The sequence below is a fragment of the Pongo pygmaeus genome, chromosome 13, assembly GCF_028885625.2.
Source record: "Pongo pygmaeus isolate AG05252 chromosome 13, NHGRI_mPonPyg2-v2.0_pri, whole genome shotgun sequence".
Classification (NCBI taxonomy): Eukaryota; Metazoa; Chordata; class Mammalia; order Primates; family Hominidae; genus Pongo; species Pongo pygmaeus.
In genome coordinates this window covers 81,969,366-82,041,454 of record NC_072386.2, presented here as the reverse complement: position 1 = coordinate 82,041,454, position 72,089 = coordinate 81,969,366, and the positions used below count along the sequence as shown (strand labels likewise).

Sequence of the window (72,089 nt, the reverse complement as noted above, 5' to 3'; positions counted from 1 at the left end):
TGTGGGTTGGATGCGAACGTATTGGTGTGGGTTTCTCAATTAGAGGAGTTGTGCAGTGTTTATGTAGGAAAGTGTCTTTGGGGAAAACACACTGCAGTATCTAGGGGTGTCTGCAGCATGCTCACAAATGGTTCCAAAAGAGATGAGTGATTTATGATTATAGATGGATACGAGAAAGTGTGATGGTGAAAATGATGGTAAAATTTAAGCCATCATAGGAGAAATGGGATTTTTAAAAAATATTATTCTGTTAACTTTTTTGTAAGTTTGATCTATTCCAAAATAGGTCATTAAAAGTACAGAAATGCTGGGATAAATAGTATCCTGATAGAATGAGATAATGAGCTTTCTATCATTATCAGGCAAAAATTTAATTAGCCACTAGCAGAATCTACTCTCTCAGGTTAATTTAGTGGAAATATCCCATCAATGGAAATGAGAGTTACTCAGTTTTCAATCAGGGTCACAGAGACACAAAACTCTGCGACCCAAAGCAGTGTTCATTCACCAGGAATTTCCCAGAGAGACCTGAACATCTCTTTATTTCAGTTTAAATTTTAAAATAAATGTCTTTTCACCTTGAAAGTCCTTAAAGAAAACTTAAAAAATACCGAAAAGTAGGGAAAAAGCACAGAGAAAACCTAAATACAGCTCTTGTTAATATTTTGGTCCATTTTCTTCCAATTTTTTGAAGCGGAATTTTGCTTTTTTCTCTTTAAGGACAGGTCTAATTGTATTTATGTACATTTTTATCCTCTGTGTCTTTCCCTTAGCATCTCAAGCATTTTCCCATGTTGTTATGTAGTCTTTTTCCACAACTTTATTGGCCAATAATACTCCATCATGTACAGGTGCCTGCTGGGAGTCTCTTAGCCCTGCCCTGTGGATGGCAGAGGAGGAAGTGGTCAGGCCTTTGTCAAGCTTTTGAGTCAGCCCACCTGGGCCTTCTGGGTCCAAGACAATCCGTTTTGCAACTAAGTCAACTTTTCTAGAATTTCCCTGTTACTTACAACCCAAAGCATTCTATCTGCTTCAGTGGGCTCCTGAATTTTTGAATTTTGTGTGGAGTGATAAAAGAGCTCACAGTTCAGAAGCTGTAAGTAATTTGTCAGTGACAGAAGAACTCATGGCTTGGAGAAGACAGGAAAGCATTACCCTGCCAGGAAACGTTCTTATTCATACCACAGTGTGAGGCAATGGAAGCAAATATTCTCATTTGACTTGGGAAAGCTTTCAACTTTCATCCACCCACACCCAGGACCTTTCACTTATGAATAACAAGTGCCTTTGGGGTTGGTTTTGGTGTGTGGATTTTGAGGATGCTCTGTGCTCCTTTAGGCAGCAGGGAGTTTTTCCAGATGAGGAAGCCTGCAGACTTTCCCTCCTGAATGTTCTCCCTTCAAGATGCAGACAACTAATGACGCCTTCCTCATGCCTGTTGCTCATATGGCTTCCACAGTGCCTTGACTTATCTTATCTCATGGGGTTCTGGCAACCACTCTTGGAAGTAGATAACTCTCATTATTAACTTCACTTTGCAGATTTAGAAATTAGGGCCTAAAAAGGTTAAATGACCTGCCTGATGTTACACATGCAGAAAGTGTGGGGTTATTTGTACATCTGATTTTCTAAGAATGAAAACATTCATGTTTGATGATCAGTAGTGGTTAAGAATACAACACTGGGCTTTGTTGTCAATAGACAACAGAGTCAAGTAAAATAAAAAAACAAAGTAAGCTAAAGTACTGTCAGTAATTTACTTTAAAAATTCTTAAGTTTTTAGAATGGTGTGTGTGTGTGTGTGTGATGTGTGTGTGTGTGTGATGTGTGTGTGTATGTGATGTGTGTGTGATGTGTGTGTGTGATGTGTGTGTGTGTGTTAATGTGAACATTGATCTAAACTCCCAAGGCTTTTAGTTACCATGTGGAGGACACTAATGAGGAATCCTAACTACCTTAATTTAGACCTTAGTTTGGAATCAGTTTTCCAGAAACAACTAAGGCAAGCCTTTAAATATTACCTTCAGAATCAGCAGCAAGAGGTCCATTGATCAGTGTAAGGACTGTTGGATAATTTATTTTGATGAAATAAGTGGCATAATTATATGTGATTGGTTGGAAGACTGGCAAATGTGCCTCCACCCGTGTATGAATGGAGTAAAAGCATCCAGCAAACCCAGTAGTCTCCCCACTTTGGAGTGGTGCTCAGGATGTGGAAATCTGTTTCATCCTTTACTTGACTGGACTGACAGACCAGCTGTTCCCGCCTTCCTATAATGGTTGCAATTGCCAGGGGTGAATTCTTCTATACTCAATGTGCTTCCCAGGAGGCCTAAAAGGATGCAGCAGCATAGAAGCTTAAGAGATCACGTTGTATGAAGGCTTCTGCATCAGCTGGTTCATACATAGAGCTAATAAATGTCTGCATGAGTTCAGTCTGAGACCTGCTTTCCACACAACCCCTGGTAAGGAGGATTGGGAGAAGAGACATGGTTTCTGACCGCCTCTAATGTTCAGAGGCTGTCAGTATGTCAGTATTTCCCCCAAATTATTTGGTATTTGGGAACAACCAAATGGTCTTAGGTTGGAACACAACAATCAGGGTTCTCAGATTTCACTTGGATTTTTGTAGTTAAGGCCCTAATATCAGCCCTAAACCCTGTCTTCTCATATTTAAACTACATGCGCATCTCTGTCACACAGTCTCTGGCTCCAGCATGGCCTCAGGCAGGGAATGGTCTAATCATGCCCAGTATGTCTGGGTCTCCATAACCAGGAATCATTGTGGGATTCCAAGGAGCTCCCCATGTGTTGAGGAATAGAGAAGGGATTGGGATCTAAAGACATTGAATTATGTAGGGGCATTCCAATATATAGATCCAAATCACAGGCCCACAGGGAGCATGCAAAGTGTTCATGCTGGATAGAGGATGAATGATTTAATCAGTGCAATCAGCCCACAGCAGTTCCTCCAAACTCAATCGGAGGTCCATTATGGTTTACTTTTTCATGGATCTAGACTTCCTTTAGCATGGGAAATGTCCCTAAAAAATAAAAAGAAAATTAATCAGACTTCTGGGTTCAGCTTTGACATGTGAAGAGATCAGAAGTCATCAATAAGAAAAAGCTTCCCAACACTTTGGGAGGCAGAGACAGGCAGATCATCTGAGGTCAAGAGTTTGAGACCAGCCTGGCCAACATGGTGAAACCCCGTCTCTATTAAAAATACAAAAGAATTAGCTGGGTGTGGTGGTGCACGCCTGTAATTCCAGCTACTCGGGGGACTGAGGCAGGAGAATCACTTGAACCTGGTAGACGGAGGTTGTAGTGAGCCGAGATTGTGCCATTGCATGCCAGCCAGGGCGACAAGAGCGAAACTCCATCTCAAAAAAAAAAAAAAAAAAAAAAAAGGAAAAAGAAAAAGCTGAAAAAAACTGAAAATCAATGACTTTTTCTAGACCCAGCGGAGAACTGAGATTACAAGCCACACCCTGAAGTCTGTTGAGACAGGTGAATCCAGAGACACAGCCAAGATCTACTGGCCTGGGGAAGAAGCTGCTGGAGCCATAACTGGCAGGAAGACTTCAACGTGAATTTTGATGACTTGCTGGAGGCTGAGTATAGACTAGTGTGAAAGTGGGTATCTCCTATGGGCTGCAGTCCTAGAGGGATCCACTGTTACGGTTTTTACCTTCAGAAATCCCAACAGCTTCTCACAATGAAGAGAAAAGCAAGATCTCCTCCTGTTTCTGGTGAGGGGTGGGGAAGAATAATTCTCATGAAGCTCCCCTCGAGCCTTCTCTGTAACAGAGACCTGCTCGTCAGGGAAAAACACTTCATTACAGTCTTCCCCCAGCTGGAGAAAAGGCATTGCTCCCACTCCACCTCACTCTAGACTTCCTGTCTCACCAAAAAGGGAGGAAGCTATATGACTAGAGAAACACTTGTGAGGGTCACAGCCTTGAGACAGAGGCCCATGAAAAAAACTACAATTTAATCATAAGATTATAGAATAATGCCCGCCCCCACCACCCCCAACACTAAACACACTCCTCTTAGCACCACACCAACAGAGCTGTGGTAGAATAAGAGTGAATTACAGCTGGAAGAGCTGCAAGTCACAGACCCTCTCTGAGGAAGAGTACTTAGGGAAGTCCAAAGTTAAAAATAGAGCAAAAGCCAGGAGAAATTTGGGGCCTGTGGCATATACGGCTACAGCAAATACTAATCAAAGTTCAACTCCTAGCCAAATTAATGTAAAATTTCAAACTAAAGACTAATTTGCCTTAGACCCTATATTCAATAAAACATGTCCACCTTTCTTTCTTTTTTTTTTTTTTTTTTTTTTTCTGAGATAGGGTCTTGCTATGTTGCTGAGGCTGGTCTCAAACACCTGGCCTCAAGCGATCCTCCTGCCTTGGCCTCCCAAAGTTCTGAGATTACAGTCATGAGCCACTATGTCCAGACAACATATTAACCTTTCAACAAGGCAATGCTAAAAGACAAACAAGCAAACCAACCAACCCCCCCCACCAAAAACCCCACCAAACTTGAAACCCAAAGTCTGAAAACACAGAGCAAGCATTAGAAGCAGACTCTCCTATGATACACATGTTGGAATTATCACACAGGGAATTTAAAATAGCTATTATTAATATGTTGAGAGCTCTAATGCAAAAAGTAGATAACCTGCTACTTTTTGCATTAGATATGGATAATAAAAGCAGAGTGATGGAAACTCTAAAAAAGAATCAACAGAAAAAGCTAGAAAGTCAAAAGCACTGTGACAGAAATAAAGAATGCTTTTTATGGGCTCATGAGTAGACTGAATATGGTCATGGCCAAGAAAAGGATAGTGAGCATTTTTTATTTTTTATTTTTTATTTTTGGAAACAAAGGTTGGAGTGCAGTGCTATGATCATGGCTCATTGCAGCCTTGACCTCCTAGGCTCCAGTGATCCTCCCATCTTAGCCTTCCAAGTAGCTGGTACTACAGGTGTGCACTAACTAGCATGCCTAGCTAATTTTGTTTACTCTTTGTAGAGATGAGGTCTCACTGTGTGGCCCAGGCTGTCAGTGAGCTTTAAGGTAGGTCAATAGACACTTGCAATACAAAAACACACACACATGCACACACACACAATTCAAGAAAGTACTGTGGGGCAATTACAAGAGATATAACTAAGTGCAGTTGCAATAACAGGAGAAGAGGGAATGAAGCAAAATAAATATTTGAAGTAATAATGAGCAAAAACTTTCCCAAATTGATAGAATACAAATCACAGATCCATGAAGTTGAAAGAACATAAAAAATCTAGGCTTGTAGGAAAAACATTTATATCATATCATGTTCAAACCGCAGAAAACTAAAGACAAAAATCAAATTTTGAAAGTTGCCAGAGAGGAAGAAAAAACTTTACTTATTAAAAAAATAAGGATAAGGACTACAGCAGAGTTCTCATAAGAAACCACGTCAGCAAGAAAAGAATGGAGTGAAATATTTAAAGTGTGAAAGAAAAAACCCCCACCAAACTAGAATTCTATATTTAGCCAAATTTGTTATTCAAAAGGGAGGAGAAACAAAGATTTTTAACAAAAACTGCACATCATCCTCAGCACATCTTCCCTGTAAGAAAAGTTAAAGAAGCTTTTCAGGGGGAAGAAATGTTACATAGTTCAAAAACCCAGATCCATGTAAAGAAAGGAAGAGCACCAGAGAAGAAGGAAGTGAAGGTAAAATAAAATATTGTATTTTCCTTAATCATATTTGTATTCATCTGTTCTCACACTGCTAATAAAGACATACCCAAGACTGGGTAATTTATAAAGAGAAGAGGTTTAATGGACTCACAGTTCCACATGGCTAGGGAGGCCTCACAATCATGGCAGAAGGCAAATGAGGAGCAAAGTCACATCTTACATGGTGGCAGGCAAGAGCACATGTGTAGAGGAACTCCTCTTTATAAAACCATCAGATCTTGTGAGACTTATTCACTATCAGGAGAACAGCACAAGAAAAACCCACCCCCGTGATTCAGTTACCTCCAACCGGTTTCTGCCACAACACTTGGGAATTATGGGAGCTATAATTCAAGATGAGATTTAGGTGGGGACACTGCCAAACCATATCAGTATTAATGTAAAGTGTAACAATTTTCTGTTCATTTCTTGTTTTTAGTTCTTTTTTTGTTTCTGTGGTAAAAAAGAAACAATTGAATTTTTTTAGGTTTTCATTTTGTGTTTCTGAGAATATCTTGTGTTTTTTGAGTATATCATGTTGTGTTACTGTCTTGGTGGCTGGTCTAAATATTAAAATATACATGTGACATCATAGTCTACTGATGTCAGCATTTCATCACTTTCAGCAAAGTGTGGAAGCCTTAATTTTATTTAGGTCCTTTTATCTCCTTATTTTTAAATATTGTCTTGTGTATCAGATGGTGTGATGATATTTTTCAGCCATCATATATGATTTAGAGAGTTCATGACAAGAAGGATAACCTATTGCATTTACTCACCTTATTCCCTTTACACTGGTCTTTCTTCCTTCTTGATGGTCCAAGATTCCTTCCTTTACTTTGTCTTTGTGTTTAAAGAGTTACTTTTAATGACTCTTTAAGGGTAGGCCTGCTAACAACACGATATTTTGGTTTTCCTTCTTCTGGGAGTGTCTTTATTTCTCTCATCATTTCTGGGGAATATTTTCATACAGAATTCATGATTGACAGTTCTTTTTCTTTTCAGTGCTTGAAAAATGCAGTGCCGTTTCCTTCCGGCCTCTGTGGTTTCAGATGAAGAATCCTGTGTCCTTTGAATTGGTGTTCGTTCCTTTATATATGATGCGCCATTTCTCTCTGGCTGTTTTCTGTTATTATCTATTTCTAATTGGTAAAAACTAATTGTGTGTTTTTGTGAGGTTCAATGTGATGTTTTGATTTATGTATACATTATAGAAAGATTCAATCAAGCTAATTAACATCCATCTCCTCACCAACTTAGTATTTTTTATGGTGAGAATATTAAAAATGTATTATTTTAGCAATTTTGAAACAGTGATTTTTTTCTTTGTCTTCTGTTTTCAGAAGTTTAATGAATGATATATTTTGGTATGAGTTTCTTTGGGTTTTTGCTATCTGTGGGTTGCCCAGCTTCTTAAGCCTGTATTTCACCAAGTCTGGATATTTACAGCCACTATTGCTTCAGCTACTCTTTTATGTCCACTCTCCTTTTCATCTCCTTCTGGGATTCCAATGATACAAATATTGTCTCATTTGTTACAGTCACACAGGTTGCAAGGTCTCTGTTCATTTTTTAGGTCCATATTCTCTCTGTTAAGATTGGGTAAATTCTGTCGATCTGTCGTCAAGTTCACCGATTCTGTCCTTTGTCATCTCCACTCTACTGTTGAGCCTACTCAGAGTGTTTAATTTCTGCTATTGTATTTTTCAGTTCTACAGTTTCCATTTGTTTTTTGATTCATATTTTTTATGAGATTTTCTATCTTTTAAGTTTTTCAAGAGAATTTGTAATTGCTTGTAAAGTCACTATTAAGATCGTTGCTTTAAACTTTTAGTCTGATAATTCTAACACCTGATTTGTCTCAGTGCTGGCATCAGTGGATTATCTTTTCTCATTAAAGTTTGTTGTGCTCTTGGTTCTTGGTATGATGGATGACTTTTTAATTGTAAGCTGGACATTTTACCTATTATTTAGGAGACTATGGATTCTGTTAAATTATTTTATTTTATTTATCACTAAAGTATATATATATATTTGAGACAGAGTTTCACTCTTGTTGCCCAGGCTGGAGTGCAATGGCACAATCTCGGCTTATTACAACCTCCACCTCCCAGGTTCAAGCGATTCTCATGCCTCAGCTTCCCAAGTAGCTGGGACTACAGGTTTGTGCCACCACATCCGACTAATTTTTGTATTTTTAGTAGAGATGAGGTTTCATCATGTTGGCCAGGCTGGTCTCAAACTCCTGACCTCAGGTTATCCACCGCCTTGGCCTCCCAAAGTGCTGGGATTACAGGTGTGAGCCACCATGCCCAGTCACTGAAGTCAATATTTTAAGTATTTTATTTATTTTCACTTTTAACTTGTTAAGGCGTAGCACACAGGTCCTGGCCTACTTTTGTGGCACTCTAATTTGCAGAGCCCTAGTGGTGCTAATGTGAACTGGGGGGTATATCTCATGCTGCTGGGCTCCCATCAGGCACCTCAGGTGTTGTCTGAGAAGGCAGATGAAGCTTCCCCTGGCTGGGTCTCTATGGAAGAGGGGCATCGGCAGCCTGTGGGGACAATGGGGCCTCCCATTCAAGGCCCTTGCTGTGGCAGGATGGCTCCTGCTTGTGGGGGCCAGGCACATGTAGGGGCAGGATCCCCATTAGTGGTGCCCCAAGGTGGGTGGTGAGAAGGGGGGTCTCTGCCCCTGTATTAAAGGAAAAGAGCACCTCCCCTGGTGGCCTGTTGTCAGCAGGGCTCCAACTACACTTGGATGGTTGCTTGGCCTGCCTGGTGTTGATGCAGGACTCTGTTTGATTAGAGCGACAAATGAGCCTACCTGGGTTACCTTCTATAGCTAGGTTGGGTATTGGAAACACTGGGTCTGGTGGCCTGCTTCCGTCGAGTGAGGGCTGTAAAACACTCTGCCACTGCGTTGTCCAGTCCCAGGCTCACAAACCAGTTCACCTTTCTCTTTTCATCTTTTGTTGTTTCTTATGTTATTTACAGGGTTTATGGTTGTGCTTTCCAGTGGGGAGGTGAGATAAGTCCAGACTAGATATTTGCTGGCTTTATTTTAAATAGCAAATTCTGTAAACTTTTCTTTTCTTTTCTTTTTTTGGAGACAGTCTTTCTCTGTTGCCCAGGCTGGAGTGTGGTGACACAATCAGCTCACTGCAGCCTCCGCCTCCCGGGTTCAAGCGATTCCTCTGCCTCAGCCTCCTGAGTAGCTGGGATTACAGGTATATGCCACCATGCCCCGCTAATTTTTTGTATTTTTAGTAGAGACAGGGTTTCACCATGTTGCCCAGGTTGTTCTCGAACTCCTGAGCTCAGGCAATCTACCCGCCTCAGCCTCTCAATGTAATAATTCTTTTCATTGTAAAATTATTCAAATAAATGTCCTTTTAGCACTTTGTGCTGTGAATAAACAGCTTCATTTGCCAACTTTGTAAAGTTTCTTCTCAAACGTTTAACAGTCCCAGAAATTTAAGAGAATTCCACCAGCCATGGTTTAAATTTGTAACCTTCAAAGTAACAAAAAAGTAAACTAAGATCTGTTTGCCATCTGTGGTTTGTTTCCATCTGATGAAGTAAAATTAGGTGAGAAGACATTCTCTTCCAAAATAGATAATATTCAGCAATGCTGGAATCTTTTAATGAATATTTCTGAAGTTTCCAAGGCAAAAAAATCATTGGCAGCCTCAAAAGACTTAGTTTGAGACTAAAAACGAGGGGCGCTCTTCTTGAATTTCCAAAAGGTCCACAACTACCCTGGCATTCCAACACCTCCTTACTTGCATTCCATTCTTCCCTTGATTCCTTCTAAGATCATGTGGCTCTGGGCGATGAGAGGACCTGGCTTCTTCTCCCTTCCATGTAGCTCTGCATCCAGGGTGACTTGAGCATCCCCAGCTTCCAGACAGGAGCTCCCCCAGCCTCAGAAACAGTGCATTAATTCAAAGTGCTAACAGCACCAGTCTCTTAGCCCTTTTTATACTGGTTTCTGGGAACATAATGCTGCAAGTGACAGGGCAAAACAGAATCCAAATCAGGTCCCGTGCCTGTCGGGAGTGCTCTTCAATGTGCATGGCACCTCCTGCCTCTCACACCCATCATAGCTCTCAATATCCTCGCAACTGGCTACTTCAACAGGAGCAGCGGCCAGCCCAGGGATTTGTCTGTCAGAGGGACAAAACATTCAGACAGAACATACCATTGTCTCATAAAGACTGCTTTTAGTAAAAACGTGAAAAAGGAACTTACATAGACAAATAGGCATAAATATAGACTCCTTGTAAAGTTGAAATTTTATAAATCAAGGAGTGAGTAAGGGATAAGTGTGCATGGATCAGAGGAAAAGACAGAGAAATGAGTGGCGGGAGCCTTAAGGAAGGCAACTGAATGAGTCAGGGGCTCTGAGGGGCAGGGGAGCACTCCATACACTAACTGCTTTCTGAGTGGAAAGATAAGAGCAGCAGGAATTTTGTCACCTGATAAAGCTCTTGAATCCTTGAGATGGGGGAGGCCAGAGGAAATTAGACCAAGATTAAATAGTAACATAAAAAAGGGCAAGATAAACTTCCACCAAGGCTAGTGTTTAACCAAATTATGTTGCTTCCCCGAGTTATATGTAGTTATTAAAAGTCATTTTTGAAGAATATTTAATGATAAGAGGAAATAGCATATATCAATAATAATTATAATATTCTTTCAAAAAAGTATATGAACTTCAGTTTGGACAATAAGGTAAACTAAATAACTTAAAAACTATTACCTAGAAATATAAAATAACAGATATTGTTTTCAATGCATAAGTGAGCAGAAAAAATGGCACAAAGTGAGAGTTCAGAAAGAGGGCTAGTACGTTTGGAAATATGTGACCCATGTGAGGTTCTCGTGCTAGGAAATACAGATTATTAATTAAACGGACTGGTCCCTTTGCTATTCATGGGCTGAAAATATAAAACCCAATCCCAGATCTCCACACAGAGAAATTTGATGATGTAAAGACCTACAAGAAAACAAGGAAGATCTTATGCCCTCAGGGTGGAAAAGCATTTCTAAGACAAGTGACAAAAGCATAAACCAAGAAAGGAAAAAAACAAAAACAAAAACCATACCTTCTTTTAAGTGAAAGCTTCTGAATGACAAAGCATATTTTAAGAGTTCCAAGAAATAGCCCTCAGTTTAGGAAGAATGTTGGCAATGCTATAACTGAAGTTGGATTAGTGAAAAAATATGAGTGTTTCCTACATATCAGTGAGAAGGAGATAAAGAAACCATATTGGAACAAAGAGCACCTGTGCATATCCAACTCTTCCTCTATTCACAGCCTCCCTTCCTAGACTGGCCATGTGCCAAAATTTGGCCAATGACATTTGAACAAAGAGCTGTCCTTCATTTATAGGTCTGGTCTCTAAGATGTCCCTCCCATGTAATCTTCCATGGGCTCTGTCTTCCCCATCTTCATGGCTGGAAGTCAAGGCTTCAGAGAGTCCCCCAGTGGAATATTCCTGGGTCCCTGGGTCCCCTTGGAGAGGAGCCATGGTCTGGGCTAGATCCACATCAGGCTAGCGTGTGAAGAGGAGATAAATATTTACTGTGTTACATCACCAAGATGAGTTGTTTGTTGGAGCAGCCAGTCTTAATTACCTTTATCTATTCAAAAACTAGTGCCAGGGGTGGAGTGCTTACACATAAAAAACCTGAGCTATATGGCATTTTCTTAGTTTTGGTGGTAGGCGGCAAGGAAACAAAAACCTAAGCCTGGAAACACGGAAATCCATGTTATGAACTGATACATATTTGGTAAAACATATTAGGAGGCATGTCATATGCCTAATTAAGCTGGCAGCTTGAGGAGAAGTGAATCAGAAAGATTCAAGGTGTGTCATCTGGGCTCCTTTTGGAAATGTGTTCCAACAATGAGGTGAGCCCAAGAAAAAATTGGGCTGTTTATAGGGAGAAATATAACGGGACTGGGAAAGTCCAAACATTCTAGTCACTGCAGGGTTGGAAGAGCCAACTGCTCTCAGATCACAAACAATATGATGAGACTTGAAAAGAATTTGTTCAACAACAGCTATAAGTCTTCTTCAGTGATTAAAGAGAAAGATCATAGTGAAGGTATGCCATTCCCACACAAGCCTGAGGGCCTCCAGAAAGTTGAGAAGAAGAGGAATAAGGGGGAGTAAACATTATAATACAGAAAGGTTTGAGTCTATATTCAGGAAAACACACACACACACACACACACACACACATGCTATGGGCATAGTGACTGAGGTTTGAACCTGAATGGAAGCTAATGGACCAGAAATCAATTAGGTTTTTGGGGAAATCATGTTCCAGAGACACCATTAACAGGAGCAACAGCAACAAAAATGTTGACTATTTGAGATCCAAAGACTTCTGTGGAAGATTACATTTTCCAAAATGATCACACTACTACCTCTCACGCCATCTGCTCTTTTGAGAAGTGACCAATACACCTCTCATTGAGGCGTGAGGTGGAGTTTGTCTATGTTCTCTCCCCTTAACTATGGGTATGCTTGTGACTGTGGTGGAACTGGCACTACGTGATTTCCATGGTAACTCACAAAGGACGATGAATCGTCTATCTGGTTCTCATGGGACATGTGCTCTTAGGACCCAGTCACCATGCTGTGTGGAAGCCCAACAGCCCTGGGGGGAGCCCCACATGGAAAGAACCAAGTCTTCTGGTCCTTAGCTCCAAATGAATTCCCAGCCATGGCCAGCACCAACTTGTCTGCCTTGTGAGTGAGCTGTTTTGGAAGCGGATTCTCCAGCTCCCATTGACACCACTGAGCCCTGCCCTATTGCAGATTTGTGAACTAAATAATTTTTGCTTTTTAAGCCACTAACTTTTGGAAGTGTTTATTATACAAAAATAGATGACCAGAACAGCCTCAAGAGGAAGACTCAGGCTTCAAAGCCTGTACATTCTCAAGGAGGAATGTGCATGTTCCTGCCCTACCCATGTTTCCCATATGACCAATAAAATATACAGGGAAAGGCACCTAGATATTGAATCCATGGGTCCTGAAAACCAGTGGAGCCCACTGTATGCAGTGGAAACCCATTAAAACTTTGAACTAATCATTGCAATGTGTCTTCTGTTCTTCCCTTTCTTGAACAAGGATTTTACTGCAGGCATACAGCTCTGCTCTGCTGTTGTCTGTAGGATCTATGGGAAAGAGAGGTGGATGGCTTTCTTTTTAGCCCACAGAGAGATTTTCCATCTGGTCCTGGTGGAGAGAAACATGCATCACCTGGACCTTCCAGACTTTGAGCTGAGCTGAGTGCAGACACTCAAGGGCATTTTGTAAGGTTTCCTTGGGAGAACATGAGTATGCTGTTTGGATGGGCAGAGGGGAGTAACCTGATATTTCTTGAGCAGCAGGGCAGAATTCACAGAGGTCATTAGTGCTCACCTGGTTCCATATGCACCTTTACCTTCCCAGACTCCTGCAGTTAGGGTGATCGAGCGACTGACTTCTGGCCAGTGAAATGTAGGCAGCCCTTTCCCCATCCAGGCTTGGCTCCTAAAATGTCCCACATCATCTTCCATGTTTTTTCTCACTCCTCTATCTTCACGACTAAAGGCAAAACTCCTAAGATGGTTGAGTCACTTGATCCCAGTCTAATCCCAGATTAGAGAGAGAGAGTTCCAAAAAGAACTGATTCACATCACACATGTGTTGAGCAAAATTAACCTTTTTTGATGTTAAGCCGCTAGGATTTGTGGTTACGCATTACACTATGTAGGGTTAATTAGCCTGTTGATTAAAACAAGCAAAGAATATGAATAGATATATAAAAGAGGAAATGAAAAGGCGCTCAGCATGATGCAAATCAAAACAGCATTTAAATACCATTTCCCCACCATCAGATTGGCAAAAACCAGTCTGCTAATACCAAGGAAAATAGAAAGTCTTCAATACTGCTGGTGGGAGTGTGTGGAGGTTGGAGTTCAGGGTTGGAAACAGAAATCAATCTATTTTAAGCAGGAAGAGATTTCCTGCAGATAGTGGTGTGCTGGCTGGATCAGGGGAGGGGTGTGTTTCCAGGAATGTCCCAAGAATATGCAGAACTCCACTTGGGCAGCTGCCAACCCGGCCATATGTGGGCAGTGGGAAGTTGGGAGGCTCTGTTAAAATCATTAGGTTTGAGAGCAAACTCCTTTACCTGTGTGTCAGAGATAAGTGAGCTGGAATGGAGTGGCCATGGCTGCCACATGGTGGGGTAGGCAGCTGAAGGCAGCAAGTGACATCTTCCTCTGGTTCTACAATCACTTATACAAGCACTCTGCCAGTATGATCATAGGTGAAATGACACACAGCTTACGACTAGAAATCCTACTTCCTGGTGAGCACAGGATGATGTGGGTAAGAGGATTTCTCAGTATTGTTTGTAACAGTGAAAATGTTGGAAACAACAAACTATCTCTCAGCATAGGAATGGATAAATCAATGGTTTCTTGACTGGATGGAATATTACAGAGCAGTTAAAATAAATGAACTATATCTACATACATCAACAAAGGTCAATAGCAAAAACACAGTAATTCAAGGAAAAGACATGACAAAAAGATGCATGAATATGTCAGTGAGGCATATTCTAAAAAGCATCAAGCAACTGCCTATCTTATTTTTAAGTACACACGTTGTAGTGATTGTTCATGACATATATAAACCTAATTCAACTGAGGGGTCACCTCTACAGAAAGAGGGATCGCTGGCAGATGATGAAGGGATTTTAACTGAAATATTTTATCTTAAATAGTTATTTTATTTATAAGAATTTATTAAATTCTTACTTATTTATCTCAAATATTTTATTTATTTATTTTTTGGGGGGCCTGGAGCAATGATGACACAACACGCACAGGTATCAATTCTTGGTGGTAGATGTGCAAGTAGCCAGTATATAATTCCGTGGATTGGTTGGCTTTGAACTATTTCTTAATGAAAAAGAAAATTAGAAAGTGTATTCAGTAGAATTATATAAATATAAAGAAAACTGAAAGTAACTGAGATTGCTCATACCTGGGAAAATGATAAACTATGATTATAATCTTAATTTCATGCAATTTTGTATTTTTCATATATGCATATATAACATTTATAACCCATGTTGGTATCTATCAGCTAAGGACCAGTAAGGACACATCTGTGGCTGACAAAGTTAGATTTCTTAATTGCTATAACAAGAGGGCTCACACACCATGGGGAACCACGTGTGACCTGGGGTGAAGAGTGGACCTTATTAGTGGTTTAGTGAGTATGAGGGCTGGAGTCAGCTGCAGGATGGTCTTGCAGGCATTGGTCAGACTCTGTAAATGAGGAGACGCTGGAAGAGTCAGTGGCCTTATTTTTGGAGTATTTGTTTCCAAATAAAGTTTTATCTTGGAACACAGTCAGAGAACATTTAAGAGAAAGGCCACTGGTTACCAATCAGTTAATGACAATGAATTCAGCTCCAGTTTCTCGAGGAAGACCTTTGAGAACATGAACACCTTAAATTTCTCTGGCTTTCCCAGTGTAAAATATGGAGTCATACTGGAAGTTCTTTATAAAACAGAACCATATTTAACATTTCTCCTTATACCTTGATGACTGTACTTCTTTACAACTTGCCTACTTGGGTATTTTTAAAACAGTGATTAGATGTACTAGCCTTTGCTTCGAGTTCTATTTCTGGTTTTTCTTTTTAAAGAAAAGAATAGTAGAGTGCGAAAGGATGACTGCTTTCGTCTCACTTCATTTTGCTTTGGAAAGACATGGCTGACCGTGTGGTGGTCACTTGTTTTCATGATAAAGAATGTATTCAGGACAAAATAAATAGCTTTGACATATCTGGCCTGAAAAACTTATAAAGTGATAGCAGTGGACACAAGCAAAGGTCTCATGTAGTACAGGAGCCAGATAATTTCTAGAGCCAACCAGCGGCCCCAAAAAATGTGTAATTATGGCCACAAACTTATGGCCCTTTCTCCTTTCAGCTTTTGGCTTTGTCACTCTCAAAAATTATCCACTGGGAATACCAACCTCTGAATTTGTTTTTTAAAAATATTATTTATTTCATTTTTTTTTTTTAACTTTTTGATTTTTTGTAGAGATGGGGTCTCACAATGCTGCCCAGGCTGATCTGGGACTCCTGGCCTCAAGTGGTCCTCCTGCCTCAGCCTCCCAAAGTGTTGGGATTACCCATGGGAGCTGCCATGCCTGGCCTTATTTCCTTATTTTATGCTGAGAATATAGCCTTGAAAAACTTGCCTCTCATCAGATCTTTGGAGAGATCTTTTCCAGCAAGTTCACCTCTTCCCCTTGTTGTCTGTCTTACAGAATAATCATCCCAACACACTGCAAGGATTTGTATGCTCAGAGATGCACTGTCTTCAACAAGGGACATGGAAAAGTTTCAGTTTATGTTTGAAGGGAACATGGATTCATTTGAAGAGGGATCTTGGAGGAGGAGGGGGCTGATGCGGGGAAACACCGCCTCTGTGGTCCGCGTTCGAGAGGTTACAGGGCCATCTGCTCAGCCTCCACCCAGTGCCGCTGGGTTCTCCTGGATGGGGGCCTTCAGTGTCACAGATCTTTGGGGATTACCTCCTGACTCAGTGAAGAGTAAGGCAAGATTAGAGCATCCCAAGTTTGAGAGTAAGAAGCACTACGGTGGTGGGTTCCTGCTTTCTCCCTGTCAGTGCCTCCTCTTTCCTGGACATGCAGTTTGGGAGCAGTTGGCTCCACCTCCCAAACCAATTTCTAAAAGCCTGTTGGGATCGCCTTAAACCAATCAAGACATGAACCCCACCATGATTGGTTAAGTCCAATCAGGTTCAGTAGCACTCAAGTGCAAGACATTTGGGTCCCAGAGAAGCAAAACACTTCCCTCCTGATTGGAAGCTGGCAGCGAGAGAGGAAGCTGCTGAGCACCATTTTGAGATGGTGGAGGAAAAGCCAGTGCTGAAGAAACACTTTTGAAAAACTGAGGGAAGAAATCAGTGCACAACATTTGAACACCTGGGTCAGCTGTTGCCTGAAGCCAGCCTTGCCTTTAGACCTTTGAGCCCAATAAGCCAACACATGTTCTTTCTTTTTTTAAATGCCACTTTAAGTTATGTTCTCCATTACAACCAAAGCTCTAGGATAGGAGTGTGGCTATCCTGGGGCCTGCTCTTCGGACAGAGTCCTTATGGCCATGACAGAATCACCATGAAAGGAGTTCTTGACTTGGTATTGGGACATCCAAGCTCTGACCTCATTTAGACTGAACTGGTTGGCTTTCTCTGAGACTCTGGTCCTCACGTGTGATAGAGATGATCCTTTCCAGCCTGTTTAACACAGAGCTGATGTGAAGTTACCTGAGACAGAGGAGAGCACACTGAAGAGTCTGAAGCTAGTGAGGCCGCTGTGCTCCTGGGAGCAGGCCGGACACTCCCTGGGGAGGCATGGTCGAGGCCAGCCTTCTGGAACCAGGCAGGCATGAGGCCAGGAGGCGCTGTGCCCATGAAGGGAGAGGCAGGCTGGAAGGAGGGCATGCACGAGGGAATGTCCAGCCTGTGCCAACACCTGTGGGTAGGTGAAGGTCCTGTCCTCATTACACGTCCACCTTCAGTGTCTATATTTCTGCTTACCATGACACAGGAGAATGGGAGAGTTTGGGGCAGAAAGTCCTTTGACCTTGCTGCTGTGAGTCCATGCAGAAGGTAGCCACCTGGCAGGTCTTTAAAAAATATTCAGGGATGTGATTCTGTAGAACAGCTATGCATGCCCAGGAGATTCCTTTCTCCCCACTTTTGAGAAATTCTTTGAGAGCAAAATTAATTCATGTAGTATCTGTAGGAAGCAAATTATTTTCTTGACTTGGAAAGAATTTAAAAGACATGAGAGGGCAAGCAGTTGGTGGCAAGCACATGGCCAGTGAGAGACACAGATGCTCCTCCTGCTGTAGACCAGCGTGGTGTTGCCTCGTGCTGAGCTAGCTGCCTTGCTAGAGGCCCAGGTTGCCTCTGGACTGCCCACGGGCAAACCATCCTTGCAAAACTCCCTGAGGTCAGCTCCTCCCAGCCTTGGGGGTCTGTACTGTGGGAGAAGCCCCTTGTGGTTCATCCCTCAGCCATGCTTGTGGCACCACAGCCACCCTCTATAGCTGCTCCGATGAACACAGCTCCACAAGGCAGCTTTTCTCACCTCTCCAGCCCAGGGTGGTTTGTGTTAACAATGTCTTCTATTTTCTATATTTCCTAATGCTTTTGCAACCATGAGACCAGCTTAAACCCACTAACAATTGCTTAAGCTGTTATACATGGCACAGAGCCAAAATTGCAAGACATGTATCCTGGGCAAGACATGTATCCTTCAGCCTCCTAATTGGTAACAGCACCAGCCTGGCAGTCTAGCTTCACTGGCATCATCTGGGACTAGTTAGAAATGCCATAAAACTTGACCCACTCCCAGATAGGCCTAGATGGCTTGAGGTAGAGAATGCTACAATTTTAAAACGTCATTTTGTGTCAGAGCATGGGAGACAGATTGGAGAATTGTCACCTATCTCTTTGCCAGTAGACTCACAATGGCATTGGCTTTTGCCTTTCTCAAAAGCCGGTGCCATAATATTGGCTCCTGGGTTCACTGGATTACGAGATCATTGCTCAGTGACACTTTGACAACTAGGGCCTTGCTGGCCCTGTACGGACTGCCCCTCCCAGGGTTCATCAGTTTGTAAAAGTAGTAAACAACTCATACAAGAGATGCTTCTCAAATACAAACCAACCAATCCGGCGCCCACACCCCACCACCTTCCCTACTGGATTCTCACACTCTGGGCCACTATGCCCCAGGGGGCACCCCTTATGCCCCAGAGCCTGTTGAAGTTAGGATTGTTACAAGCCAATCCTAAGCTTGCTTACCCTACATCACTTATTCCTTCCCACAGAAACTGCAATAAAGGCTCTTGGCCATGTTTTCCTCCAGTTCCCTCTGCTCCTTGACCAGCCCTAGTGCTTCCCCACACACCCCGGCATGAGGCAGGGTGTCCCCTCCTCTTGGAGTCTGAGTAACTGAATTATCTTTTCAATGGCACCCCTCTCCTCCCCCCTCTCCTGCTCTGTTGGGCTTACTATACCTCCAGTTTTCTATCAATCCACTATATTTTGAAATCTGGGCCCAGTGACAATGGTCCTCACTCAGAAGGTTCCAGTCATACTTTCTAGGAGAAGCTCAAAGTTACACACCTTGCATTTCACAAGTGCCAGTTCATTGTTTTAAGCCTCAAATTTCTCAACAGAGCAGGAAGCCATTGTTGTTGTTGTTCTTTCCGTGCCTCCACAACCCGAGATAAACATCAGCCTAGAGTTTGGACAGGGAGTTGTTTATTATTCTTGGAAAAATACGGAGAAAGGAGGCAAGTCTTGCATCAGTGTGCTCGCCCCTAGAGAGCTGTTATCATGACACAAACCCCAGGAGGAGGCCATCTTGTGAACAGTGATAGCATCTAGCTCCTTCCACTGTGCACTGGATGGGTCTCTTCAGACATGGAAGTGAGACAGGCAGCTGTGCCCAGGCTGCGGGGCTCGTCAGCTTGGAAGCTTCTGCCCTTAGGAACATAAACCTCCGGCCCTAAGTAGTTCAGAACTTACTGCCACTCAATCTCCCTGGCATGGGGCTTTTAATTTATTTGCAACAGTTTGGAAAAACATGATTTAAATGGATAAAGTTCAAATATGAGCCATCCAGTCTTGTCATCTTCATCACTGTACATTATTTACGTCAACAACAATCATGAACTTGTATGAACTGTCAGGAACAGAACCCAAATGAAGTTTCCCCTCATCTATCATGTTTATTTTTCTTTGTTAGCACAGCCAGCACATTTTGCATTTTTATTATCCAGTCTGCAACAATGCCAACATTCAGCACGGCAGACTTCCACAATACGTTAGGGGAGCTGATGACTTAGGAACAACATCAAAAGGCAATGAAGCAAATGAAGATGAATTGGTGCTCATTTGCTTGCTTGCTGCTGTGCTATGAAGTAGGAGAGGAAGGGCAGGTTTTATGTACGTTGAAAAATAATTTTGTGTCATTTCAATTAACTAGAGCACGCTGCTGAAATAATAAGCTTGAAATGGGAATTTTTCCACTCCTGGCTTCTCTGGAAGCTCTGCAAGGACAGACATGGGCCAGTTCTGTGGGGATGATAGTAAGCCCCTACAACCCCTCTACTCAACCCCTCGGTAAAAATTCAGAGTGCTAATGATGATGTCCTACAAAACTACAAATGAAAACCATATAACATCCCATGGTCCACCGTTTTTATGATCTATGAAAGGGAATCTCATGGCAAGAGGCATCTTTCCGTGTTTGTGGGTAATGTGTCCACATGGAGACAGGCTGTGGATACCTCCCCAGTGTGGGTCTCCCAACAAAGACAAGGAGAAGACAGTTTGCTCTTAAACGTCTCCCCACACTCCTTTTATGGATTCACTCCCCTTAGCCTCTCCCATATGCTTCCTGACTGCCTCATGTCGAGAAACGGCTGGTTGTCTACCCAGCTCCCATTATGCCTTTATTCTTTAACAGGAGTCTGATTTTATTCTTGGAGTTAGCATTCCCAGGTATGAAATGAAACTTTCCATCCTCCATTACAGCCAGGGGTGGGCAGCAGACCTAGTTCTAGCCCATAAGCCCAGTTGGAAGAGCTTCCAGGAATGATGTATAAAGAGAGGAGATGCCTGTTTCACCCCTTCCCCTTCCTCCTTGTGTTTTTCTTTCTTAACCTGACCTCCACTATCCTTAGACATGGCCTCCACCCTCAGGCTTTCTCTCCTTAGACGTGGCCTCCGCCCTCAGGCTTTCTCTCCTTAGACGTGGCCTCCGCCCTCAGGCTTTCTCTCCTTAGACGTGGCCTCCGCCCTCAGGCTTTCTCTCCTTAGACGTGGCCTCCGCCCTCAGGCTTTCTCTCCTTAGACGTGGCCTCCGCCCTCAGGCTTTCTCTCCTTAGACGTGGCCTCCGCCCTCAGGCTTTCTCTCCTTAGACGTGGCCTCCGCCCTCAGGCTTTCTCTCCTTAGACGTGGCCTCCGCCCTCAGGCTTTCTCTCCTTAGACATGGCCTCTGCCCTCAGGCTCCCTTCCTCCTTAGAAGTTCCTTCCACCCTCAGGCTCCATCCTCCTTATACGTGGCCTTTGCCCTCAGGCTTTCTCTCCTTAGATGTTGCCTCTGCCCTCAAGCTCCTTCCTCCTTAAATGTGGCTTCTGCCCTCAGGCTCCCTCCTCCTTAGATGTTGCCTCTACTTGGAAAGTTTAGGGACAGTGTTCATCCTTCCAGCCCCTGCCCAGTTCCTGGGTCTCTAACATGCTTGTTAAATGAAAAAATCAGTGGTTGTGGAATGCCCTTCAAATTTAGCTGGATGGATCTGTTGCAATGTTGTATGGTATTTGTTTAGATACCCTAAGAATGCCTGAATCTTGCTCTGGCCCAGTGACTCCTTGTTTCTCTGAGGAGATGGTAGAACATGGAATCAACATTTCCGGCTGAATGGTGAGGTCAGCTGAAAAACTGCCCCGTCAACCCATAGAACCAGGAGAAACAACAGCATTGCTGTGTACGGCCACTAAATTTTGGACTGGTTTGTTATGCAGACACAGACAACTGATACATGATCCTTTCTCCTTAATTCCTTATTCCCCCACTAATAAGGCAACTTGAGCATGTTTCTTACACCCTAATAGAGTGGATAAGAGATCAAAGACTTGAACAAGATCTATGCATTGTCTTGAAACAATATCTGCAGTAATGATTTCAGAGCAAAGATGCAGCCTTTGCGCCCCCCTGCAATGGATACAGTGACAGCGGCCTCAGGCCAAGAGCGAAGACGCTGGTGCTGCTTCCAGCCTAGCTCTCCTGGGCCAGTCTGCTTTGCCACACAAGCAGACTAAGTTGGCATGGTGTTTTCTTTCTTTCTTTCTTTCTTTCTTTCTTTCTTTCTTTCTTTCTTTCTTTCTTCCTTCCTTCTTTCTTTCTTTCTCTTTCTTTCTTTCTTTCTCTCTTTCTCTCTTTCTCTCTTTCTCTCTTTCTTTCTCTATTTTGAGATGGAGTTTCACTCTTGTTGCCCAGGCTGGAGTACAATGGCTCTATCTCAGATCACCACAACCTCCGCCCCCGCCTCCCCCCACCCCGGGTTCAAGTGATTCTTCTGCCTCAGTCTCCCAAGTAGCTGGGATTACAGGCATGTGCTACCACGCCTGGCTAATTTTGTAGTTTTAGTAGAGATGAGGTTTCTCCATGTAGGTCAGGCGGATCTTGAACTCCCGACCTCAGGTGATCCATCTGCCTTGGCCTCCCAAAGTGCTGGGATTACAGGCATGAGCCACTGCGCCCGGTGGCAGCACAGTGTTTTCAAAATATGCTCTGAGAAACAGTAGGGTTTCCACTAAGGTGCCATGGGGCAAGGCCAAGGGCATCCCCAGAACCTGGACTGTGGGACCTTCCCCTTTTGAGGGACAGGGATTTCTTGCTCTTGCCTGGGTTTTATATGTTGGGCTTCTATATACAATTTTATTTAAAGAAGGTATTTTGGTGTTTTTAACATGTGAACATCACTGCAAAAGATTATTTCTAGGGGCCTTTGGGGATCTAACACTGAGTAAGCCTGAAAAGTCTGTGGATCTGTGATTGGCACTCACAGCATCTGAAGAGCCACAGGGACTTGCAACGCCAGCATCATAAACCATGATCCTGGGAATTCAATATGGAAAACACACCCTTTTTCATAGAAAATTACTCCAAGACAATTGCCCATCCAAATGAAGCAGAGGCTGTTCTGAATGGAGGAATGAAGACAGATAATGAAAAACAGGTAAGGACAGTCCACCCTGAATCCTGCCCAGTGCGGGGCCCCAACCAGGTGCTGGCCTGTTCCCTCTCTGTTTCCTATTTTGAGTGTTTTTTTTTTTTCTCTTTCTGTTTCTGGTTTCCATTGTTGAGTTTTCTAAATTTGCATTGCTCATGGAAGTATCTCCAACTCCTCCTCTTTGTCTTTGGCGTATCATCAAACTGTTGCTAATAAGAAATAAAATCCACATACCTGCACTTTAGCTGGTTTAGACTTGCGTGGCACAATCAGAAAATATTCCCTTTGTCTCTCGAAGAAAGTCTTCAGTGGAGGGAATCTTTCTCTTGCCCAGGGACAGCAATGCAGCAGGCCTTATACTTCTCTTACTGCTTTTAAAAAAAACTCCTGATTGAAGTATTCTGTCTACTCAAGCCATCAAAACACAGTCTTAGAATATAGTCTCAGTTTGGTCATTTGTCTTGAATCCTGTGTTGACCTGAATTGGGCGTCCCCTGCAGGCCCATGTGGGTGGGCCGGCCAGTTCAGGGCCAGTGAGTCTGTCTGAGCCTGGTCTCTCCTGCTGTCCAAGGCCTCTCCACTCATGGCTGAGGGCTCACTGCTCCACATGAAGGTTTGGAGGAGGGACCACAGGAAGAGGAGAGCCCTGAGGACCTGCCTTCTGGGCCCAGGAAGGGCCTCCTGCTGACCCTCTCACTGTGCATTCTGGCTTCCCAAGCTCCCCTCTCACTGGGTGGGCGGGGAGGGTCTGTCACCGTAGCCCCTTCACCTGCAGTCAGGTTCACTTCTGCGGATCGCTTACTCAGGGAGCCGGAGGTGGAGGGAGCTGAGCTGGCCTTTGATGCTGCTGCCTCCCGCACCAGGCCTGCATCCCATCAGGCCTCCTGCACCCTGAGCTGCAGCCGGCTCTGACAGGGCATCACTCCCAGCACAGTGGGTCTCCCATTCCCCATGATCCTCACAGCCACAAGAAGCAGTCCTCACACGGAAGCGGGCAGGATGAGCTCTTGACTTGAACCAAAAGGGAAAACACCTTCCACCCCTACAGAGGGCTGCGATACATCCTCCAAATATCCTCTTCACAGAGTCTCCCAGCCTCCCCCACATGAGGCCTAGATGCTCCAACAGGTCCTCAGAGAGCAAAACAAATTTTTAATGAATTCCGTTGTAAATGTTGCATAAGCTCTGGCACCTCATTTGAAATGCAGCCAGTCCTGTGCCCTGTTTTCCAAGCAGCGCCTTCATGTTAACATCTTTTCATCTCTGGGAAGAAACTGCTTTCCATCAAAAGATTTAGAAAGCATAGGATTTATAATTCTCTTTAATAAGCAAAACATGCGTGCAGAAACTCTAAGAAATGAGCGTGTGGGGTTTCCCCACTCAGACCCAGGTCAAGGTCAGAGCCTCCAGGGTCCCTATGTGCCTTAGTCATTTATGTAAACAGTCCTCTACTTTAGGGCACTTTCTGGTGATCTATTGGCCATATACTTTTTTTTTTTTGAGCTGGAGTTTCACTCTTGTTGCCCAGGATGGAGTGCAATGGCATGATCTTGGCTCAGTGCAAACTCCAACTCCTGGGTTCAGGCAATTCTCTTGCCTCAGCTTCCCGAGTAGCTAGGATTACAGGTGCCCACCACAACACCTGGCTAATTTTTGTAATTTTAGTAGAGACAGGGTTTCACCATGTTGGTCAGGCTGGTCTCCAATTCCTGACCTCAGGTGATCCACCCGCCTTGGTCTTTCAAAGTGCTGGGATTACAGGCATGAGCCAGCGCGGCTGGCCATACACTTTTAAAGGAGGGGTCTGCTTTAAGATTTGGATGAAAAATACAGAAAATTAACTGCATGAAAAAGGAATTTGCAAATGGGTGGTCCAAGCCCCTCTTAAAGTTTGATACATCTTTCAAGCTGAGAGGAAGTCTAGGTACCTCCACCATCTCCAGAGTTTGTTCCCTGCAAAAGTGATTTTAATCTAGAGCAATGAATTCTGCAAACTCACATCTCAGGCATGTTCCTAATAATAGACTGCCTCCCTGCCCCCATGCTAGCAGCCGAATGTTGCCAGTCCCAAGGAATGCTCCATCATGATGCCATTTGCCTGTCAGGACTCTATCCCAGCAGCAGCTGCAGCTGATTATGGCTCGGCTGTGGGCTGTGTTTTATTTATGATCCACCTCCTCCCTTTCAAAATCAATCAGGGCACACTCATGGAAGTAAAATTAGAGGCCCTGGCCAGGGCTTCAGCTTGAGAAATGCACTTTCCCTTCCTTTTCAGGGCAGTGGTGTCCAAGGAGGCCAACAGAGGGGTGGACACCCCGCAAAAAGCCCTGCGACAGCCTCCACCCCACGTGTCTCCATCTATAGGCAGATGCTAAGAGACTTAAAATGCTTTTATTCCTGAAGTTTCTTCTTCTTCCCCCTCCTAACCACCCTGGCGTGGCCCTCAACTCTCAGTAGATATTTCATGTTCTGCGCTCACCTTCCAACCATGTTCATTTCTGCTTTGGGATGCTTGTTGGAAGTAGCATGCCATTCAAAGTCACAGACTGTCACCTTGTCCTTAGTCACTGCCTGCATTTCAGTCCTTTTTTCTACCTATTGAGACTCATTGGCAACCACCATGTGGCCCCTCCCCAATTATCCCACTGCTCTCTGGGGGCGTCATCTGAGCTCGGTTGTCCCTCAGCAGCCTGGGCCAGAGCTGTCCTCTTTGGTTGATTCTTGAACAATTCGTCACCTTCACATCCCAACATGACATTTCCATAAGATCAAACTGTATTCTTTATTCATCCCTGAAGATACATTTTCATTTTCAAAAGCTTTGGCTCTCAATTAAAACAGAGAGAGTAATTTGGTCGAGGGCTCTATGGAAAAGACATTATTAGCTGGAGTATTCTTCTCTTCCCTGTGGTGAATGAGAGAGCATTTTCCAATTAAGGCTCTCATTCACTTTCAAGAGGCATGTGCAGGGTGCTCAGATGCGGTATAAAGGAGAGCCAGGCAGATCAGTAGCAAATGAGAGGAAGAACTGGGGGAAAATTAAGAAGAAATGAGAGTATTCAGATGCCAGAAGAGAAAATGAAAGACTCACACAGTGATGTACTCCTGCCCCAGAAGCGGAGTATCTGCTCAAAAGCGTGAATTTGCGCAAAAGGGCGTGCACCAAAGCAGAAGGGATTCTGTTTGCTCAAATGCATGTTTCTATGGATGTGCACGAGATCCGCTGTTCTAACAAGAATTTGCTGAGCATTTCCAGCAGGTCATTTAGGGGAGAAAGGACTCTGCCGCCCTCCTGGCCCATTCTCTTCCTAGGTATCCCGGGGGAGGGGCATTTCTGATCTGCCTGCTCCAAAGGTGGGACTACTACTGGGCCATCTGCTATCGCCTCCCAGGTGATGTGCCATAAAGTCAGAACTCATGAAAAATCTCCTGGGCAGCCTCCTTCACTTTCCACACCTGTAATAAGTGGAGAAATTTAGGCCTGGGTCTCTCTTTCTCTCACTCTGTCTGCCCCATCTTCCTCATACCAGATATTCCGAGCATGCTGGTCCCAAAATACAAGTAGTGTAGGGGAGGGCTGGAGAGAGTGAGGCAGGAGCTCAAGTTGTCCCAGAGCCTTGCGTGGAAGCTGGTTGTTGCTTTCCTGGCCACTGACAAAGCGCTACACCGACCTCCAGTCTATTCTCATTTCCTGCCTTTGACTTCTCGGTAGAGCGCCGCACATCATGACTGATGACTGACTCTCTTGCCGGCTCCTGTGGTCAGTCCCTGGGTTGAGTTGAGGCAGACACTCCATCTTCATGGAGTGTGGTCTACTGTGGAATTTCCTGCTGTGTTGGTCTCTGCATCGGCAGAGACCATCGGTGATGGTCCCTGCTCTGGACCAGTGTAGACAACAACTGAGTCTGAAAGGAGAAGGATAGACAGGATCCAGATCCAGGGCTTTTCAAGTTGGGATTCCCCTGGGGCCAGGTAATCTATGTGCTCCAACAGCTCACTTTTTGAGTGGGCAATATCACAGGCCAACTCATTTGCTTCAGGTATATCAGGTGTACTAGGGTGTGCCAGAGTACCGGGTGTGCCAGAGTACCAGGTGTGCCGGAGGGATCAGATGTGCCAAGGGTGCCAATTGTGCCAGGAGACCAGGTGTGCCAGGAACAAGGTGTGCCAGGGACAAGGTATGCCAGAGAACCAAATGTGCCATGGGTACCAGGTGTGCCAGGGGACCAGGTATGCCAGAGAACCAAGTGTGCCATGGGTACCAGGTGCATCCAGGGACCAGGTGTGCCGGGGTAGCAGGTGTGCCACAGGACCAAGTGTGCTATGGGTACCAGGTGTGCCCAGGGACTATGAACATCAGGGGTGCCAGATGTACAAGGCACCAGGTGTGCCCGGGGACCAGGTGTAGCAGGGATACCAGGTGTACCAGAAGTACCAAAGGTAGCTCAGCTCTTCTCCAGCTGATGATGCAGTGTTGACTCTATTTTTCTTTGAAATAAGAATTTTGTTCTCTCCTTCTCACACACTAAAATTATAAGGAAATTTATTTTTATTTATTTATTTATTATAAGGAAATTTAAGGAAAAATTGTATTTATAGTAAATACAAATAGATAAAAAATTAAAACTATCTAAACTACCCCATTCAGGAATAACCACTTTAAATGCTTTAATGTCAGTCATTCCAATAATTTTTTGATTTCACATGTAATGTTTTCAATACACTCTACTTAAAAACAGAATCGTGATTTCAAATCCTGTTAGTTCAAGAAACCTGACATTTTCAACATCTTTCTGTATCATTAACACATTCCTACAACATCATTGTTAATGGCCTTCTGGGATTCCATTGCTTTGAATGTAACAAAACTTTTTCAACCAATCTCTTCGTTTTGGACTTTCAAATTATTCCTCCCTTATTTATCTAACCTACTACTGATAGACGTTTGCTTGGGTAGTACCAACATAAAATAGCCTTGCCAGGCGTCAAGTGTGGTGGCTCAAGCCTGTAATCTCAGCACTTGGGAAGGCCTAGGTGGGCAAATCATTTGAGGTCAGGGGTTCGAGACCAGCCTGGCCAACATGGTGAAACCCAGTCTCTACTAAAAATTCAAGAAAATTAGCCGGGCGTGGTGATGGGTGCCGTAATCCCAGCTACTGGGAGGCTGAGGCAAGAGAATCGCTTGAACCTGGGAGGCAGAGGTAGCAGTGAGCCGAGATGGCGCCACTGCACTCTAGCCTGGGCGACTGAGTGAGACTCATCTCAAAAAAAAAAAAAAAAAAAAAAAAAAAGACTTCCAGGTTGCACGGTGGAAGACAGTGGAAGATAACAGCTCCTCAGTTTTAATCTGCATTTTTGCATGTGAATCATCCTTTTGTATTCTTTGCCCAATTCCTTTAGTGTCTCAGTATTAGGCTTTAAGATTTAAGGTACAAAATCTTCATCATACAGAGTGAAAAATATGGTTCTTTTTTGTCACCCACCTCTCTAGTTTGTTAGGGGTGTTTAATCTAACACTGTATTTTCTTATTTGTTATGTTTTGGGTGGAAGGAGAGAGGTCAGATCCCTTATTTTTTAACCTTGTGGTCTCTGCCTTGAGGCCCTATGTAGAGGGCCCTTTTCACATCGAGATGTATCTACAGGCTCACCTGTATTTTCTTTCACTACTTTTATGTTTTTTAAAAATAATTGTCTTACATCCATTTATTTGTATGGCATAAGGTCTTTAATATTTTTCTCAAATGATTAGCGCAGTTACCATTTTTTATAAAAACAAAAATTTACATGCTCCCTTTCTCCTACATTAAATTTTTATATATGCTTAGATCTGTTCCTGAAATGTGTGATCTGTCTTACTCATCTATCTATCCATTCCTGAGCCATGGTCACAGTTTTAAATTATTGTAGTTTTCAAATATATTTTTATTTCTATTTTTCAAATATAATTTTCTTTCTTGTATACTAGGTGGCCCCTTCTTTAATTACTTAAATAAAATTTATTATCTCCTCTGAAACATTTTTTTTCCCAGGTAAAATTTAAAGTGGAAAAAAAGCATTGTGGATGCTTTTTTCCAGCAAACTCCTGCTGTGTTCTTGCCGCACACCCCCGCTAGCCCCGGGAGAGCCATAGGGAATGTCTCATATGTGCTGTAATCCTGCAACACTGTCACTGTGCCAATCCTGAGTGCAAATGACAGGTCCTACCTTCTCTTTTGAGTGTGTGCTTTCCCCCATCTACCTACAGAACTGCAGCACACAAAGAATGGAAGGGCAGAAGTTGCCTAACGTTGCCTAGTGCAAGCCTGGCCTGCGAGTCTGCTCAGAGCACAATTGCAGTTTGTAGAAGGCAGCCCCAGGGAACTCCTGGGCAGAGAGAGCTAATACCAGCTAGGTGATCACAACTCCCCAAGAATGCTGACCACGGAGGGGGGCTGTCCAAGGATCTACGAGATAGCATCCCTCTGTAGATGGCTTCCCTCTGTGGATGGCATTCTATGGGTGAATTGATACAATTCATTCATCTTATTCAGATTTCCCTATTATTACATTACGAGTCCTCCATGGGGACTCATCAGGATTCCTTTGTGGTCTGAAATGCAGGAAATTGAGCTCTTTGGGTCAGAAGCCAAGTTAAACAAGACAGACTCCAGATGCTCTGCAAGATGGATGCAGATGCCAGCGGCACCAAGGTTAAGGTGGGAGGCGTCCACTCCACTTCCTCCCATGGGAGTCTGGTCCTTCCAGGGCCGGTGGGCACCATTCTTCCCCATGCTGCAATGGTGCTGAACAATTCCTGGGGCTAAAATAAAGTTAGTAAAGACAACAACTTTCTTATGTGATAAAAATTAGCACCAAGAACAGAGAACAAATAAGAGCAGCTTCATGGGCAAGCAACCGAGGCAGGTACACAGGGCTCCACTGTCAGAAGGGCCCTGTGCTTGGCTTAATGCTCTGCTGTCACCATCTTCAAATTGTAAATAATTGTGAACGAAGGCTCTTTCATTTTGCATCATGAAACTGGTCCTAATTAGCAGTATAGGAGAAAGTAGAATCTTTAATTGCAGTCAACTGGCTTGGAGCCTTCTCAAACTCAGCCCCCGCTTGTGCATCATGCAGCAGTGAGGGTTGGGTCTGCATTTTGGCACCTAAAAAGTGTACGTTTCCATTCAGTGAATGAGTCTCCCATTCCTAACATGGATGAGGTTCCAAGATGCCTGAGGAGTTGACCTATTCCACTGTGCAATTTATCAAGCCTGAAACAAGGAACATCTGATTTGGGATTTAACAATATCGTTTTGTTTTAATTCAACAAAACAGGTTGTAGGAGGACAACATGCAAGATTCTTGTGGAATTCTAGTCCTTCCAGGGCAGAAAGGTAGCCACTTCTACCTTTCTCCCTATGCCCATCCCTAACTCCAGCAACCACTAATTAGTACCCTTATCTTATAGTTCTGTTATTTCAAAAATGTCATACAAGAGAAATCATAAAGTATGTAGCCTTTTACAATTGACTTTCAATCAGTATAATTCCCATGAGATTCATCAGAGTTGTGGTGTGTTTCGATGCTTAATTTCTTTTTTACTGCTGAGGAATGTTTCATTGTAAAGGTATGCCAAGGCATGCAGGCCACCTGGGGGCTTTTATTTCCATGTGGAGGAGTCAGTGGATAGGTTATGACCAGACCACAGCTGCCAGGTGACAAGGGCATTGTGTTCTGCGGCCTGTGGCTTGGGGCAGCCTCTATGAGATGTCCCCACACAGCTAATCCTACCCACAGCCAAGATTAGAAATGTCAAAACCCTTATCCTTCTGCAAAGTCCCTCCAGCGCTCTGTACTAAGAAAGCATAGCATGGGACACAGGAGAAAAGCTTAATGGAACTCTGGGATTTATCATACAGCACATACGGAAGTGTTCTTTGGAGCTGAGAGGCAATAAATTGATAACTGACATGATATACACAAACAGGCTTATTTCTAAGTCTCTCTTCTGCTCAATTTATCTGTGTATCTATCTCCTCATTGATATGACACTCTCTTCATCACTTTAGCTTAATAGAGAAAGTCTTGATATTGGGTAGAGTGATGGCTTATACTTTGTTCTTCAAATTGTTTTAGGTACTCTAGTGCATGTATTTTTCCATATAATTTATTGTTTTTTTTTATTATTATACTTTAAGTTCTAGGATACATGTACAGAACGTGAAGGTTTGTTACATAGATATACACATGCCATGGTGGTTTGCTGCACGCATCTACCTGTCATCTACATTAGGTATTTCTCCTAATGCTATCCCTCCCCTATCCCCCCACCCCCCGACAGGTCCTGGTGTGTGATGGTCCCGTCCCTGTGGCCATGTGTTCTCACTGTTCAACTCCCACTTATGAGTGAGAACATGCAGTGTTTGGTTTTCTGTTCTTGTGTTAGTTTGCTGAGAATGATGGTTTCCAGCTTTATCCATGTCCTGCAAAGGACATGAACTCATCCTTCTTTATGGCTGCATAGTATTCCATTGTGTATATGTGTCATATTTTCTTTATCCATTCTATCCATCTAATTTTATAATAAGCTTGCCAATGTCTACAAAAAAAAAAAACCTTGCTGGGACACTTAGAGAAATTGTATTAAACCTATATAGGAAAAAATTATCTTAATTATGTTTAATCTCCCAATTCATGAACATAGTATGTCTTTTCATTTATATAGTACTTTTTTGATTTGTTTAATCAGCATTTTGTAATTTTTTAGTATACAGATTCTATATATGTTTTGGTAAGTTTATATTGAAATGTGTCTGTTTTTCCTGTTTTTCAGATTTGATAAATTCTATTGATCTGTCTTCATATTTATTTGTTCTATATTTCTCATATCCACTCTACTATAGGCCCATTTAGCAAGTTTTAAAAAAAATTACTGTTATTGCAGTTATCAGTTCTATAATTTCCATTTCATTCTTTTTAAAATTTCTGTTTCTTTCTGAGATTGTCTATTTTTAAATTTTATCAAGAGAATTTGTAGTTGCTTGTTGAATCATTTTTAAGGCAGCTGCTTTAAAATTCTTGTCAGACAATTCCAACATCTGCTTCATCTTAGTGCTGGCATCAGTTGATTATCTCTCATTCAAGTTGCGATTTTCTTGGTTCTTGGTATAATGGGTGACTTCTTATTGTATTAGGTTGGTGCAAAAGTAATTGCAGTTTTTGCCATTACTTTTAATGGCAAAAATAATATTGAGAACATTTTGCCTATTGCATTTTTAGACTCTGGGTCCTATGAGACTCTTCATTTTAGGAGGCAGTTGCCATGCTTAGGGTTAGCAGGTGGCCTGGCCTGCTTTTGTGTGCTGTGGTTTCAATACTATGCTGGTGCTCATTGTTGTGGGGTCATCCCTATGGAACTGTGTGGTCTCTCTGTGACTCTGGTTGGGAGAAGACCTCGTTGGACTTCAGTAACAAAATGTGCTGCTTGGACGGGGCTACTGTTGTTGCAGACAGCCCCTGTGAGTTCTCTCAGCTGCCCAGTGTCTCTAAGGGCCAAAGAGCATTCTCCAGCCCATGCTTCCTGCTGGGCAGCGATTGCCCTGTCCATGCCACCCAATGTCCCAGTGTCTCTTGGTGGAGGAAGGGATTCTCCAGCACTAAGAAGTGAGAGTACCTCTCTGGCTGAGGCATGAGCTGGGAGGGACCTCCTAGTGCTGCCCAGCTGCCAAAGCCTCTAGCTGAGAGAGGTGAGCTCAGGGCCAGTGGTGAAGGAGCATGTTCCTTCAGAGAGAGCCAGACCCCCACGCCTGCTGCCAGGCTCTCTGGTGTTGTCAGCAGGACTCTTCTTTAATCTGGGGCAGGGAGGAGTCTGCCCAGGTTGGCCTTCATTGCTAGGCTGGGGTCTCAAGGAATGCAGGGTCTGGGTCACCTTCTGTTGTTGGGGTCAGGGGCTGTAGGACTCCCTGGCGCTATTTTGTTCCTCTGGTCCTGGGGTTGCTGATGAGTTTGCCCTCCTCTTTCTCCCTTTCAGAGTCCTGTTGTGGCTTCTTCTGCCATTTCAAGGGCTTAGAGTTGTTCACAGGGGGAAAAACAAGGAGAGAGACTGGCTGAGGGAGTGGAGAAGAAAATTTCATACAGGGAGTGACAGGAGCCATGTGTGTTGGGGGGCGTGTGGTGTGTGAGTGTCTGTGTGTGTATGCAGTGTGTGCATAAGTAGGTTTGAAATATATGAGTTTAGCCTGCCATATATTACACGATGAGTCAAGTGTCAATTATCGGTCTCTCTGGCTTTCCTCTATTACCATAGATCAACAAAATTGAATTTTGATAGTCTTCCAAGGAGCTGAGATTTCCACTTAGCTCTCGTTATATTAATCATAGCATAAAGCGAGCTACAAATATTTTGGAATTAAATGGCTGTGCTGCGAATTGATATTCATTCATTTCTTTGACATATGAAATGAATGGTAGTAATAGCAGATGTGGCAATGGCTTCAACTGAGCCCCTGGTGTGAGCCCCTTCTCCTCTAAGTCCCCTTTCCTGTGTGAGAAGACTCTGCTTCAGAGCAGTGGCCACCCCGTGTCCCTCCTTAAGCCCAGGTGACTGTGGACAGAAACCCCTATGTTCAGGGAGCCAACAGTCTAGAGAATATGAATCAAGTAGGGTTTTTGATATGCATTTTTCATTCTCACTCCTGAGTTCATGACCTTCCCCTGGTCATACTAGGCATCTACTTGCTTGGGATTGTGTGTATGGGTGTGCAGATTACAGCTTCCCATAGGAATTGACACCAAGTCTACTGACGCCAATTCTCAGGTTTATCAAAAGAAATAATGTTTTCTAAATTCCTTTACTGTATCAAGGACAAAGCCTGTTGAAACCAGATCATAGAGTTACTTTTAAGAGTTTGAGAAGATGCCCTCACCCTTTGGCAGCCTGGCCTTTGTGTCTGCTGGGAGAAGTGAGAGGAGGTAGAAGGGATAGGTGGGCAGAGGGAAGAGAGAAGGAGAGACGGGGAGGAGGAGATGCTCACGTCAAGCTCACTCTGGTTCAGATGTGCTTGAGTAAGGACAATGCTGGGGTCAGAGGGCTTTGGGGATGCCTATCACTGCTGGTCAGCTGCCCACATGCCAGCTGGGTTCAGCCACATCACAGCCCCCATAGTGCTTCAGCTTGGACCAAGCACCAAGGGACTCTGAAGCCATGCTGTGTCCCCTTGTCATAGTGGGACCAAAGTGGGCGAAGAGTCCCGCTGGAGGGGCCACTGTGGGGTGGTGGTAGAGTGGCCCTGAGAGTGGGGGTAGCAAGGTGGTCCCCTGAACTGATGCCATCAGAAGGGTGGTCTCCAGGGGCAGCAAAGCTTGCCAGAAGCTGGACCCCCAGATCTGGGCTGGGGAAGAGGGAAGAACAGACTCCAGTCTTTGTGGGCTGCCTGGATCCTATAGACACCAGGCGGGGAGATCAGAACAGCACAGGCTGGTGAGGGGCTGTTTGAAAAATGAGGCTAGGGAGGGGTAGAATCTGAGATTCAGGGCCCGTGACCCCTAGGTGCTGTGGGACTGGCTCTAGAGAGCCTTTTTCTTGTTATACTGTGAGTGGATATTCTCAAGGAAGGTTGCTGTGGACTGAATGTTTATGTCCCTCCAAATTCACCCAAATTCATCTGTTGAAATCCTAAACCCAAGGTGACAATATAAGGAGGTGGGGCCTTTGGGAGGTGATTAGGTCATGAAGGTGGCGCCCTCATGAAAGAGATTAGCGGCTCTATAAAAGAGACCCCAGAGAGACCCTGCACCTCTTCCATCATTTGAGGCCACGGTAAGAAGATGCCATCTATGAGGAAGGGATCCTCACCAGACATGGACTCTATCAGCCCCTTGATCTTGGACTTTCCTGCCTCCAGAACTGTGAGAAATACATTTCTGTTGTTCATAAACAAGCCAGCCTATGGCATTTTGTTATAGCAGCTTGGATGAACTAAGACAGAAAATTAGTACCAAGGAGTGGGGACTCCTGTACCAAATACCTGCAAGTGTGGAAGTGGCCTTGTAACTCAGTAATGCATAGAGACTGGAAGAATTTTAAAGTTCTAGCTAAGAAAAGCCAATGGATGGAGCACTAAGGGTGATTCTTGTGAGGGATCAGAGGGAGAAGAGAAGAGCTGTGGGGGATCTTCTGTCTTCCAGGAAAACACCTAAGTGTTTGACAACAGAATGCTGGTAGAAATATGAACAGTAAAGGCCATTCTGATGAGTTCAGATGGAAATGAGGGACACGTGATTGGACCATGGAGGAAAGGCCATCCTTGTTATAAAGTGGCAAAGAACTTTGCTGAATTGTGTTGTTGTTCTAGGTTTTTGTAAAAGGTAGAACTTGTGAGTGGTGAAATTGGATATTTGGTTTTAAAATTTGAATATTAGGAAATTTCTACATAAGATGTTGAAGGCATGGCTTGGCTTCTCTTGAGTACTTATAGTAAAGTGTGAGAAGAGACAAATGGCTTAAAGACAATGTTAATCAAAAAGGAAACAGAACTAAAAATTTTGGAAAATTCTCAGCCTATCCATATTGTAGAGAATGAAAAAGCATGTTCAGGAGAGAACAGTAAAGGTGTGGCCAAGCTACTGTTTGATAAAGAGATTTGTACGAGTTGGCATCTCAAGGGAAGCCAGGTACTATTTATCAAGACAATGGAAGATGACCCAAAGGCGGAGATCCTTGGGGCTGCCCTTCCCATCACAGTCTTAGAGTGCAAAGGCCTGGGTGCAGAAAGAAGGCCACTGTTGCCCAGTGCTACCTCATATTGCAGGCTCTTCTTCCTTCACTTCATTTCAGCGCAGCTGTTGAGCCTCAAAATAGTGTGCCTGGTGCCTGGCAAAGCTGAGGGAACATCACTGTCTCCACTTATATTTTAAAGGATGCCCCCGAAAGCCACAGGGCCAAGGCAGAGACCTACTGCAGAGGTCAGGCCACCCCAGAGACCCCAGCAGAGCCATGGAGGTGGGCCATTCCTGAGACCCTGTACTAGAAGAGCCACAGAAGCATGATTCTAGGCCAGGAGAGCTGGGGGCATTACCCAGGCACAGAGGTACTATAGAGGTGGGGCCATGGCAAAGAATAGCCTCAGGGGCAAGCCCACTGCCCTAGTGGGCCTACATGGCAGAACTTCCAGCCAAAGATGATTCTGAGGCTTTACGGTTTTAGATTTACTTGGGACCAGTTATCCCTTTCTTCTTTCCTAGTTCTCCCTTTTGGAATGAGAATGTCCATCCTATGCCTGTTTCACCGTTGTAATTTGGAAGCACATAACATGTTTGATTCCAGAGGCTCACAGTTAGAGGGGAAATTACCTCAGGATGCATTGTACCTGGAGTCTCACCCATACCTGTTTTAGATGAGACTCTGGGCTTTATTTTGTTTTTGTTTTTGAGACAGGATTTTGCTGTTTTCCAGGCTGGAGTGCAGTGGTGCAATCACAGCTCACTGCTGCCTCCACCTCCTGGGCTCAAGGAAACTTCCCAGCCCAGCCTTCTGAGTAGCTGGAACTACAGGTGTGTGCCACCATGCCTGGCTAATTTTCATATTTTTTTGTAGTGATGCGGTCTTGCTATGTTGCGCAGGCTGGGATCAAACTCTTGGGCTCAAGTAATCCACCTCCCAAAGTGCTGGAAGTACAGGTGTGAACCACTGTGCCTGGCCTAGGACTCTGGACTTTATACTTTTGAGCAGATGCTGGAAAGAGTGAAGACTTTAGGGGTTATTTGGATGGAATGAATATATTTTGCATGTGAGAAGGGCATAATTTGAGAGGCTGGGAACAGAATGCTCTAGACCAAATGTTTGTGTTCCCACCAAATTCGTATGTTGAAATCCTAACCTCCAAGGGGATGGTATTAGGAAGTGGGATCTTTGGGAGGTGATTAGGCAATAAGGGTGGATCCCTCATGAATGGGATTAGTGCCTTTGTAGAGGAGACCTCAGACAGCTAGCTGGTACCTTCCACCATGTGAGGAGACACCAAGGTGCCATCTATGAACCAGAAACTGAGCCCTTACGAGTCACATAATCTGCTGGTGCCTTGATAATGGACTTCCAGCCTCTAGCTATGAGAAGTGAATTGCTGTTTATAAGCCACCCACCCAAGCCACCATGCTCTTTGGAAATAAAGAGTGAAAGATGAAAAACCATGAGACATATATGTAATTAAGAGCCTACAAGTACCAAAAACCAACAAAACAAAACAAACCAGTCCTTTTCAGGAATAAGGATGATCAGCTGGGCAGGAAACTGTGAGCTCTGGTCTCAGGCTCCTCATGCTCATTCCAGCCCCTGAGAATCAGACGTAGTCTAATTCCCAGCAGAGAAGCAGATCAGGGCTTGGACACACCTCTTATTCTCTTTCTATATTTCCTGCTAGTCAAACAATAAGAGCAAAGAACTGTGAAATATTGGTTAGGTTATATGCTGTGGTTACTTTGTTTTTCAGAAAAATATTTGTGGACAAAATAAGGATTTGGGAACTGCAATCTAAGAAGGAAATAACTGTTTCCCCCACTGTCAAAGATAAAAACCACACATATTGCATGGGTATGCTTATGAAAACATACTCCCTCCTTCATTCACTCAGCAAATGTGTCCTGCGCCCAGCCCTCCTGTGGTCCAGGCTCCTGTGTGCTGGAGCACAGGGAAGTACTGCTTGAGGCTGTGGTTTGAGCTCCCAGTCAGGGGAAGATGGACAGGTGAATTTAGGGGATTCCAGAACAACTCTTGCTGTGACAGTGATGGGCAGGGAGCTAACAAAGGGGACCTGAAGGTCCTTAGAACAACGGAGAGGGCCAGGAGGCCTGGGGTCTTTTCCAGAGTCAGAGAGACCATCTCAGTGGGCAGATAGAGGGGCTTGGGGCCACACACACGGGCAGCACAGATTTCAGGCAGGTGACAGAGGCAGCATTTGTGCAAAGCATGTACGTAGGGACAGAGGCCCAGAGGTGAGGGGACAGCGGCAGCGTACATGGACGGAGGCTCCTCAGAACTGTATCTCCTCTTTTCAGCAAGTGGGTGCATGAAGGTCCCCATAAAGGAATGGTACCCAGGCCAGGAGACTGTCTGGAGGCCATGCTGAGGCCCGAGTGCAAAGCCATGAGACTGTTGGTTTGGAAGAGAAGCGAGGTGGCTCAGTGCACTGATTCCAACCCCGCAGGCAGTAGGCAAGGGTGCCTGAAGGAAGGGACCCTGGTGGGGCACTGAGAGGGCGCTGCCCTCACTTGCCCTGGGTGCACCTCTGCGTGCTCCTGAATAGCTGTGGCCCCCTCCTTGAGCACCTGGAAGAGCACCCAGTCTCTCATCCTGCAGAAGAGGTGGCGTGGAAGAGCAGGGCCAGAATATCCATGAGGACAGTGGTGAGCAGTGCAGGCTTCCAAGGGCAAGAGTAGAGACAGGATCATTGCCACAAATGGAGTTGAGATATGCATGCGGATGCATGTGCTGAGGATGGGGGCTGGGGGGCCCTGGAGGTGGATGTGGATGGGTTTACAGAAACAGGAGGAAAGAGGTAGGAAAGGGCAGGTTTCAAAATCCTACAGGAGGATAGACCTAGTTCAGGAGCGAGGGACTAGCCTCCCAGGAGGGAAGGTGGTGAAGGAGCATCACTCTCAAATTCCTGATGCCACGGGAGGCCTGCCAGTGGCTGGCACAGTCTGAGGTTGTCAGGCGCACAGGGATGCCTCATCATGAAAGGCACCATTTTTGCTGCAGGCGACGTGGGTTTACATCATTTCAGGACATAGTGGAACTGCGTCCTGATCTGCCCTTGGGCACATTATGGAGCCTGAAATCCAGGGCATCTGCTGAGTGGGAAGGGAACTGCGAGGGGGAACTTCAGGGGCTCTGTACAACTCGGAACTAAAGCAAAAAAAGATGGAGAAAGGAAAAGGCCGCCACAAGCAGTAAACGTCTCCTCTTTCTTTCTATTTTTCCCAAGCGATTTCAGAAACTGCTTGTGACTGTTATCATTCTGGAATATTATCCAAGAGACCATTGTTCCCCAGGGAAAGAAAGTAACAGACAAGAAACTTTGGATCTGGACCTATGCCGTCACAAATGTGCTGTTTTTATAAAACCTGACAGTCCAGGGCAGCCTAATTTTTAAAAAAAAATAAAAATGAGGGATTTAGTTCCCTTGGTATTGCAAAATACTCAGCAAAATAATCTCTTTCTGTACCCCATGTCAGATTTTTTTTAAAGTGCTGATGAAATGCAGACCTTGGCAATTTTTGTTTAATCCAAACCCAGAAGGACTGGCTATCAGCTCATGGCCATCAGTTAATGCAGGGCTTGTAAGGCCATTTATCAATCGATTTCATCAGCTTGAATCTGTGCCAGCCATTTTCTCTCATAAAATGATATAGCCCAGCCCTTGATCTTGCTGAAACCGGGGGTGACAGCAACTGTTTGTGCGCATTCTGGGCTGACGCAGGCCATGGAAACAGCTGGTGCAGGTGTTGCTGGCTTTGGCTGAAATCCACGGCCCACCATGGCATCGTAGATGCATGTGCATTGGTTTGGGCCTAGACTCCTTAGGAGTTGTGTGGCATTCAGTAACTGACTTAACTTCTCTGTTTCTCACAAATTAATGAGAGGTCTTAATACATTTCTCGTGGAGCTAATGCCTATTGAAAGAAAATAAAGCTTTTTCACCTATAGCACAGCCAGGCACACAAGCTATAAGTATGAGTGATCATTATTACTTATTCTTCATTAGCATTTCCCAATGTATTATATAATTCTTATTCAAAGGAAAAATATCTTACAAAACTCCAGTTACTGCTGGGGCATGACAGCCCTAGCCATAGTTCTAGGTACCCTGAGATCCATGTACCTGTGATGAGGTTTAGTGGCATCGGCTCTATATTTCTCATGAAGCTGTAGGACAATGAACTGAGACAGTAAATAAGAAAGCACCTTATGCATCATCAAACCACACACAGGCACGGGATGGGGTATGCACTCCATGGCAACAGCAACCGGGGTTAATAGATTACATTCGCCCAGCTCCAATGAATGTGTCAGGGGATGAGACACCCTCAGCAGTTACTACGAGAGCTGTGAGAACAGAAGAAGTCAGCACTGCAGCCTAGGGCCCTCAAGGGGCACTTGGAAGGTCGTCCAAGCCGAATTCCCTCCCCTCAAGGCTGGGGCAGAGACTCTCTATCTTCTATGTCTAATGACTAACCACAGTGGGTGTTCAAAATCAACTCCAGACATGGCTCCTCCCTACCATCAGAGTGGAGATGACCCAGGAGGAAGGCTCATGGGCTCTGGGCCATCTCTATGCCGAGATCTGTTTCCTGGGGACAGCACAGGGCACATCAAGGATTTATTCTCCCTGTGGAAAAGAAAGGTGTCAAAGTGGGAACACTTACGTTGAAATGCATGCTGGGCACTTCCTGTGCCTGCGCTGGCCACTTCTAGAGGGCATCTGGGGAGCTTGGACCCTGTCTGGCCAGGGCTGGCAGGCATTGTTTCCTTAGGTTCTTTCTCATCCTCAAGCCCTGACTGAGCCTCAGCCCTGACTTCTGTTCCCTCCAGCCAGTCCTCCTCCTGGCCCGGGCTCTTTGTCATACAAATGCCTCTGGGCTCTTTCTTCACTTTGCTGTTCTACATCTCCTGTCTCTCCACCTAGGAAGCCCCTAAGTCTCTGTGGCCTGCGTCTTTCCCTAAAATCTCTCTGTGAAGCCACTGACATTGTCACTTTGCTCACACAGTGTTCGTGCAGCCAGGTGGGGCTGGAGAAAGGACTCTGGGCTTGGGGGTTGGGTTTTGTATTCCACCCCCATCACTTGGCAGTTCTGTGACATTGATCATGGTCTTTGGAACCCTTGGGTTTTGTTTGTTTGTTTGTTTGTTTGTTTGTTTTTTTGAGACAGGGTCTCTGTCTGTCACCCAGGCTGGAGTACAGTGATGTAATCATGGCTCACTGCAGCCTCGACCTCCAGGGCTCAAGTGATCCTCCCACCTCAGCCTCCCAAGTAGATGAGTAGCTGGGACTACAGGTATGTGCCACTACACCTGGATAATTTTTGTATTTTTTTGTAGAGACAGGGTCTCACTATGTTTCCCAGGCTGGTCTTGAAATCCTGGGCTCAAGCAATCCTCTAGCCTTGGCCTCCCAAAGTGCTGGGATTACGGGCATGAGCCACCACACCCAGCCTGAAACTCTTGTTTATTGAGATTTTCCCATGCTGGTCTCCTTATAATTCTGACTAGGTGTTCTTATCTCTCTTTCATAGATGAGAAAACCATGTCTCAGACAGTGGGTTTGCAGGCTTGCAGACCCTGTGAGCACCATGGGTAGAGTGCCACATCAGACATCTGGGCACCCAAGCCAGCACCTCGGGATGTGCCAATGATGCTTCTCGTCTTGGCTCTTCCAGTATGGAATGGGGTGGTGACCGCTGCTTCTCAGAGTTGTTACGAGGATCAAATGAACCTCCAGTCTTACTGGACTGTGGGGTTCACAGGAGATGCATGCTTTATCCACAGCAGTTGTCCTAGCATGCAGAACTGGGCCTCATGCGTAGAATAAGTGCGAAATAAGTATTCATTTAAGTGGACCACATAAGCAAGCCCTCTGCTCAGCACCCAGCAAAAGGCAGGCATTCCATAAACTATAGTTGTAAGAGGAGGATTTTTACATATATACTCAGCCAAGTTACTCATCATCTATTTTCATCCACCTTTTGTGGTCAAGCACCCTTAGTGCTCAGTATGGAGCCTGGCACACACTGGCCACTTAACAACCATGTATTTGTACTGCTGAGGAGGGTGGTGGCCACATGCAATATAGAAGGGGCATGCCCACCCTTCAAATGTAGCAGTCCTGAACAAGTGGATCCACGTAGAGAAAATGAACACACTTATTTATGCTCGCTGCTTGTTAGGCAATGTAAACCTATTTTGCTGTGATTCATTTAATTCCCTCACACACAAAAAAACAAAGGGCTCTGCCCGTTTTACAGATGAAGAGACTGAAGCCTCAAGCAGTTGATTTGTCCACAGGGCATGAAAATTAAGTGAATTATAGAAAAAATAAGTTTACAATGCCTAACATACAGTAAGCGCTAAATAAGTGTTTTGATTTTCTTTATTTGGAAAGGGTTGTTTGCTCTAATCCACTGCTCCATGTAGCCACTGGGACATCTCTACTGACCGTGGGTAGAGGGAAGGCCGTGTCCTGAGAAGACCTTCTCCAGGGAGAAGAAATGCCCTGAAAACCACCCAAAGGAGCTGTTCTTGCTGCATTGAAACAGAAAAAGAGAACAAAGAACATCTGGGGATTCTTCCTCCTTTTCTAAGCACAATGCAGGCTGCCATTTTCTGTTTAAAAGCTTAAAAAAATTTTTAGTTAATAAGAGAAAAAAAAATCCCTCACAATTCTTAGGGGAAATCCAAAGACAGTTATTCTCATCGTATTTTGAGGAAGTCTTGAATCCTTCACTGGCTGATATCAGATTCTCAGAAAGCAACTGACCTGCAAAAGCCATTAAACAGCCTCATCTGGATGGGGGTTTTGAGAATGAAATACGGCAGAAAAATAAACCCAGACAATGGAGCCTTCGAAGGGGGCCCCCCTAGAGCACACACAGACAGGCAGGCACACATGTTGAGGAAGGTCTGCAGCTTCCCTGCTCTCCCCTCCAGGCTCCCAGGTTCTGGAATGTTGTGCATTTCCACTCAAGCAGGCGAAGGTGAAGCTCAGAGGAATGTTACATTTCCCCGACGGGCCACCTCCTTTCTAGCAGGAGAGGAGCCCACGCTGGAATGTGTTCCCAGGGCTGCTTTTAGGGCTTTTCACTAAAGTAAGACTTTTTCCATAATAATGAAAAGAATATGAACTCACATTTGCAGATTATCCTGGATGATTTACTCTGTTCAATGACTTCAGCTCTATAGTTGTGGGAAATGAGAACTAGAGAGAGAAGTAACTTGCCAAGTTTGCCTAACCGATAGATGGAGCCAGAAGCAGAACCCCCCTCACAGCCCACACCCTCCATCCCTGTCAATGTTGTACTGCCTCCAGTCACCTATCTACAAAACATCACCTGGGTAGTTTGAAAATTCACAGCGGATCTTGTCTCTTCCTTGCTTAGACCCTTCTGCATTAGCCTGTTCTTGCATTGCTGTAAAGAAATACCTGAGACTGGGAAATTTATAAATAAAAGAGGTTTAATTGGCTCACCGTTCTGCAGGCTGTACAGGAACCATGATGCTGGCATCTGCCCAGCTTCTAGGGAGGCCTCAGGAAGCTTACAGTTATGGAGGAAGGCAAAGTGGGAGCAGGCACTTCGCATGGCTGGAACAGGAGCAAGAGGAGTAGTGGGGGAGGTGCTGCCGATGTTTAAACAAGAACTCTTGAGAACTCACTCATTATCAAAAGAACAGAACCAAGGAGATGGTCCTAATCCATTCATGAGAAACCGCCCCCATGATCCAGTCACCTCCCACTGGGCCCCACCTCCAACACTGGGGATCAAAATTGAACATAAGATTTGGGTGGGGACACAGATTAAAACCATATCACCTTCCATTTCTGCTAGCTTGGATGAAGCTCAAGCATTCTTTTGTGGCTCATGGCTTCCTGGGCCAGGTCCACACAAACCACACAGGGCAAGTGATGAAGGATGGTCCATATATCATATCTCTGCATATTTTAAAGCTCTGGTCTCAGCCCAGCCCCCAGCCCAAAGGAGAACCCTTTGTGCTCAGGTACTCAAGTTTTCATGTCCTTGCAAGTGAATATTCTGGCCTGAACATCCAACCTCTGAGCACACATGTGTGGACACCTGCCTGGGTTCCCACTTGCGTTGTTCACCCACTGAACTCCCAACTTCCAAAATCCGAGTATGGCTCTTACCACACTTACCACACTGTTGTCCACATGTCTGTGCTCAGCTACCCCTTGAGCCCATGGTACATACTGGACAGTTGATCAGTCCTCAGGAAGAGACCTACAGGAGGTGGGTTTGGGATGTTTGGGCAGTGAATTCTGGTTTTTGGGGTATCACAAGCATGATCTAGAAGGAGGGGTACAGGCCCAAGATGGGCACACCCCCTCTGCAGAAATGGACGCAGCAGAGCAGTACCAGCGTGGACTCTCTAAAGGCCAGCCTACCCCCCTCCTTTCAGGCTGAGGGCCTCCCTGGCCAGGCCCAGACCCACTGTCTGGCCTCATTTCCTGCTGCATGATGCCAGCCTTTGTAAGTCACTTGCAGTCCCCAAGAGCAACCTCTGTCTCATATCCCCATGGACCCATTTTTATTATATGCCTGCCTGGGATCCCCCACTTGCTTTGTGCATCCACTGAACCCCCAACCAACACCAAAACTCCAGTCTGGCTCTTACCCTGTTGCACAATGATGATTTTATAGTCTACCTTCCAGACCAGATGGATGTTCTCAGTCCAAGCAAAATGCCCCACATAGGGTTGATATTTAATCAACATATTGCCTGAATGAATGATTTTACTTGCCCTGCATTCTAGAAAAAATGAGAGACCAGCTTTTGTTCAGAGAGTCACAGATGCCTGAAAAAAAAATAAGGAATGCTGGAATAATATTTGCTTATGTAATCTCCCTCCAGGCAGGTCTTGGCTGAAGGGCAGCAACTCCATACCGGAGTTTTTCTCATCTGGTAGAAACGTGTGAATTTCATTTAGCATCATCCAACAATACATATTGAGCACTGACTACCTGTTCTGGGCCCTGGAAATACAAAGTACAGACAATCAGCAAAGATACATCTAGTGCTGCTTATCCTAAGTAGGAGCAGGGTAAATAAATACGCACCCATCAGTGCATGTGTACCTGTGTGAACATGGCATCATACACTGACAAGTGGATAGAGCAGGTCTGGGCATCTGCTTCGTTCTGGGAGACCAAGGTGAAGAGATGACACTTACATTGAGCTCCAAATGCCAAGCAGGGACAAGCTACATGCATAGCAGCAGTGGTTTTGAGGCAGAAGGAGGAGCAAGTGCTAACCACTGATTGGGAAAGCTCAGTGGTGCTGAAAACAAATCAAGATGTGAGGTTGCAGCTTGATGGTCACCAGGGGAGCAAGGAAGAGATGAACTTAACAAGTGGGCAGGGGCCAGCTTCCGCAAGTAGGATGCAGTTAAGGGCATTATGCCTTATTTTATGTATGACCAGCACTGGTGCAGGCACCAGAAGTGGGGAGTAACAGCCACTGAGTGTTGTTTTTCAATAACCATTCTGGCTGAATGCACTGTTGGACACTGGAAGGTCATTCCAAGGTCACTCAAGAGTTTGGTGACTTGATCTTGATGGTTGAAATGAAGATGCCAAGACGTAGAAAGAGCTGGGTTAGGTTTGGGTCTTCTTGTTGACTTTGAGAGGAGTGAGGGCAAAAAGGACAAAAGGTGATCTGTAGGTGTTTGACCTCAACACCTGGTTGAATAGTGCAGTGGTGCCCTGGACTGAGGTGGGCCAGTGCAGGGTGGGGTGTAAGTCCTGGGAGGCTGGACTAGGAGAAGTGCCAGGTAAGCAGGAGTTCTGTGTGGCCAATGTTGAGGCAAAATTGTGCTTTCCAAAATTTCAATTTGCTTTCCAAAATTTCATTTGTCACTTTGTCATTTGGGATTGAAACTCATTTTCCTATCAGGATGACAAAAACTGGTAAAGCCCAGGCTACTCCACAAATTCCAGTTTAATACACAATGTACTGATCACAGGACAGATGAGCACACTGCTGCGAGACCTGTGTGTCCAGGGAAATGCATCTGGAGTTCCAGAGTGAGGCATCGGAATCGTAATTCCCTCCTGCCCAGGGCCCTCTGAGGCATGGGTATAGCAGTCAGGGAAAGGCTGGGACTCCAGGAGGCTGAGAGGAGACCGCTGCAAAGACTTGACAAAAGAGAGCAGTGTAGCGGTCAGGAGAAGGCAGGGGCATGAAAGCTGAGAGCTGGGCCTGAAGGAACGGAAGTGCACAAACATCTTTTCTCTTTACCTGCTGTTCCCCTTTGTAAAAATCAAATGCTAACAGTTAAAAACTGCACATAGATTTTTTTTTTATTGGCCTCAGTGTAAAGTGATTAATCCTTTTAAGAAAAAAAATAGTAATATGCTATCATTTTCACAAAACGTTTTGCACTTTGTCCTAGTAAACTCACAGATAATCTATACTAAGGAAATAGTATGAGGAAAATAAAGATGATAGTCATTTCTTCATACAACAAATTTTTATTAAGCCAGATGTTCCATGCTTCAAAGAGATGGCAGTGAACAACAACAAAAATTCTTTGCTTTAGTGAGATTCTATTCCAGGGTAGGATTAATATAAGCAAATAATAAGGAAATAATCTCTATGCTATGTTAGGTACTAACAAGATTTCAGAGAAAAATAAAAAGGGAGGACATCTGGTTCCTTAAGATGAAAGTATCGCCATTTGTCCCAAGTCTTTCCTCTTACAGGAACCTTGGATATAACATGACAATAACCATTGGAAGACTCTGAAAAGGTGGAAAAAAGAAGATGAACTGCCTTAAGACCTCACAACTTGTGGAGTGGCATGACAGTGAGTTGCTAGAATGTCTTTATTGCCTTCCTTGTATCCTAGATAAAGTACTGTAGAAGCCTCCAACCTGGGACTGCCAACAGGCATAGACAAAATATCTCCAAGAAAAGCCTGTTCTCTGAAAATACACACCTACCATTCAACTCAACAATTGTACTTTTGATTATTTCTCCCAGATAAATGAAAACAAAAGTACACATGAAAACCTGCACACAAATGATTATAGCAGCTTTAAGAGCTATTAGTGACCCAGATATCCATCAATGGGTTAAATAAGCTGGTACACCTATATCATGGAATACTACTCAGAAATAGGAAGGAACAAACTACTGATACTTGTAATAATTTGGATTAATCTCCAAGGGATTGTGTTGAATGAAAAGCCAAGTTCTAAGATAACCTACTACATAACATTTATATAACATTCTTAAAATGACAAAATTATAGAAATGGAGGACAGATTAGAGGGTATCAGGAATCAGAGATGGAATGAAATGAGGTGGGGAGGTAGAAGTGGATATAAAAGTATAATATGAAGCATCCCCGTGGTGATGGAAATGTTCTATGTCTTGACTACATCAATGACAATATTATGGTTGTGATATTGTAGTATAGTTTTGCAAAATGTTACCATTGGAGGAAACTGGGTGATTTCTCTGCATATTTCTTATAACTGATCATGAATTTATTTTGTCTCAAAATAAAATTTTTAAAAAGTAATGAATAATAGTTTTAATAATAATAATAGTTTTAATAATACTTTTTAAAAAGTAATGAAAAATAGTGAATGCTCAGAAAAAGTGGAGAGGAAAGGTATCATGGAGAAGGTGATACCCAAGCAAAACCATGAAGGAACGAAAGATCTGGCCAGGAAAACATCTGGGGAAGAGCATGCCAAAAGAGGAAACAAAAGAGAAAATGTCTGTTTATCAAAACACAAAGAAGTGATGACATTATCAGCAAAATGGTTGTTCTCCAAAGAAACTTACAAAAGCAAACAAATGAAAAACCCAGAGCTGTCTTAACCAACTTCATAGAAGCTCTAGAAAACAGTCAAAGGTTTACAGCAACTAAGAAAACACCAAATTAAGAGAAGTCATTATGAAAATGGTAGGAAGTTTGTATAGTAAGATGCCCTTGCCCCATCCCTTCTCCAGCATGGCAGTGCCCTTTGTTTTGGGTTGGTGACAGCTCTGTTCCCAGTCTCTCCCCACCCTAGAACCAGAGGAAGCAGAGCAGATATTATTTGCAAATTGTTGTGCACATCTGTTCTAACTTGTCTGGGGAATAGCTGAAGGACTGATGCAAGGCACTCATCTGTTTCATATAACTTGGGGCCCAGGAAGGAAATGTGGCAGAAACTACTTGTAAAAGCTGTAAGGCAGACTGCAAGCTCACAGGTGCCTGGGACAGGTTGAGGCATACAACAGACCATGAAAGGCATAAAGAGAAACTAGGGTGAGACTCTTTGAGAAATGAAGACATTCAAAAGCAGTCATATACATGGGAGAATTTAGAAAGTCATGAACATGCATAGGCAAGACTCATGCTCAGAAAAGTCTCAAGAAGACATTAAGCTTTCACCTGGGTTGATCCCTAGTCTCAAAGCAAGGCTAGCTAAATGTTAAAGGAGTGCCCCAGAGCAGAGATAATCTGCAGATACTGGCAGAAGTAGCTATCCTGTCTCTCTCTTTCTCTCTCTTTCTCTCTCTCTCTCTCTCTCTCTGTGTTTCTTTGCTTCAACTTCTGGTGTTAAAGGATATCTCTATGAAAACAACTGAACACAACCTAAAGGGACAGAAACTTTGGTGATCACACATGACAAGAAATGGTCTTTGAAAAATAGTTCACAAAATTTTCAAAATGAGTGAACTATTACAACTTCCAACAACTAAGAAGAGAGAGAGAGATAATCTGAATTCCAGATTCAGATTATTCACATTATAGTTCACATTGTAATAGTCAAATACTTAATGTTTAACAAAATATTACAAGGCATACAAAGAAACAGGAAAACATGCCTCATTCAAATGAACAAAACAAAAGGATAAAAACCATCACTGAGGAAACCCAAAATTGGATTTACTACAAAATTTATTTTATTTTATTTTGAGAGAGAGTTTTGCTCTTGTTGCTCAGGCTGGAGTTCAATGGCACGATCTTGGCTCACTGCAACCTCCAGCTCCCAGATTCAAGTGATTCTTCTGCCTCAGCCTCCCAAGTAGCTGGGATTACAGGTGCCCACCACCACACCTGGCTATTTTTTTTGTATTTTTAGTAGAGATGAGGTTTCACAGTGTTGGCCAGGCTGGTCTCGAATTCCTCACCTCAGGTGATCCACCCACCTTGGCCTCCCAAAGTGCTGGGATTACAGGTGTGAGCTACTGTGCCTGGCCTACTACACAATTTTTTGACTGTCTTAAATATGCTCAAGAATCTAAGGAAAAACATGGACAAAGAACTAAAGAGCCTCAGGTACTGCATGAAAGGAGAAAAGGTTAGAGTTTCTCTCAACAAGGATAGGAGAGGCCCTTGGGCCTGACAATAAACATACAGGTAAGGTATTGCCTCCTACTTTGTGGCATCTAACAATGGTTAAAAATAATAATTTAAAAAAATGAAAGGATATCAAGAAAACAATAAATGAACAAAATTAGAATATCAATGAAGAGATAGAAATTATAAGAAGGAACTGGACAGAAATCTGGAGCTAAAAAGTACAATAACTGAAATTAAAAATTCATTGCAATGATTTATCAGCAGATTTGAGCAGGCTGAAAAAAGATTCAGTGAACTTAAAGGATAGGATAATTGAAATTATTGAGTCTGAGGAGCAGAAAGAATAAAGACTGAAGAAAAGTGATGTGACTTTAAAGAATTTATGGGACACCATCAAGTGGACCAACACACATATTATAAAGTTCCAGAAAGACAAGAGAAAGAGAAGGGGGTGGAAAGATTATTTAAAGAAATACTGGCAGAATACATCCCAAATTTGATGAAAAATATGGAGCTACAAACCTAAGAAGTTAAGAGACATGTATTAAGACATATTATAATCAAAGTTTTAAAAGATAAAGACAAACTTGAGAGCAGCAAGACAGAAATGACTCATCATATATAAGAGATCATCAATAAGATTATCAACCAATTTCTCATCAGAAACCTTGAATGCCGGAAGGCAATGAGATGATATGTTCAAAGTGTTGAAGGAAAAGAAAAAACAACCCTGTCAACTGGGAATTCTACACCCAGAGGAAAAACAAAAGCTGAAGTAGTTTGCTATTCTTAGACCTGTTTTACTAGAAATGCTAAAGGAAATCCTACAGGTTGAAATAAAAGGATGCTAGATATTAACTCAAAGCTGTATGAAAGTATACATGATCTCCTGTTAAGGTGAACACATGGGTAAGTATAAAAACCAGTATTGCTGTAATTTTGGTTTGTAGCTTCACTTTTTATGTTATTGTGCCCACAGTGTATAAATATATAATTTGTAACATCAATAACATAAAGAGGGCATAAGTCTGTATAGGAGTAGAGTTTTGGTATGTGATTGAAGTTAAGTGGGTATTAACTCAGATTATTATGAGTTCAGAATGTTATATATATTCTCACATAAACTACAAAGAAAAAATATATTATTTTATGTATATATAATATACATAAAAGGTAATAAAATAAAAATCAAAAGGTAATAAAATGAAAGTCAAAGTATATCATTAGAAAAAAATCTACTAGGCTGGGCATGGTGGCTCACGCCTGTAATCCTAGCACTTTGGGAGGCCGTGATCTGAGGCAGGTGGATCACGAGGTTAGGAGTTCAAGATCAGCCTGGCCAACATGGTGAAACCCCATCTCTACTAAAAATACAAAAATTAGCCAGGCGTGGTGGTGCACACCTGTAGTCCCAGCTACTCAGGAGTCTGAGGCAGAAGAATCACTAGAACCTGAGAGGCAGAGGTTGCAGTGAGCTAAGATTGTGCCATTGCACTCCAGCCTGGGCAAGAGAGCAAGATTCCATCTCAAAAAAAAAGAAAAAAAAATAGAAAAGAAAAAGAAAGAGAGAGAGAGAAAGAAAGAAATAAAGAGAAAGAAAGAGAGAAAGAGAAAGAAAGAAAGAAAAAGAAAAATCAACTAAACACAAAAGAGGGCAGTAATGGAGAAAATCATGTATAAAAGCTATAAGATACACAGAAAATCAATAGTAAAAGGCAGAAGTAAGTTTTTATCAGTAATTACTTTAAATATAAATGAAGTCTTCAATCAGAAGGAATACAATGGAAGAAGGATATAAAACCATGATCCTGTTCTTAAACAAACAATGGGTAAAAGAAGAAATCATAGTACAAATTATAAAACACCTTGGGACAGATAAAAACAAAAATGCAACATACCAAAACTTATGGAATGCAGCAAAAGCAGTGTTCAGAGGGAAATTCATAGCTGTGAACACATACATTAAAAAAGAAGACTCAAAACAATAACTTAACTTTACACCTTAAGGATCTATAAAAAGACTGCCAAACAAAACTCAAAACTAGTATAAGGAAGGAAATTATAAAGCTAAGAACAGAGATAAAGAAAATAAAGAATAGAAAAACAATTGTGAAAAATCAGTGAAATCAATAGTTTGTTTTTAGAAAAGATTAATCTTTGGCTTGATTAAAAAAAAAGGGAGAAGACTTGAATTACTAAAATCAGAAATGGACATTGCTATCTACCTTAGATAAATTTTTTTAAAAAGAGAGAGAATAAGAGATTGCTTTGAATAATTATATGCCATCAAATTGGATAACCTAGATGAAATGGACAACTTTCTAGAAACACACAACCTACTATGACTACACTGTGAGGAAACAGAAAATCTGAATAGACCTGTAATTAGTAAGGAGATTGGATCAGTAATCAAAACCTCCCAAGACAGGGATTTGACTAGAAGGCTTTACTGGTGACTTCTACTAAACAGTTAAAGAATTATCATTCTTTTCCAAACTCGTCTAAAAAGTTGAAGAGAAGAGAACACCTCCTAACTCATTCCATGAGGCTAGCATTACCATGGTATTAAAACCAGGCAAAGACACTAAAACACAAGAAAACTAAAAACCAATATCACTTATGAATATTGACCCAATAATCCTAAAGAAAATACTAGCAAACTAAATTCAGCAAACAATTAAAATAATTTTATACTAGGACTAAGTGAATTTATTCCTGAAATGCAAGGATGGTTCAGTATGTGAAAGTCAACCAATATAATACACAACATTAACAGAATGAAGAAACACACACACACACACACACACACACACAATGACACAATGATCTCAATTGATACAGAAAAATCATTTGAAAATATTCAATATCCTTTCATGATAAAAAAGTTAGAAAACTAGGAAGAGAAGCAAATAACCTCAACATGATAAAGGCCAGATATGAAAAATCCACAGGTAACATGATAATCAATGGTGAAAACCCGAGAACTTCCTTTTAAGATCAGGAACTAGACAAGGATGCCTGCTTTTACCACTTGTATTTAGTATAATATTGTTAAGTTCTAGTTTCATCTTAAACTATATACAAAAATTAACTCTAAATCAAAGACCTAAGTGTAAGCATAAAAATGATAAAACTGTTAGAAAAAATCATAGGGGAAAGCTTCATGACATTGTACTTAGCAATGATTTCTTGGTTATTACACCAAAAGTACAAGAAGAAAAGGAAAAAAATTAGATAGATTGGAATTCCTCAAAATAAAAATTTTATGCATCAGAGCACACTATCAACAGAGTGAAAAGGCAACCCACAGAATTGGAAAAATATTTTCAAATCACATATCTGATAAGGTATTAATATCTAGAACATATAAACAACAAAACTCAACACACTAAAAACCTTAATTCAAAAGTGGGCAAAGGAGTTGAATAGATATTTTCCCAAGGAAGGTACATAAATAACCAGTAAGCCTGTGAAAAGATGTTCACTATCACTAACCATTAGAAAAATGAAAATCAAAATCACAATAAGATAGTACTTTATACCCATTAGGATGAATATTATTTTATAAAATAATGAAACAGAAAGTGTTGATAAGGAGTTGGGGAGATTGGAACACTTGTGCTTCTGTTGGAAACAGTATGGTAATTCCTCAAAAAATTTAAACATAGCATTACCATATGATTTAACAATTCCAATTCTGAGTATATACACAAAAGAATTGAAAGAAGAGACTCAAATACCAATGTTCACAGCAGCATTATTCACAATAGCCAAAAGGTGGAAACAGCTCAAATGTTTATTGATCGATGAATGCATAAACAAAATGTGGTATATGCATATAGTGGGTTATTATGCAGCCTTAAAAAGAAAGGAAGGTAAGATTCACGTTACAACATGGATGAACCTTGCAGACATGCTAAGTGAAATAAGCCAGACACATAAGGACAAATATATAATTTCACTTATATGAGGTACTAGAATGGGCAAATTCATAGAGACAGAAAGTAAAACAATAGTTACAAGACATTGGGGGTGGTTGGGAGTTATTATTTAATGTGCATAGAATTTTAGTATGAGGCAATGAAAAAGTTCTGGAGATGGATGTTTGTGCAACACTGTGAATATACTTAATGCCACTGAGCTATATACTTAAACATAGCAAAAGTGGGTACCTGTTATATTATGTATATTTTACTCTCTGTATACAATTGTTTTTGTTTTTATGTAAATAGAGAAACAACACTGAAAGGGTTGGCAGAAGCTAATAAGATTGGCCACCTGTAGGAGTTGGAATGGAACTGGGAGGACAGAAATAAATAGAAGCACTAATTCTCATAACATATCTTGTTACTTTGTTTTGACTTTTTGAACCTATTCAAACCTATTCAAAACAAGAATAAATAAAAGTTTCACTGGCTAAAAATTGAGCTGGAAATTCTTCTTTTCTATTTAGATTTTGAAAGACATTGTGTAGAATTGGTGTTAATTTTTCTTTAAATATTTGATGGAATTCTCCAGGGACACAGTCTGGACCTGGATATTTGTTTTGTGAGGTTTTTTTCAAGTTAAGTGTGTTTAATTCAAGCTTCTTTTTATTATTTTCAATTTCAATAGTTTTTTGGGGAACAGGTGGTGTTTGGTTACATGGATACGTTCTTTAATGGTGGCTTCTGAAATTTTGGTTCACTCATCATATGAGCAGTGTACACTGTACCCAATGTGTAGTCTTTTATCCTTCGACCCCCTCCCACACTTCCCTCTGAGTCTCCAAAGTCCATTGTATCATTCTTATGCTTTTGAGTCATCATAGCTTAGCTCGTACTTATCAGTGAGCACATACAATGTTTGGTTTTCCATTCCTGAGTCACTTCAATTAGATTACTGGTCTCCAACTCTATCCAGGTTGCTGCAAATGCCATTATTTCATTTTTTTTTTATGAATGAGTAGTATTCCATTTTCTTTATCCACTCATGATTGATGGGCATTTGGGCTGGTTCCATATTTTTGCAATTGCAAATTGTGCTGCTATAAACATGCATGTGCAAGTAATTTTTTGTATTACTTCTTTTCCTCTGAGTAGATAGCAAGGAAAGGGATTGCTGGATCAAATGGTAGATCTACTTTTAGTTCTTTAATGAATCTCCACACTGTTTTCCATAGTGATTGTACTAATTTACATTTCCACAGCAGTGTAAAAGTGCTCCCTTTTCACTACATCCACGCCAACATCTACTTCCAACATCTACTTAAAAAAAAATTTTTTTTTATTATGGCCATTCTTACAGGAGGAAATTGGTATTGTATCATAGCTTTAATTTGCATTTCCCTGATAATTAGTTATGTTGAGCATTTTTTCATGTTTCTTGGCTATTTGTATATCTTCTTTTGAGAATTGTCCGTTCATATCCTTAGCCCACTTTTTGATGGGATTGTTTGTTTTTTACTTGCTGATTTATTTGAATTCCTTACAGATTCTGGATATTAGTTCTTTGTTGGCTGCATAGTTTGCAAAGATTTTCTCTCAATCTGTGGGTTGTCTGTTTGCTGTTTTTTTATTTTGCGATGTCAAAGCTTTTTAGTTTCATTAAATTCCATCTATTTATCTTTGTTTTTGTTGTATTTGCATTTGGGTCATGGAATCTTTGCCTAAGCCAATGTTTAGAAGGGTTTTTCTGAGATCTTCTAGAATTTTTATGGTTTCAGGTCTTAGATTTAAGTCTTTGATCCACCTGGAGTTGGTTTTTATATAAGGTGAGAGATGAGAATCCATTCTTCTACATGTGGCTTGCCAATTATCCCAGCACCATTTGTTGAATAGGGTGTCCTTTCCACACTTCATGTTTTTGTTTGCTTTGTGAAAGATCAGTTGGCTGTAAGTATTTGGGTTTATTTTTGGGTTCTCTATTCTGTTCCATTGGTCTAGTGCCTTTTGTTTTACATTAGTACCATGCTGTTTTGGTAACTATAGCCTTGTAGTTTACTTTGAAGTTGGGTAATGTGATGCCTCCAGATTTTTTCCTTTTTGTTTAGTCTTGCTTTGGCTATGTAAGCTCTTTTTTTTGTTCCATATGAATTTTAGGATTTTTTTTCTAGTTCTGTGAATGATGGTGGTATTCTGAGGGGAATTGCATTGAATTTGTAGATTGCTTTTGGCAGTATCATTATTCTCACAATTTTCATTCTACCCATCCATGAGTGTGGGATGTGTTTCCATTTGTTTGTGTCGTCTATGATTTCTTTCAGTGGTGTTTTGTAGTTTTCCTTGTAGAGGTCTTTCACCTCCTTGGTTAGGTATATTCCTAAGTATTTTATTTTATTTTTTCGCAGCTATTGCAAAAGGAGTTGAGTTCTTAATTTGATTCTCAGCTTGGTTGCTGTTGGTGTATAGCAGTGCTACTGATTTGTGTACATTAATTTTGTATCCTGAAACTTTATTGAATTCACTTCTCAGTTCTGTTAGCTTTTTGGATGAGTCTTTATGGTTTTCTAGGTATACGGTCACATAATCAGTGAATAGCAACAGTTTGATTTCCTCTTTACTGATTTGGATGCCCTTTATTTCTTTCTCTTGTCTGATTGCTCTGAGGACTTCCAGTACTATGTTGAATAGAAGTGGTGAAAGTGGGCATCCTTCTCTTGTTCCAGTTCTCAAGGGGAATGCTTTTATCTTTTCCCCAATCAGTATAATGTTGGCTGTGGGTTTGTCATAGATGCCTTTTATTACTTTAAGTTATGTCCCTTCTATGCCAATTTTGCTGAGGGTTTTAAACATAAAATGATTGTATTAGTCTGTTCTCCCACTGCTAATAAAGACATACCCAAGACTGGGTAATTTATGAAGAAGAAGAGGTTTAATGGACTCACAGATCCACATTGCTGGGGAGACTTCACAATCATGGCAGAAGACAGAAGAGCAAAGGCACGTCTTACATGACAGCAGGCAAGAAAGAACGTCCACAGGGGAGCGCTCTTTTATAAAACCATCAGATCTCATGAGACTTATTCCCTATCATGAGAACAGCAAGGGAAAGAACTACCCCCATGATTTGATTATGTCCCATTGGGTCCCTCCCATGACACATGGGAATTATGGGAGTTACAATTCAAGATGAGATTTGGGTGAGGACACAGCCAAACCATATCATTCTGTCCCTGCCCCCTCCCAAAACTCATGTCCTCACATTTGAAAACCAATCATGGCTTCCAAACAGTCCCCCAAAATCTTAACTCATTTCAGCATTAACTCAAAAGTCCACAGTCCAAAGTCTCATCTGAGACAAGCAAGTCCCTTCTGCCTATGATCCTGTAAAATCAAAAGCAAGTTAGTTACTTCCTAGATACAATGGGGATACACGCAATGGGTAAATACACACATTCTAAACGGAGAAATTGGCTAAAATGAAGGGGCTACAGGCCCCAGGCAAGTTTGAAATCCAGCAGAGCAGTCAAATCTTAAACCTCTAATATGTTCTCCTTTGACTCCACGTCTCACATTCAGGTCACACTGATGCCAGAGGTGAGTTCTCATGGTCTTGGGCAGCTCTTCCCCTGTGGCTTTGCAGAATACAGCCCCCCTCCTGGCTGCTTTCACAGGTTGGTGTTGAGTGTCCGCAGCTTTTCCAGGTGCACAGTGCAATCTGTTGGTGGATCTACCATTCTGGGGTTTGGAGGATGGTGGCCCTGTTCTCACAGCTCCATTAGGCAGTGCCCCAGTGGGGACTCTGTGTGGGGGCTTCAACCCACATTTTCCTTCCAGACTCCCCTAGTGGAAGTTCTTCATGAAGGCCCCACTCCTATAGCAAACTTCTGCCTGGACATTGAGGCATTTCCATACATCCTCTGAAATCTAGGTGGAGGTTCCAAACATCAATTCTTGACTTCTATTCACCCACAGTCTCAACACCATGTGGAAGCTGCCAAGGCTTGGGGCTTCACGTTGGCTCCTTTTAGCCATGGCTGGAGCAGCTAGGTCACAAGACACCATGTCCCTAGGCTGCACACAGCAGGGGCACCCTGGGCCTGGCCCATGAAACCATTTTTTCCTCCTAGGCCTTCAGTCCTGTGATGGGAAGGGCTGGCAGGAAGGTATCTGACATGGCCTGGAGACATTTTCCCTATTGTCTTGGCAATTTACTTTTGATTCCTTGTTACTTATGCAAATTTCTGCAGCTGGCTTGAATTTCTCCTCAGAAAACAGAGTTTTCTTTTCTATCATATTGTCAGGCCACAAATTTTCCAAACTCTTATGCTCTGCTTCCCCTTTAAACATAAGTTCCAATCCCAAACCTTATCTTTGTGAATACATAAAACTAAATGCTTTTAACAGTACCCAAGTTACCACTTGAATGCTTTGCTGCTTAGAAATTTCTTCCACCAGATGCCCTAAATCGTTTCTCTCAAGTTCAAAGTTTCATCTATTTCTAGGGCAGGGGCAAAATCTGCCAGTCTCTTTGCTAAAACATAGCAAGAGTCACCTTTGCTCCAGTTACCACCAAGTTCCTCATCTCCATCTGAGACCACCTCAACCTGGATTTCATTGTCCATATTACTATCAACATTTTGGTCAAAGTCATTCAAGTCTCTAGAAAGTTCCAAACTTTCCTACATTTTCCTATATTCTTCTGAACCCTCTAAACTGTTCCAATCTCTGCCTGTTACATAGTTCCAAAGTCGCTTTCACATTTTCTGGTATCTTTACAGCAGCACCCCTCCCAGTACTAATTTACTGTATTAATTTGTTCTCATGCTGCTAATAAAGACATACCCAAGACTGGGTAATTTATAAAGAAAAAGATGTTTAATGGACTCAGTTCCACATGGCTGAGGAGGCCTCACAATTGTGGTGGAAGGTGGAGGAACAAAGGCACATTTCACATGGTGGCAGATGAGAGAGTGTGTGCAAGGGAACTCCCCTTTGTAAAACCATCAGATCTCCTGAGAATTATTCACTATCATGAGAACAGCATGGGAAAGACCCGCCCCCATGATTCAATTACCTCCCACTGGGTCCCTCCCATGACTCATAGGAATTATGGGAGCTACAATTCAAGATGAAATTTGGGTGGGGACACAGGCAAATCTTATCAGCGATGCTGAATTTTATCAAAAGCTTTTTCTGCATGTATTCAGATGATCATGTAATTTTTGTTTTTAATTCTGTTTATGTAGTGTATTACATTTATTGATTTGTGGATATTAAATCATTCCTGCAATCCTGGTATGAAACCTACTTGATTATGGTGGATTATCTTTTTGATACACTATTAGATTCAGTAATCTAGTATTTTGTTGAGAATTTTTGCATGTTCATCAGTGGTATTGGCCTGTAGTTTTCTTTTTTAAATGTCTTTTCCTGATTTTGGTATTAGGGTGATACTGGCTTCACAGAATGATTTAGCAAGGATTCCCTCTTTCTCTGTCTTTTGGAATAGTATCAATAGGACTGGTACCAATTCTTTAAATGTCTGATAGAATTCAGTTGTGAATCCATCTGGTCCTGGACTTTTTTTATTGTTGGCAGTTTTAAAAATTACCATTTCAAACTTGCTTCCTGTTTTCGGTTTGTTCAGAATTTCTATTTCTTCCTGGTTTAATCTAGGAGGGTTGTATATTTCCAGGAATTTATCCATCTCCTCTAGGTTTTCTAGTTTGTGTCTATAAAGGTGTTCATAGTACCTTGAATGATCTTTTGTATTTCTGTGGTATTGGTTGCAATATCTCCCATTCTATTTCTAACTGAACTTATTTGGATTTTCTCTCTTTTTTCTTCATTAATTTCACTAATGGTCTATTAATTTTATTTATCATTTTGAAGAACCAGTTTTTGTTTCATTTATCTTTTGTACTGTTTTTTGTTTCCATTTCATTTAGTTCTGTTCTGATCTTTGTTACTGTTTTTCTTCTACTGGATTTGGGTTTGGTTTATTCTTGTTTCTCTAGTTCCTTGAGGTGTGACCTTAGATTGTCTATTTGTGCTCTTTCAGATATTTTGATGTAGGCATTTAATGCTATGAACTTTCCTCTTCGCACCTCTTTTCCTGTATCCCAGAGGTTTTGACAGGTTGTATCATTATTATCACTCAGTTCAAAGAATTGCTTTAATTTGCGTCTTGAGTTCAATTTGACCCAGTGGTCATTCAGGAGGAGGTTATTTAATTTCCATGTATCTGCAGCATTTTGAGGGTTCCTTTTGAAGTTGATTTCCAATTTTATTCCACTGTGGTCTGAAAGAGTACTTGATATAATTTTGATTTTCTTAAATTTATTGAGACTTGCTTTGTGGCCTATCATATGGTCTATATGGAGAATGTGCCATGTGCTGATGAATAGAACAAATACTTTACAGTTGTTGGGTAGAATGTTCTGCAAATATCTATTAAGTCCATTTATTCTAGGTACAATTTATTATTTGTTGACTTTATATCTTGATGTCCTATCTAGTGCTGTCAGTGGAGTATTGAAATCCCCCACTATTATTGTGTTGCTGTCTAACTCATTTCTTAGGTCTAGTATAATGGTAATTGTTTTATAAATTTGGGAACTTCAGTTTGAGGTGCATGTATACTTAGGATTATGGTATTTTCCTGCTGGACTAGTCCTTTTATCATTATATAGCATCTCTCTTTGTCTTTTTTAACTGTTGTTGATTCAAAGTCTCTATGGTCTGATATAAGAATAGCCACTCCTGCTTGCTTTTGTTGCCCATTGGCATAGAATATCATTTCTCACCTCTTTACCTTAACTTTATGTGAGTTCTTATGCATTAGGTGAGTCTCTGGAATACTGCAGGCACTTGGTTGCTGAATTTTTTTCTTTTCTTTTTTTTTTTTTTTTTTTTGAGATGGAGTCTCACTCTTTTGCCCAGGCTGAAGTGCAGTGGTGCAATCTCGGCTCACTGCAACCTCTGCCTCCCAGGTTCAAGCAATTCTCTTGCCTCAGCCTCCCAAGTAGCTGTGACTACAGGCATGTGCCACCATGCCTGTCTAATTTTTTGTATTTTTAGGAGAGACGGGGTTTCACTATGTTGGCCAGGCTTGTCTCAAACTCCTGACCTTGTCATCTGCCTTCCTTGGCCTCCCAAAGTGCTGGGATTACAGGCGTGAACCATGGTGCCCAGCATTGATTGCTGAATTCTTACCCATTCTGCCACTTTGTATCTTTTAAGTGGAGCATTTAGGCCATTTACATTCAATGTTAGTATTGAGATGTGAGGTACTATTCTATTAATTGTGCTATTTGTTACCTGAATACCTTGGGTTTTCTTTTACCTTTATGTTGTTGTTTTATAGGTCCTATGAGATGTGTGCTTTAAGGATATTCTATTTTGGTGTATTTTGAGGATTTGTTTCAAGATTTAGAGGTCCTTTTACCAGTTCTTATAGTGCTGGCTTGGTAGTGGCGAATTCTCTTCACATTTGTTTGTCTGAAAAAGACTGTATCTTTCCTTCATTTATGAAGCTTGGTTTGCTGAATATGAATTCTTGGCTGATAATTGTTTTGCTTAAGGAGGCTAAAGGCAGGAACCCCAATCTCTTCTAGCTTGTAGAGTTTCTGCTGAAAAAATCTCTTAATCTGATAGGTTTTCCTCTATAGTTTACCTGATGCTTTTGCCTCACAGCTCTTAAGATTGTTTTCTTTGTCTTGACTTTGGATAAGCTGATGACTGTGTGACTAGGCAATGATCTTTTTGTAATGAGTTTCCCAGGTGTTCTTTGAGCTTCTTGTATTTGGATGTCTAGCTCTCTAGCAAGGACAGGAATATTTTCCTTGACTATTCCCTCAAACATATTTTCCAAATTTTAGATTTCTCTTCTTCCTCAGGAACACCAATTATTCTTAGGTTTCATCATTTAACATAATCCCAAACTTCTTGGAGGCTTTGTTCATTTTTTAAATTTTTTTTCTTCATTTTTGTCTGATAGGATTAATTCAAAAGCCTTCCTTGTCTTCGAACTCTGAAGTTCTTTCTTCTACTTTTTGATTCTATTGCTGAGACTTTCCAGTGTATTTTGCAATTCTTTAAGTGTGTTCTTCATTTCCAAAAGTTGTGACTGTTTTTTATTTATGCTGTCTATTTCACTGGAGATTTTTCCATTCATATCCTGTATCTTTTTTTTAAATTTCTTTAAGTTAACTTAACCTTTCTCTGGTGCTTCCTTGATTGGCTTAATAGTCAACCTTCTAAATTCTTTTTCTGACAATTCAGAGATTTCATTTTGATCTTTTGGGCATGTTAAAGAACCTTGTTTTTTCATATTACCAGAATTATTTATCTGGTTCCTTCTCATTTTGGTAGACTATGTCAGAGGGAAAATCTGGGAATTGAGGGTGGCTATTCAGATTCTTTGGTCCCATGGGGTGCTCCCTTGATGTGGTGCTCTCCACTTTCTCCTAGGAATGGGGTTTCCTGAGAGTCTAACTGCAGTGATTGATATTTGTCTTCTGGATCCAGCCACAAAGTGGAGCTACTGTGCTCTGGGCTGGTACGGGGAGTGTCTGGGAAAAGAGTTCTCTGATGTGATCCGTCTTTAGGTTTTTCAGCCATGGATAACAGCACCTGCTCCAGTGGAGGTAGCAGGAGAGTGAAGTGAACTCTGTGAGGGTACTTGGTTGTATTTTTGCTTAGTGAACTGGCTTTGTGTTTGTTGGCCTCCAGCCAGGAGGTGGCATTTTCAAGAGAGCATCAGTTGCAGTAATATAGAGAGGATATAAGCCTGCCCTAGGGTCACCTGGATAAGTATTCAGGGTTTCTCAGGTGGTGGGCAGGGCCATAAAGCTCCCAGGTTTTGTTTTTAACTTTAATTCTATTTTTGTGATACTTATAGGGCTATTCAACTTACCTCTTTTATATTGAGTGAGTTGTGGCAGTTTGAGTTTATTAAGAAATTGGTCCATTTTATTTCAGTTGTCACATTTATGTGTGTAGAGTTATTCACAGTAGTCCCTTTAGTTTTTAAACATCTCCAGCATCTGTAGAAATATCCTGTTTCATTCCTAATATTGGTGATTTATTTCTTTTCTTTGTCAGTCTTGATAGAAGTTTGTCAATTTTGCTAATTTTTTCAAATATCCTTTTTGTTCCTTTAATTTTCTCTACTTTTAAAAAGAATGTATTAATTTCTGCTCTTACCTTTTTTATTTACTTTCTTCTGGCTTCCTTGCTTTATTTGTCTCTGCTTTTCTAGAATTTTGAGGTGGGAACTTAGATTATTTCTTTGAAAATTTTCCTTTTTTCTGATCTATTTAGTGCTATAGTGCTATAAATTTCCCTCTCAGCACTGGAGTCTGTGTCTTCTGATACATTGTAATTTTGTTTTCATTCAGTTCAGTGAACTCTTTTTGTTTCCCTTGAGATTGTTTCTTTGACTCATGGATTATGTAGAAGTACATTTTTCATTTTCAAGTGTCTAGAAATTTTTCTGCTATTATTCCATTATTGATTTCTGCATTGATTCTATTGTTAGTAGAGAACACATTTTATGTGATTTTAATTCTTTGAAATTTCTTGCCATTTATTTTATGACCCAGGACATACTCTACCTTTATATGTTTTCTGGGAACTTGAAAAGAAATTTGTATTATATTGTTGTGACTTGGAGTGTCATATAAATGTTGATTAGACACTGCTGTTTGATAGTGTTATTGAGTTTTTCTACACACTTGCTAATTTTCTTCTAAGTTGCGTAACAGTTTCTGAGAGAGGACTGTTAAGGTATTCAACTGCAGTGTGGATTTGTTTATTTCTCTTTTCATGTCTATCAATTTTGCCCCAGGTATTTTGAAACTCTCTTGTTTGGTGCACACATATTTAAGGTTGATTGCTATGTCTTCTTGGTGGATCAACCCTTTTCTCATTATGTAACATTCCTTTATATCTCTGGTAATTTTCTTTGTGTTGAAGTTTACTTTATCTGATATTGATATAGCTAATTTCTCCTTTCTTTTGTTTAATGTGAACATGACATATGGCATAAACTTTTCTATTCTATTAATAACAATGAATTTGAAGTGATTTTCTTGTAGACAACGTAGATTTGATTCATGAACTTTATCCACTGTGTCAATCTTAATTTTTAATTTGTATATTTAGAGCATTTACATTTAATGTAATTATTAATGATTGGCTGAAGTCAATCCTGTATTTACTTATTTTTGTATTTTGTTTGTTGTCAATTGTTTTTATTTCTTTCCTTTTTTCTGACTTTTTGTGATTATTTCGTTGTTTAAGATTTTCATTTGACATATTTGTAGTGCTTTTAAAAGTGAATCTGTCTGTATAACTTTTTCAGTGATATATATTTTATATATATTTTCCTGTAATCTAAAGACTTCAACATTTTACCAGTTTAAATGAAGTATAGAAACCTTCCCTTTTTAAATATCTTTTTAAAATTTTTTCCCTTTATAATTGTATTAAATATTTTCTCAACATACATTGAGAACAATATCACAGTGTTGTAACTTTTGTTTCAATATCAAATACAATTTGGAAACCCAAGAAGAGAAGGAAAGTCTATTGTATTTGCCCATATTTTTGCTCTCTCCATTTATTTTTCTTTCTTTTTTAATGTTCCCAGAGTTTTTACTTTTATCATATCCTTTCTATTGAAAGAACTTCCTTCAGTCATTCTTTTAGGGTAGGTCTATTGATTTAAAAAAATTACTTAATTTTTACTTTCTCTGAGAATGCCTTGATTTTCCTTTCATCACTAAAAAGTATTTTCACTGGATATTGAATGCTTATTGGTAGGGTTTCTTTTCCCAGCATTTAAGAAAATTGTTAAGCTACTTCCCTCTGGTCTCTGTGGTTTTTCATGAAAAATTATCTTTCATTCAAATAACTCTTCCCCTATAGGTAAGGTATTCTCTCTCACTGATTTCAAGGATTCTTTTTTGTTTTAGTTTTCAGAAATTTGAGTATGATGTGTCTTGGTATGAATTTTGAAGTAGGGGTTATTCTATTTGGGATTTGCTAAGCTTCTTGAATCTGTAAATTTTTGTCTTGCCAAATGTGAAAATTTTTCAGCCAGTATTTCTTTGAATAGCTCTTAACCCCACACTCTTTCTTCTCTCCTTCCTGCACAACAATAATGTGAATGTTAGTTATTTTGTAATTCCAAATGTTCCTAAAACTCTGTACCTTTTTAAAGTCCTTTGTCCTCTCTTTTTCAGATTGAGTAGTTTCTATTAACCTATTTTTAAATTCACTGATTCTTTCCTCTGCCTCTCTATTCCATTGGTTAGCCCATCCATTATTGCATTTTTCAGTTCTACAACTTTTACTTGGTTTCCATTATATCTTCTTTTTCTTTGCTGACATTTTCTGTATGTTCATGTTTCAAGTCAGTTAGTAATTGTTGAAGCCTGTTTATGATGGCTGTTGTAAAATCCTTGTCAGATAATTCTTGCATCTGTGTCATCTTGGTGGTGGTGTATGTTGCTCATCTTTTCTCATTCAAGTTGAGATTTTCCTGGTTCTTGTTGTGCTAGGTGATTTTCTATTAGAACCTTCAAAATTTGAAGATACTATGTTAGGAGACCCTGGATCTTAGTTAAATCTTAAATTTTAGCAGGTTTTCCTGTCATGATTGTCAGCATGGGAAGGGAGGTATAGATTTGTTACTTACAGCTGGAAGTCTTGTATTTTGGGCCATACCTACCTGAAGTTTAGCTTCCATCATGCTAATCTGAACTGACTTGGGGATGGTGGTGAGGGATGAGGTGGGGGAGGTGTAGGAAGTGTGGGAATACTTCGGGGTATTGCAGGTTGTGGCCCAAGTGCCACAGAATCTTGTTGTCCTTAACAAAATCTAGTAGATTTTTTTGAATAAATATTTCTTCATTTTCTGTATGTCTTTTGTACAATTTCCAGAGACTTTAGTTAAAATAGTTTACACCCATTAAGATTGTTTCACTGGAAAGCGTGTTTGAGGAGCTTCTCACAATGCCATTCTGCAACTGAATCTGCTGTTTTTTCAAAGTTGGCTTAGGAATGCTGAAAAATATAGTGACTCAGACACTTTAAACTGCTATAAGAAAATACCACTGGCTGGGTGATTTAAACAACAGGCATTTATTCTCACCATTCTGGAGGCTGGAAGTCCAGTATCAGTTGCTACAGATTCAGTAAGGGCCCTCTACCTGGCTTGCGAATGACCACCTTCCTGCTGTATCTTCACATGGTGGAGAGAGGGAGAGCAAGCTCTAATCTCTTCCTCCTCTTATAAGGACACTAATCTTTTCATGGGGTCTCCCATTATCATGACCTAATTTAAACCTAACTGCCTCCTATATGCCTCTCCCTCCAAATAACATCAAAAGGGGGATTAAAATGTTTTCTTAGCCTGTTTTTGCTGCTATAACAGAATACTACAGGGTGGGTAATTTCTAAAGAACAAAAATTTATTGGCTCGTGATTCTGGAGTTTGGGAAGTTCAAGATCAAGCAGCCAGCATCTGGTGAAGACCTTCTTGCCATGTTATCCCATGATGGAAGGGCAAAAGGGACAAGAGAGAAAAAGAAGGGGGCCAAACACATTCTTTTATAGGGAACTCACTCCTGTGGTAACAAATCTACTCTTGTTATAACAGGATTAATCTATTTATGAGGCCAGAACACCCATGGTCTGATCACCTCTTAAAGATCCTACCACTTAATATTGTTGTATTGGGGATTAAGTTTCCAATGCATACCTTTTGAGGGATACATTCAAGCCATAACAGGCTTCAACATATTTCAGAATTTGAGGACAGGCACAAACATTCAGTTTATAGCTACAGGTGAAGGAATTCTCCTAGAAGAGAGAAAAAAGACAGAAAATAAAGAAGACAAAAGACCTAGAAGATAAATCTGGTGGTCAAACCATTAAAAAACAGAAATTCTAGATGAAGTGAAAAGAAAAAGATTAAGGGGAAGAAATTACCATAAACATTTCTCAAAATGGAAGTACATGCATCTCAAGATTGAACATATCCTTGAAAAGTCTACCACAATAAATTTAAGAAAACAAAAACAGTCCAAGGTACATAATTATGGAATTTCAGGACACAATTGCAAAATAAAATTTGAGGCCAGGCACGGTGGCTCACGCCTATAATCCCAGCACTTTGAGAGGCCGAGGCGGGCAGACCACGAGGTCAGGAGATCCAGACCATTCTGGCTAACACAGTGAAACCCCATCTCTACTAAAAATACAAAAAATTAGCCGGGCGTGTTGGTGGGCACCTGTAGTCCCAGCTACTCGGGAGGCTGAGGCAGGAGAATGCCATGAACCTGGGAGGCAGAGCTTGCAGTGAGCCGAGATCGTGCCACTGCACTCCAGCCTGGGCGACACAGCAAGACTCTGTCTCACCAAAAAAAAAAAAAAAAAAAAATTTGAAAACTCCGAAAGAGAAAAACAGATCACCTTTAATGGAACATAACTAAGAATGTCATTAGCCTGCATGAGGAAGACAATAAAGCAATGCCTTCAAAATTCTGTGGAAGAATAATTTGGAGTGTAGAATTCTAATATCCACAGCAGATATTAAATAAGTATGATTACAGAGTCAAGACATTTCAGGCATGCAAGAACTCAAAATGTTTACTTCTTATTCAATGTTTCCTCAGAAGTTACTTAAGATTGCACTTATCTAAAATGAAATACTAGATCAAATCCACCAAATAGAGCAATGTGTGAGCTTTTAGAAGCTGTTGAGCAGTCCTGGAGAACAGCCAGCCAAGACCAGGAAGGATTCCAGGAAGGACCTGAAACAATGAAGTTTGGAGGTAAAATAAAGACTATTAAAGAGGAAGACATTGCTTGATAAGAAGTCAAATTAAAAAAAAAAAAAAAACCTCTAGAAAACCAGGCTCAAAAGAAGAGGAAATTGTGGTAAACCACAGTCGCATAAGAGCAGGGTAATGTAAGTGCCCTCTATCTAACTTAAAGTAGTGTTATGACTATACTTCAAGATAGATAAAGGGAGATGAAATGTAGTTTGAGAGAGCTAGCTTCTCAATTATCAGAAGTTAAATAATATCTAAATATTGAATGAACCAAAAATAATGTAAGCATATATTTAGAGTTATAAATGTAACTACCCTAAGAAATAGCTAAAAATGTTAAAGTGTGGTTGTTACTGGGAAACATGATAAATTTGTTTAAGCAGGATTTTTATATGACAATATTTTATATTTATATAATGAAACTTTAACCATATATCACTCGGATAAAAATGTCTTAAAAGTTTATTTTAATATACTTGTAGTTTAGCTTCGATTTTTATTTTATATTTCTTTCAGAAACTAATGTGACACCCATGTCAACCATTCTTGAGCTGCATTAATGTACAAACAGACTTGAGCAATTTGCCTACATTTCGTTGAGCAAAATTTTGTTTCCCAAATCCAATTATTCAATCTCTAAATTGCTTGCTTCCCACTTCCTTTTTGTCATAGTCTCTTTATATTAATACTAAACTTAGCTTTTTTTTCCTTCCTTTTATGGCCTCTCGGCCCAAACCACCAGTCCCTAGATAACTAATTATCTGTGTCCTCTGGCCTCATCCCAACTTTTTAGGGCAGTGAGCTAACACTTCTTTCTGTATGTTAGGAGTTCTCAACTTTTTTGAAGAAACATGGTGCTTTCTAAAATAAATGGGAGAACATAAGGCAAAGCAAAGCCAGAAGAAATTAATTTTCTTTGGAAAATCCCAAACGTCAGGAAAGTTTTCTAAAGACTGAATATTCTTCCCAACTCATTTTCACTTTTATTTATTCAACATTGTTAGAACCTTCACCCTGTAATGGGCTCTTTACTGGCATCATGGCTAGTAATGTGAGGAAGGTATGGAGAACCACCTAACAGGGCTCTGCTCTTCTTTCTGCTGCATGTTCCACAGGTGCTCATGGCAAAACCCACCCAAATCTCTTCATGGTGACCACTTGTTCAGCCTTACATCTTCCCTCACAAGCACAGCCCTTTTCTGAGAGTTGCATTTGCTTTAAAATTTCGAATTTCCAAATTCCCAATATGGTTTACTTCATAATTGAGACATAAAGTTTACTGCAGAAGAGAAGACACCCCCACAAGTCAGAAAATGCTTTTTAATTGTTTATTAAAAGCGAAAGAGTGGAAATTATTGAGCAAATCCAAATAGAACAAATCTAAAAAATCCATACCAAGACACATTGTAGTCAAATTTCCGAACCTAAACAAAGAAAAATTCTTGAAAGCAGTGTGAGAGAATGACACCTTAACCTATAGAGGAAAAGTCATTTAAATGAAAGATAATATCTCATCAGAAACCATGGAGACCAGAAGGAAGTGGCTTAAATTTTCTTTCAAGTACTGGGAAAAGAAACTCTACCAATAAACGTTCAGTATCCAATGAAAGTATTTTATGGGGATGAAAGGAAAATCAATCATTCTCAGATGAATTTCAGAAATCATCATTCTCAGATGAAGTAAAAACTAAGCAAAATTTTTACCAATACACCTACCCTAAAAGTATGGGTAAGGGACATTCTTTCAATAGAAAGGATATGATAATAAGAAATCTTGAAACATTAAAAAAAAGGTAAATGGGGAGAGTAAAAATATGGTGAATACAATAGAATTTCCTCCTCCTCTTGAGTTTTCCAAATTATGTGTGATATTGGAGCAAAAATTCTAACACTCTGATATTGTTCTCAGTGTATGTTGAAAAAATAATTGATATAATCATAAACAGGAAAGGATAAAAAATATGCCAAATGAAGGTTTCTATACCTAATTTGAACTGATAAAATGTTGAAGCCTTTAGACTATAGAATTATATATATAACAAATATATAATAAACATATTTTATATATAAAATATATATTTCTATATATAATGTAATTCTATATATAATATAATCATATATATATGTATATACGATTCCATTATTGATTTCTGCATTGCAGAAATTTGATCCTCCTTCTCTGAGAGGGAGCTGGTTTTCATTTCCTTTAGTCTAAAGGCTTCAACATTTTATCAGTACAAATTAGGTGTAGAAATCTTCCCTTCTTCATCATGGCACCCAGGAAGAGAATTCTAACTCAGAATATCTTGGCTAAAACCACAACATTGAGAATGGAATTCATTCCTGTGCAGTTTCTCCATGCTAGTCTGTGTCACTAATGATGGTATCTAAGAAGCTATGGAAGAAGGACAAAAGCCCTATTTTTTCTTTTGTATTAGAGATGATTAAGATGTCATGTCTTTCCCACCAGCTTTGGTGGTGGGAAATATATATCTCTGTAAGATATATATTTTTTTCTTTTTTGAGACAAAGTCTCACTCTGTCGCCCAGGCTGGAGTGCAGTGGTGCGATCTCAGCTCACTGCAACTTCCGCCTCCTGGGTTCAAGCAATTCTTCTGCCACAACCTCCTGAGTAGCTGGGATTACAGGTGCCTGCCACCACACCCGGCTAATTTTTGAATTTTTAGTAGAGATGGCGTTTCACCATGTTGGCCAGGCTGGTCTCGAATTCCTGAACTCGTGATCCATCCTCCTGGGCCTCCCAAAGTGCCGGTATTACAGGCATGAGCCACCATGCCTGGCCACCAATTTATATTCGTTGAAAATATTACCCACATTCTCACCAACACTGGGCAATATTAAACTTTTAATCTGATAGGTGAGAAATAGAATCTCATCATTGTTTACATTTGCAGTAACATTAGTGATGAAGTTGAGCCTCTGTTCATGTGTATACCATCACTGATATTTCTTTTTCTATGAACTATTTGTTCGAGTCCTTTGTGGTTTATGTTCAATAGAATTGTTTATATTTTTCTTATTGATTTGTATGAGCATTTTATATATTAAGGAATTCTCTCTTTGTTATATGAAATATAACTAATTTCTACTTCCTAATAAATCGTATGGCATTTGTCTACCTCCTTTGTTACGTTGTGCAATTATTATTATTATTATTATTATTATTATTATTATTTCGAGATGGAGTCTTGCTCTGTCACCCAGGCTGAAGTGTAGTGGCATGATCTCAGCTCACTGCAACCTCCACCTCCCGGTTCAGATGATTCTCATGCCTCAGCCTCCCATGTAGCTGGGATTACAGGTGCGCACCACTGTGTCTGGCTAATTTTTGTATTTTTAGTAGAGAAGGGGTTTCACCATGTTGGCCAGGCTGGTCTTGAACTCCTGACCTCAAATGATCCGCCCTCCTCGGCCTCCCAATGTGCTGGAATTACAGGCATGAGCCACCACACCTGGCTGGAAAATTTTTATAAAGTCAAATTTATTAATTAATCTTTTCCTTTGTGATGTCTGGAATTTATAGCATATTTAGAAAGAATTTCCATAATTTGGAAAAATCTATACAAATCTACCTGTTTGGTTTATAGTGCACTTGTGGCTTTTTTTTTTTTCTGTACTTAATATTTTTATTTATCTGAAATGTCTTTTGAAATAAGGTAGGAATAAGCATTTTTGTGATTTTTCAAATGACAAGCTATCTTTTTCTACACAGGTATACTTTCGTTTGAAACACCAATTTTTGATCTATGGAGTTTTCACATGCATTTGGCATGTTTCTGGGCTTGCAGACTGTGGTGCTGGGCAAAAACAGAACTAGTTCCACTTTCTATGGGTCTATTCCTGTACAACACTATATTGTCCTATGTTATTAGCATCATAATATATTGTATTTAACAGATATAACTCGACTCACATCATTTTTTTCTTTAAAAATTTTCGGCCTAGTCCTATACATTTATTTTCTCCTGGTTAATTTTAGAATAATTTTGCAAGGGGAGTTTTAGAATTGCATTCATTACTAATTTCAGAATTATTGTTTTAAGCCTTCTTTTCTAAGCATAATGAACTCATGTTTTCCATTTATTCAAGTTTTCTGTCATACCCCTATTGCCATCATCCTCATTATTATTTTTGCCCAACCGCTTTGGACTGCCTAGCTGCCATCATAATTTTCTAGGCGCAGAGTCACATCAGCCAGTTATACTCATTACCTTTTTTCTTCCACCTTAGTCTTATCTCTTCTTCCACTTCATTGCTTTGACTAAGTGTTTATGACAATGCAAGGGGCCTAAGTAAGTGTCTCCATCTTTCATCTGACTTTACAGGAAATACTTTCAGTTTTTACTACTGAGTAGTAGTTGAGAAACGGGGTTTGGAAATTACTTTACTTGGATTCAAATACCAACTCTATTCCAAATGGATATGTGACTTGGAAAAAGTTCTCAACATCTGTTAAATGGGGATATTAATACTACCAATCTCTGTTTTTATTTTTTCCACTTTGTTTGTCAAGTATTGTAATCACTGTTATGTTCATTTCATAGTAGAAATTTGGATACTTCCCGTCTTCCTTATAAGTTCCAAACTGTATAAATATCAGAATCATGTTTTCTTTGAAAGTGGGAAAAAATATGGGTTTGGCAATTTGGGCAATATCACTTTAGGAATCTTGACAATTTATTTTGCTTTTATTGGTCTCTTTAGGTTTTTAAAAAAAATCTCTTATAAAATCAAATTTTGTAATTTATATTTTCCTAGAAAATCACCTATTTAATCAAGTTTTCAAATTTATTAGCACAAATCAATAACTGTGTAAATCAGTAACTGTGTCCTGTCATACTTCTTTTTTTTCTTTGTACCTGTGGCTATGTCCCTGCACACAGTGCTAAGTTTGTGTGCTTATACCTTTCCTTACCTTGTTTATTAATGAGCCTGGGCAGTTGGTGCAACTCTATCCTGGGATTTATAATGAACAAGCAGTGAGATTTGTCAGTTCTATTATTAATTGTTTCCCGGTTCTTAAAATCTTGCTTCTTCTGTATTGACTTTTTCCTTTTTTTCATTTTTTGTTATTTCTTATTTTTCTTATTTCTGAAGATTTTTTACTAGTTTATTATATCTCACTTAGCAACGTAAAGATTTAAGTCTATGAAATTAACTTAGGGAATAACTATTCATATCTCATAGACTTTAAAAAAGAGCTTTATCTAAGTATAATAAAACATTGACATACAATAAATAAATAAACTGTGTATATTTAAAGTGTTCAGTTTAAGTTTTTGACATATACACCCGTGAAACCGTCACCATAGTTAAGATAATGAAGATATTCATTACCCCAAAGGGTTCCCTGTGCCCTTTTTAATTCCTCGTATTTGGCCCCTCTTTGACTCACCTCAATATCCCAAGGGAATCACTAATTTTTTTCCCTCTCACTATAAATTAGTTTGCATATTCTAGAATATTATATATTAAGTTATACACTATATATTTTTTAATTTGGCTTTTTTTCACTCATTATAATTATTTTGAAATGCATCAGTGTCATATAGTGTATCAATAGTTAAGTTTTTTTATAGTTGAGTAATTTTCCATTGTATGGAAATGCCAACTTTGCTA

At 41.2% G+C, this 72,089-nt stretch overlaps 1 non-coding gene across 1 annotated transcript; it reads left to right on the top strand.

The window, feature by feature from the left end:
- The first annotated feature begins 48,658 nt into the window (after nucleotides 1-48,658).
- LOC129044806 (U6atac minor spliceosomal RNA) lies at nucleotides 48,659-48,784 on the top strand. Its single transcript, XR_008504796.1, has one exon. It is a non-coding gene; the product is annotated as a U6atac minor spliceosomal RNA (small nuclear RNA).
- Nucleotides 48,785-72,089: the final 23,305 nt, after the last annotated feature.